This window comes from Cibotium barometz, chromosome 8 (genome assembly GCF_041138505.1).
Source record: "Cibotium barometz isolate CiBa-2024 chromosome 8, ASM4113850v1, whole genome shotgun sequence".
NCBI classification, from domain to species: Eukaryota; Viridiplantae; Streptophyta; class Polypodiopsida; order Cyatheales; family Cibotiaceae; genus Cibotium; species Cibotium barometz.
Window position 1 is genome coordinate 25,291,389 of NC_141053.1, and position 60,948 is coordinate 25,352,336.

General features: G+C 38.5%; 2 protein-coding genes across 2 annotated transcripts; both read right to left on the minus strand.

Moving 5' to 3' along the window:
• Window positions 1-15,345: 15,345 nt before the first annotated feature.
• On the minus strand, window positions 15,346-16,547 carry LOC147636081 (feruloyl CoA ortho-hydroxylase F6H1-3-like). The gene is made up of 2 exons (XM_086801518.1): window positions 16,232-16,547; window positions 15,346-16,141 (listed from the first exon to the last, which is right to left on the minus strand). The coding sequence occupies exons 1-2, from the start codon at window positions 16,487-16,489 to the stop codon at window positions 15,896-15,898; spliced, it is 504 nt and encodes a 167-aa protein (XP_086657644.1). The 5' UTR covers window positions 16,490-16,547; the 3' UTR covers window positions 15,346-15,895.
• Window positions 16,548-39,353: 22,806 nt separating this feature from the next.
• LOC147636082 (fe(II)/2-oxoglutarate-dependent dioxygenase 4-like) lies at window positions 39,354-41,062 on the minus strand. Its single transcript, XM_086801519.1, has 4 exons — window positions 40,753-41,062; window positions 40,442-40,662; window positions 39,895-40,222; window positions 39,354-39,803 (listed from the first exon to the last, which is right to left on the minus strand). The coding sequence occupies exons 1-4, from the start codon at window positions 41,008-41,010 to the stop codon at window positions 39,531-39,533; spliced, it is 1,080 nt and encodes a 359-aa protein (XP_086657645.1). The 5' UTR covers window positions 41,011-41,062; the 3' UTR covers window positions 39,354-39,530.
• Between the last annotated feature and the right edge of the window lie 19,886 nt (window positions 41,063-60,948).

Here is a 60,948-nt window from a genome sequence, read left to right on the forward strand (position 1 = left end):
AGGTTTGACAGCCTGCCTGAGGAATATAAATTCAGCTGTAACTTGCACACCAGAAAGTGTAGAGTGCTTGAGGAAAACATGGCATTCCTTATGTACATTGTCTTTCAACAGCAATCTCTAGAAGAGCAAGGGCAGGAGACTGAAGAAGAAGATATATCTGTAGCGGAGGTAAAAGAGGATATTCCTATGGCAACAGATATGGCAGAGCAGGAAGAAGATATCAACCTCGAGGATGAGGGGCTGCAAGTGGCTGCTCTTGACCTTGTTCAACTGAGGACTGAAACTCTTAGGGCAGCACAGCCAGTTGAAGACTTTGATGTTCAGAGCAGCAACTATGCAGTGCCCATGCTTCCAGGTGTCTTGATTGGTGGTAAAGATTATGTTTTCCTCCATGATATAGAGTGTATGTTCAATTTGAGGGAGGACTATGCCATTTCCCTTATTGCCCAGGCTTCAAGGCTTGACAAGGAGGTTGGCATAGAGGATGACCATTCACTGCTAGCTTTGGAAACAACCTTTGATCCTGCAGAGGCCCTTACTATTTGTTTCAAAGAGGCTGAAAGTTTCCAAGAGCCAGATGAAGCTGCCTTCCAGCTCACCCAGGAAGCTATGAATCTCTCATCACTTCATAAGGAAAAACTTAAAGAAGAGGCTGGACTGGAGGGGAGAGGAATAAATCTTTGGAAAGATGAACTTCTTGTTGCTGATGAAAATGAGAGGGTATGATATTATTACTTCAAATCAAATACTTTATGTTGTGTTTAAATGTTTTGTAGTTATGTATCATTGTCTCACTATAATCTTTTGATACATGGCAGCTACAAATTGAGGATGACACATTCCTCCAGAGATCAAGTGGAAGCAGGCCAGCTGGGTTTGGCAAAATGTCAAGCCTAGCTCATTATATTCATGATCTAGGCAGTGCTAAGATCTTGATTTACCATAGGCAGTTGAGCAACAATGGAGAAGCCATTGTTTACTTCTTTAAATGTTTGTCTAGGGTATTAGGTGGACATGATCTTCCATGGCAAAAGGAAAAGATCATTTTAATAGAGAGGTTGTCCGCCATAGATATATTTGGGGATTATGTGAATAAGCAGGCCTCTAGGGCCTCTTACTTTTTGTCTTACACTTCTTATGCATTAGCATGTGGTGTTAAGGAGCCCAAATGTCTAGAGGGCTATGGAAAACACAAGCTCATAAGGTTTCGAGAGCCACCCATGATTGCATCAGGCCACACAATCCAAGAAGAAGAACACGTGGAGATAGCTGAAGACAAGGATACCCCTCTCAGACAAGCAACAGAGGCAAGCATTGATAAACAGAAAGTCGACATCAAGCCAATAAGGAAGAAAAAGAGTCCAATCAAGTTCAAAAAGAGAGTTCCGACTCGCAAGCCTTGGGAGTAATAGGATTTAGTCATCAAATATAGCACAAACATTATGTTGAAGTTGAACTGATTTGTACAAAGTCTTTGATCCTCATCAGTTCCTTGTCTGTACGGACGATCAGTACCCTTTTGCATTTGTCCCATCACCGTACGACACTTCAGTACTCTTCCCACACTCAAAAGCTTCTAAAAGTGTTTGACACTCAGTATTTTATTGGTAAGGATCAACAGTATGTCTAGCATAATTAAGTAGTATTGATTGAATTTTTTGTGTGTTAATATATGGATGTATTGATGCTTGTTAATATAGATCACATGTTTCACAAAAGACTTACTTTTGATGGAGTCTCAAAACATATAGGCATTACACCAAGAGTCACTTGTTCCACAGAATAAAAATCTATTGATTGAGTTTGAAAACATGTGGACATAACACCAATAAGTTACAAACTGCTATTCATGTTTACTTGTCCATTTATGGTTTCTAAATATCTTCGAATCCCTCCACTGTCTATGTCTCTCTGCTGCCATTGAATTGTCCAAAGTTTGTCTTCGTCTTTGCTTTTGGGCTAGAATAAAAGCAAGCTTGACTTTGGAGCTAGCAACTTTTCTTTTAGCATGCAGCCTTTGTAGAATGCCTCGGTAAAACCATTGGAAGACTTCCTTCAGACTATTTGCCTTTTGACTCCCTCCATAGTGTTGTGTGTGTCTGAAAAATGCATTACGTGCCATGTAGTGAGACTTCTCCATGCCTTGGGTAGACCAAATTGCTGGGCATCCATACTTTTTGACAAAATAGGGAAGGTGGTTGTAGATGATATGCTGTTTTCACAAAGACATAAGAATGCATAGTAAGTTATAAAAGAAAAGAGGATCACACTTAAGTAAAAGAAGAAGACATCACTTTACCATGTAGTGAGTTATATTGCAGGCTGTCCATGCGTCTTTCATTGACTTCCCAAAATGTTTTATTGCCTCTTCAAAGTTCTTGTAATCACTCTTTGTCCATGTTACATTGTCACAGAACATGAAGAGTTGATCAAGAGACCTCCACACCTCTGCCTTCACATTTCGTGCTTCCCCATCTGCCTCATGATCTTTCACGGCATTATGGACTTGCTTCCACAATCCATAACTAATCCTTGAAACTGTTCTACCTTGCCTTACTTGCTTACTATTGTGTTTGGGTCGAGACAAGAATCTTCTTGCCTTAACACCACCAATAGAGGGCTTGATTGGTACCTCCTTGCCATTGCTAGACTTTTTAAAATCCTTTGTGATATGAACATCACCTCCATGCAGACCTATATCGGATAACACTTTTTCCAATGCATGAAGAGCATCCTTTCTATTTCTTTCGGGACGGAGTTTCCAAGCAAATCCAATATACAAAAATACCAATTTCTCAATAATTCGACATAGAGCATGCAATGTGCATATGTGAACATTACATAGTGGAATGTCAAGAATGGCCTTGAAGTCAGGGTCAACTTTATCTCTATTAGGTGCTCTCTTCCACCATTTAGAATCCATTACTTGCGCTGATTCTTTGCAGTAAAGACAAGGAGACTTTGAGTTACCTTCTTTACTAACGTTATACATGCACTTAAGTGTTTTAAGATCCCCCGCCATGTGCCACTCTACTTGAAAATCACCTTTTCCTGCAACATGGAGATTCTCTCCTTGCACCTGTCTTTTAATTATTCTTGGTATTTCCGTGTGGTGAAACACCCAATCTAGTGTTTCATGGTCTTCTGTCTTTACCTGTGATTATACAAAACAAAAGTCTTACTATAAAAGATTTGAAAACATTGACTAAAATCAAGTACGAAATAAAAAATGATCATACCTGGAATGAGCCCAACCACCATATGTGTTTCTCCGACTGCACACTAAAATACTTCGAACTCGCTTCATTCAATGATGTATCAAGTGTTCCATTCATCAATGTGATAGTAATCCTTTCCATTTTCTTTTCCTTTACAACCTCACACTCATCCAGTTTGATAACAAATTTCAAAATGCCTTTGCACTCTTCAAATGTTATTCCATAAAACTCGACCATTCTTCTTTGAAGTTGTTGTAGATCTACAAATATATTGTTCCAAGGGTCATACACAGTGGTTCCTTTAGCACCATGAAATATATCTTCAATATGGATATATGGTCCAATAAACTCATCTATACTTTCATTCAAATGACCTCTTATCTTCCACACTGTTGCTGGATTTGGCAGTAAAACTCGTTTAATCCTTTGATCTCTCAAAGTTGAGGATATCGCATGGAAAATCGAACTATATCCCTTCCTGCTAACTCCACTAACATCAAGAGCCTCTTGGATTGTAGTACCATTAACTTGATTATTGGATATAAAGTCCTCTACAACATTGCGTTTGATTGTTTTGTATTTTTTTTCTTCAATCAAACCTTTTGCTACACCACAAGAAAGCAATCCTTTCATTTGTTTAACTGGAAGAAGGTTGGGATCCATATTTTCTTTTGCAGGCTCCAATAATTTCCTATAGTAACAATATAGTAACAACACAATATGCCTATATTATTCAATACTTCCAATCCTGTTTTGCATTAATGGACAAAATACATATAGTCATTTGAGAGTATTTTTGAGTTTAAAAAATAAAAAATTGCAAACTAACCTTGCTTCCTGAATTCTTCGCTTGCATCCACCAGTCCCAGCCTTCAAATTTGCAATGTTTTTAATCTTCCTACTTCGTTGTCTGTCTCCAAGCATGGTTCTCTTCCTTCTTGATCTTGTTAACTCTTTTTTACTCTTTGAATGCTCCTCAATTTCATTCTGCAACTGCTGCTCCAATTTTGCACGAATAGCTATCTCTTGAATCCTGGCTCCCTTTTCTTGTAGGTACATTGTTTTATATGTTTCTGCAAATGCAGACTGTGCTGAAATATAACCAAGAAGTCCATTTTGTCCATCGCCCGCAAACCTCAATAGTGTGGTTGGATTGACAAATGGAGGTGTAGAGTTTTGTACTAGACATTTTGGATATATACTTCCATCACACCATAAGTCAATATGTTGGAGCCCTTCTCTTCTCATATTTTCCCGTTGTTGAGCATTTAGCACCGTATCCTTTCGTCTTTTTTGTGCTGGAGCATATTGTTCTTCTAAGTCGATGTGAAGATGATATAATCGCTTCTTCTGAGATTGTACTTCACTAGTATCGGCCATTTTTGTGCTTCTGAGGTTGCAAAGTTGGCTTGTCAATCTCATAGTCTTTTTGTAACATGAATTGTGGAAGTGTGGCGGTATCCATACAATCATTAAGTTCAGTGATGGATTCTTTATGAGAGGCCTGCACACGTCGTCAAAAGAGATGCGAAATCTTTGAGAAACAAAAAAAATTAAGGAGATATTTAATGCAAAATCGTGTTAGTTAGACAAAAGATTATCTTATTCTTTTCTGAACTGACAGTTCAGTGGTCCTTACTGACAGTTCTGAGCCACGTTTTCATATTTTATTATTTTTGAGATCTTTTAGGAGAGAAATAAATCGAAAAATAGTGAATTTCTTACAGGGCCCCAAAATGAGCTCCGTTTTTCCCTAATGAAGCATGTGGGGGAGACCCACCCGCACATGCTTGCAAACTTTGCTCACCCCATCGGAGCATGTTTGGGTTAGTAATTAGCACCCAATGTGCGGAGTTTTGAAGTCTCTTGGTGCTTAAGAGGCCATGGAAAATCCCCCTCTTCCCATACCATCGTACCCAAACATGCTCCGATGGGGGGACCATACTTTGCAAGTATGCAGGGGGACCCACCCCCACATGCTTGCAAAGTTTGGTCACCATTGAAGCATGTTTAGATTAGTAATTTGCGTCCAGTACAGATTTTTCAAGTCTCTTGGTGCTTAAGACACCATGGAAAATCCCCCTCTTCCCCATACCATCGTACCCAAACATGCTCTGATGGGGGGACCATACTTTGCAAGTATGTGGGGGGACCCACCCCCACATGCTTGCAAAGTTTGGTTACCATTGCAGCATGTTTAGGTTAGTAATTTGCGCCCAGTGTGCAAGTCTCTTGGTGCTTAAGACGCCATGGAAAATCCCCCTCTTCCCCATACCATCGTACCCAAACATGCTCCGATGGGGACCAAACTTTGGAAGCATGTGCGGGACCCATCCCCACATGCTTGCAAATTTTGGTCACCATTGGAGCATGTTTCAGTTAGCAATTAGCGCCCAATGCGTATTTTTCAAGTCTCTTGGTGCTTAAGAGACCATGGAAAATCCCGCTCTTCCCCATACCATCATACCCAAACATGGTGCGGGGGGGAGCCTCATATGCTTGCAAAGTTTGGTCCGCATTGGAGCATGTTTGTGTTAGTAATTAGCACCCAATGCGGATTTTTCAAGTCTCTTGGTACTTAGGCCATGGAAAATCCCGTTCTTTCCCATACCATTGTACCCAAACATGCTCTGATGGGGACTTGACTTTGTAAGATTTTGGGGGGAACCCATCCCTACATGCTTGTAAAGTTTGGTCCCCATCGAAGTATGTTTGGGTTAGTAATTAGCACCTAGTACGGATTTTTCAAGTCTCTTGGTGCTTAAGAGGCCATGAAAAATCGCCCTCTTCCCCATACCATCGTACCCAAACATGCTCCGATGGGGACCAAACTTTGCGAGCATGTGGGGGTGGGTCTCCCCCACATGCTTACAAATTTTGCTTCCCAAACGGAGCATGTTTGGGTATGATGGCATGGGGATTTTTAACAAACAATATGATAGCCAAAGTGTTAAAAAAAACAAAAAACCATGAGCATCAACTAAAATGCAATGATCCTCAATAATGAAAAAACTCATAATGATAAAAACATCAACTAAGTACATCAGAATGTGAGCTAACCCAGCCACTCTAGGTTTAGACACTAACTCAAAAGATCAAGGCATAATGAAAATAAGCTACCCCAGCTATTCTGAGGTTAGTCACTACCAATAAATCTAAGTACAATGTAAGTGAGCTAACCCAACTAGTCTGAGTTTAGTCACTATCAAGATAGAGATCTAGTCAGCAACACCCTCTCTAGCTCTCAAATCCTCTAGAATTCTCTAATGGTCATCCACTCAAAGCTGAAAACGAGAGCGAGAACTCTATTTTCAGCTCTGTACAAATTGATCAAGAGTGAGCTTGGTAGCAACCACTAGATGAGAGAACTGAAATGCCACTAACTTCCACTTCCGCTGTTGGAACTTAAGACTCCCCTGATGAAGTCGAATCTGCTGGTAGAACCGGTCTGCTACAATCATGCTATGGGTGTCAAAATAAAACCCATCATCATCCACTATATCCTAGTCAAGGATGCGCTTTGACCTAGTGCAACTCATCAGATAGTAGTCTCTTCCCTCGCTATTTCCCTCACCGGAAATAACAGCAATCACCATCCTATAGAAAATTTGTCAGGTCATCATAGCTGGCCATGAACACACGACCTGTGTGCTCATCGGACAACACTGGATGTGAAGGATGCTCGGGGGAGAGGATTGTCTATATCCATGCATCTGACCATCCTCTTGAGACACAATGTGACCAATCGCCATCCATACATGCTCCACAGAAGCATCCAAACTGTCGTGTGTAAATCCTGGGGGTCGCCATGCACATGCTCTTGATGGAATGTAAGACCAAGGTGTCAAGTACTGTGTCACAATCATGGGAGGCTCTATGCTCAATCATGCCACCATCCACATGCTAAAAAAATCTCTTGACAATCCGAGCAGCACGTTCGGGATACGATGATGCTGCATTCCCAACACAAATGTTGGGATCACCACTCGACCATGTGGCCCACATCTCTGAACCGCTCAGCATCCTGCTGTAGTTGATGACGCCTCAGGGCACGTTTCACACACACGCCTGCACCATCATGCTCTCCCTTCCCATGACCAGTCTCAAAGAATGACCAAATCACTAGGATGCTAGACCGCACATGCCACCTATAAATCCATGAAACAAAGTCTAAGTTATTATTTTCTTTCAGATGTTATAGTGAATTTAGTTTTACGAATATAAGAGAACCATAAGTACTACTTGTAGAGACGATAGAATTGTCGTTGACTTGATCTGTGCACCACAACCATCCGACTAAACCCATCGCTGGCCACATGTGATCTCATAAAAAATTATCATGGAGACGAAAACGGTGTTGCACAAAATGTGCATCATGTGAATGATCATCAGTGATATAGAAATGATACTCTCGAATAATGACACGGGCCTTGGGGGTACTTGCTATCCCATCTACATAGGCCTCTGCATGTCGATAGCTAATGTGGACCATAATAGCAACTTGGTGAGGTAAGCAAGAGACACGATTAGGACACAAAAAATCAATAAAGTTATATAGCTCAAACACAAAACAAATATTATGAAATATAACCATTACCTGCTCCGAGAAGTAATACTTAGATTGTATCTCCTAAAAAGGTGTGAAGGTGTAGTTCTCTACAAAATCAACCACAGAGATGACCACACCAATAGGAAACTCTACCAAGCATGTTTGGAATTGACGATCCTGCCACTTGGCACAATGACTGTATTGTATATAGGGGTAGATATGCTCCCTAAATGTGACTATGAAGTGACAACGTGGTGTATGTTCGTCCACGAGCTGTAACTTCCTGGACTGCCCACCATTGTGGAGCTGGTGTGTCACATACTCATAACTTTGCCATGGCACTATCTCTTGGTCCCTTGCATCAAGATCTACCATCTATAGATATGCTTCCCACAAGGCATCCTATGGAACTGGGCATGCTTTGTGCATGCACACGAAAGAGAGTGGATGAAATCATGAGGACTAAGAGGACTAAGAGGACTAAGAGGAAACTCTCTATGCCCACTAAGAGAATTGGAACACATCATAAAAAAGTTGGAACTCAACATGGTAGCGACAACATGTGTCAAGTGTCATGAGTACCTCACAAACCAACGCTTACACCCCTCAAATGACCTCTGCCCAATTTTAAGCTCTGGATATGATGCCACAAGCTGAGAATACAACTCTATTTGGGTCATTTTTTTTCAAGAAAGCAAGCACCGTGCTCAATGAACACTCCTCTTGTCACTCTCTTACGCAAAGCTTTCATGAGGCATGACAATTCTCCTCCCAAAAGCTTTCTATCAAGGCTCTATTCGTTTCATCTAGTAGGCGATCATGCCTAGCTACACGACCACTACTCGCCCCACAAAGAACCAACCTCATTGGCATCCTAACTTTGTCATCTAATAGACCCAACTCTAAGTTCATGTGGTGCTATGGAAAGGATGGGAGATGTGGCACTGGATGCCACAATAGCCCGTCAAGCAGCCAAAGTGTTTTGCAGAGTTCCTCTTCTTGTTAACTGTATAGGAATGACGAACACTTTGTAGCACCGCCATGCCAGATCTCCTGTCACTTTGACCTGCAATGTCAAAAAGCACCCTGCAGTTGGCCATGTTGAGCAGATCGATCAAAGCATCAAGCACGCATGCCTATGATGAAGGTGTGAGGTATTTGAAATAGGAATGGAAGATTGCATGGGCACAATGATGCACCCCTGACTTTGATAGTTCTTTGCTATCCACACGATGGGTGCCAAAGGAGGGGGGGGTGGGTTCTTGTGGAAGAAAAGGGGGGAATAGGAAGGGCGAGTTCATGTAGATTATCTAAACTAAGGCATAGTGGGGGGGGAGAGGGCGGAGGGAGAGGAAGTGGAAGAGGGGAAACAAGACTTCGATCATCGCCAGCGGAAGGTGTTGCTCATTGCTGTGCTCTTCACTCTCTCTTTCTCTCACGAGCTACCCTTTTCTCTCCTCCTCTTGAACTTGGTGGATGGAGGGGAATCTAGTCCTATCACGTTTTTGACTCCTATGACTTTGAGAACCCATTCTCAAGGAAGCTAAGAGAGAAAAATTTATGAAGGCTCAACGATGGGATAGTAGTAGAGATAAGTGTGGGATAGTACTAGAGATGTGTGATTATATAGAAAAATAGATTATCCACTTCAAATATCATTGGATTTCCTATCTAAGATTGATTGGATAATTAAGATAAACAAAAAGATAATTAAAGATAAACTATTATTCACAAAAAAATTACTATTAATAATAATATTTATTAACAAGTCTAAATATTTATTAACAAGTCTAAATATTTATCATTACTAGATTATAAATATATCTTTAAATTTATCTTTGGTTTTATAATTATATAACTATATTTTCTTTTATAGTATTTTTTTTAAATTTTATTCAAAGGTTTATCCTACACATAAAATATTTTCAAGAAATATAAAATTTAAAAATTTAATTTTTTAAATCAAATAACATAAAATTTAAAAATAATATTATTTATCTAATTTCAAAATATAATCCTTTAAAAAAAATTAGTGATTTTAAATTCTTTTACATTAATAAGTTATATATTTTATTATTTAATTTTTTTTTAAAATACTAAAAATATACTAAATTAACTTTTTTTAAAAATATGCTTTTGAAAAAATTGGGATGAAATAATCGGGACGGTGGGAAGGAGGTGCCACGTGTCACATGCGTGCATGACACATGGCATCAAGCATGTGACATGTGGCATTTGCTTGATATGTGGCACTATTATGGCTCATGTGGCAATTCCATAATGTGGAGGAATGCCATATCACCAAGTGCGAGGTGGCATGCAAAGGTGGCAAGAAGATGTGGCATTATTGATGTCTAGGATGATGAGGTGGGGATTCAACTAGGTTGACCATGTTGACATGGAGGGTGGAGGTAGTAAGGTGAGGTGGCAAACTGCTTATGTGGATCCTCTCGAAGCTGATGTGGACTTAAAGTGGCATGCATATATAAGATTTGTGTCTACCCAAGCCTCACACATGGAATGATATCTAGGCTTTGAATTTTACCAAGCCTAGATTTTAAAACCTGACTAGGATTGGTTTTAGACTTGAAAAGGGAAGAGTGGACACAATATGGGAATTTTCACTCTGGAGGATTGAAAATGGACCTTCCCATACCCAAATAAAGCCAATTTGTTTTTAATAAATTCATGGCAACAAGTATATTTATCCCTATATTTTTTTAGATTGAAAGATTCAATATTTGATTTTCTAGAATCGAATTACAATTGATTTAATGGGCCTTTAATAGTCATAACAAATTTTCCAAAGTAGATCTACAAAAATCCAACCATTAGATTTGTAATTTTACCTTAGACCCACATTCTACAAATCTTCCCCAATCTAATCATCATTAGATCCATACAAATTGAGCACTTTAAATGGTATATGTGGTGGGAAGATAAAATAGTATGTTTTTTTAACAATTCTAATGCCTTTTAAATAATATAGAAAATAGTAGAACACATCAAAAATTACTCAATAAATCAAGTTAATCTCTATATTATTTGAATTTGTGATATGCAAAGTGGAAACATCATATGAGTAATAATGTGAAAGTTATAGGCAATTTACTCACATTTAGTGTACCTGTCCAAACCTCCAACAGGGCCTGTATACAATGCTGGTTCCACAAGAAAAGGGAATTTGTAATTATTAGATATTCGATTAGATTATAGTTTTAGGTACCCAACTTTGCATATGTTGTTCTTTTAGAAGACCTTGAAGTGAAACTCCTTGGCTAACTAGGAGAGATTGGCTATTCTTCTTGAAAAAATGCATGTTTTTAGGCTAAAGCCAAGGGCGCCCACTAAACCAAACAAGATAAACTCATCTTGCAACCACCCAAAGACCAAAAAGAAAGGAGAGGAACAATTATATGGCCTCAAGACACATGATTGGCACAAAATATTATAGGTATATAAATATTCGCTTATTCATTTTCTCTTTGTGGTACATAATTTATAGGCTCATATACTAACTTCCATTTTTTTATATGCATAGTTAATTCTTCCAATTGCTCTTTAGTTGGTTGTGGATACAAGAAGGTGAGAGAGTCTATTTATAAAATGGAAAGCTTGGTGAGGTATGAATCTTCTCTTCAATTCACTAACTAAGTTATATTGCTTATTTGGTATTCTCATGCGCTCACAAGTTATGTATTGGTAAATAGTACACATGATTGCTATGTATGTAGGTACCTATCCTTAAAGAAGATAGATCCTACATCCATTGAGATGGCTCATCTCAATGCTATTGAGGCAGTGTGTATGATCAAGGACAACTTTCCTAGAACAATTCTCACTAGAAAATTGCATCTTGTGGTGCATTTGGTCGATGAAGTGGCATTGTATGGTGTTGTTCATGTTCGATGGATGTTTTTTCTTCAAAGGTTCATGAAAACCTTAAAGGACTTTGTGAGACAAAGAGCAAGGCCAGAAGCAAGCATGGTAGAGGCATGGTTGATGCAAGTCTCTTGTGTATATCTCAAAACATCTATCTTGCATTGATTCATCCATGCCATGATTATGAAGTAATGAGGAGGAATACCAACTAATCACTAGTGTGTCTTAGGGACAAGGAAGGCAACAAAGATTGAATGAAGCATTATGCCATAAGGTGAATACATTATACATTGTAATTAGTCCAATCATGGAGAAGTGGATTGGGAGATACAAGGATGCAATCAACAGATGAAAGGATGAGAGAAGAGCTTTCAGAAGAGCACATACACGCTTGCCATTCCTGCCTAGCTTGGAACCTCTACCAAATGAATATAATCATATGGCAATATCGATGGCATCGCAAAATGGAGAGATGATCACAAGAGAAGATCATGAGTATGTGACCCTCAAGTAAGTATATTCTTTATCTTTATCTCATGTATATACATGTTTAATGCACTATACTCAATGTCATGCTTTTATTTAATGTTGGTACAAACTATATAATGCAATATGGATAGAGGAAAGGAACTTTTGCACGGAGCGTGTGGATTCTAAAAGAAACACATTTGATTGTGGTGTGATGACAGCTTTTGAACAAGAAATTCAAGCTACTAAACAAGATACCAATGTCATAGAGGATAATCTTGAGTATTGTGGAACTATTCAAGATATTCTTGAGGTTGGATTTAGAGCATTTAGTCTATTAATCTTTGATGTCAAATGATTCAAGGTGATACATAGAGGTGCTCAAGCAACCGTGAAGAAACATCCAAATGGGTTCTTTCAAATTGATTCCACCAAGTTTTGGAATGACGAGAAATATACTTTCATACTACCTCAACACTATCAGCAGGTTAGTAACCCAACCAGTCCCAAATTAAATCTTGATGTAGTATAATTAAAGTATAACCCTTTTGCTTTGTGATATTAGGTTGTGTTTCACGTCGATCGATTTGATCCAAAGTGGTGGTATGTTATACAAGTCTCCCCTTGTTCAAAACATATCTTTCAAGATTGATATATGGAGGTCGAATCTATGCATGAGGTGCAAGTACTACCTCAAATTGGCTCATTGGAAGAAGATAATGAAGAAAACATTTTGGAGGAGGTGATCAAGATCATGAGGAACATCAATCCAAAGAAGATGATGAGTCAACTATAAATTATGATAATGCTTCATTGGATCATGATAATGATATTGATATTGATATGGAACCCCATCTTCTCATTGAGCTTCCATTAGATATAGACATTGATGAAGGAACACATATGGATTTATTACAAGATGGGATAGATTCATGATCTTGACATTGTTTCCCTTCTCAAAAGTTTTCAACTATCTTTTTTTTTTTCTTAAAACATGGCTCGAAGGGTTCTAATGGACCTTTTTTCAAAACTATAAATCATTTTCTGTGTGTATGTGACATGTATTTTTTAAAATCATTTTCTGTGTGTATGTGACATGTATTTTTTTAATTTAGCATCTAACAACTCTCTAGAATTTCATGCAGCAAAAATAGTAGTGTAATTTTGTTGCTATTTTCGTTACACATCAATGAAATCACATTAGATCAACAAAATTTCGCTGCTATAGGCACTGCTCATCAGCACAAACAAAATTTGAGAGAGAGAGAGAGCGCTCATCCACTACACCATGACTTCAGTAACTGAAAAGATGCTACATTTAAATTTGGCGTCGAGTAAATTTAACATTAATTATGAAAAGTTTATTTCAAAATGGACATGTTCTTGGCTCTCGAATGTATGCTAACAAGCACTACTAACTAGCATTGTCCGGGACAGCATTTTTTGTGAACGTTAACATGCTTCTACCCAGTGCCCTTGTTGTTTTCACTCAATTACTCTCATTGCTACATCACTCTCATACTCTACTTACTACCATCATTATAACACATTGGGGGCATAGGAGCATTTCAGTGACATTTTGGAAGGGGGAATCCCAAGGATTTTAATGCTATTGAGCAGCAAAAAAATGGTATTAAACAATGTAAAAAAGTTGCTGCATTTTATCTCTAATCAGAAGAGCTTTTTTGCAACAAAAAATGCTACTACACCATGAAAAAAATGTTGCTTAGCAACATGGCCTAGAAAAAGTACTCCTGCCTTTTTTGTCGCTGTGTCGATTTTATTATTTGAATGTCCTAACTGTGATACCTTGAGTTTTTCAAGTTTGTCTAATCCATCACTTCTACCTCTCCTACCCTATCCTCATGAAGCTCATGCAAGGTATGTCTTCTATTTTCAATTATCTCCTATGCAAACAAGCTTTCCATGAAAGCTTTCGTTTGTTGAGTATTTACCTTCTTTTTCCTCTCTTTGAAGTTTTTCTTTTCTTTTTTTTGCCTTCTCAAAGCTTAACCCTAACCCTAGCTTGTACATACAAACCTTAATAGAGAGCTTTCATGGCTCTCCATCAAAGCTTTCTATTAAGGTTTCATGTAAAGGCTAGGGTTAGGGTTAAGCTTCAATAAGAAGGGAAAAAAAACAATTCAATAAGTTTTGTATGTGATGCAAAAGCTTTCATTAATATTTTTATTGAGATTAGGGTTTTGTATATGCTTTCTATTAGGGTTAAGATTATGATAACTAATACTTTTTTTTCTTTATTTGGTTTGATTTTGTAGGTTATCCACTCATACAAGCCTCATAAGGCAAGAGATCTCTCTCTTTTTTGTTTCCTCTCTTATGCTTTTACATGTTATAGGGTTTGTAAGTTTTAGGTTTTTAAGATTAGGGTTTGTTATCTTCTCTCCCCTCTATGGATAGCCATGCTTCTCTCAAGAGGTGACTATATGCATGAGCCTCATGCATGAGGCTAGTGCATAAAGCTTATGCATTACCCCTATGCATAAACCTCATGCATGAGACTAATGCATGAGCCTTGTACATAAGGTTTATGGATGAGGCTTATGAATAAGCCACATGCATGAGACTTGTGAATAAATCCTCATGCATAAGTCTCGTGTATAAAGCTTATGCACGTAAAAAGATTATGATTGTTGTGACAATTGATTAGTAAACAAAAAAAAGTATAAATGCATAAAAATCATTATTATGATCACCCACGCTTGTTTCTCTCAAAAGATATCCATGAGTTACCACATGGGATTTTCACTTATCAAATGCTGTAAAGTGCAAAAGTGTCATTGTACCAATTAGAGGGCACAATAATACATCATCTCGGTCAGGAGTACAAGAGGTAAATAAATTAATAATGGTTAATCGCTTCTCCTAAGACTTCTTGAGTAAGGCATATAAACATACATACTTTCACACACACACGCACGAGTGTATGCATGTTGTCAGAGGAAGTAGGGACCGAAGGGAGGGGGCATGCATCGGTGAGGCACAAGCATGACTCATGAGAGAAACCAAAGAAGGGAGAAGAATAAACTTTTGAGGAGGTTTCCAATCGTATCGAATTATTCACTATGTATAGATAATTTCTCAAAGAATAAATAGGCACATAAAAAGTTTATGATTGACAATTGATTAGTAAACAAAAAAAGGTGTAGAAAACACATCGAGGCCCAAAAATCATTATTATAATCACCCACGTTTGTTTCTCTCAAAGGTATCCAAGAGTTACCACATGGGAATTTGATTTATCAAATGCAACAAGCACAAAAGCGTCGTCGTCATCGCAGCTAGAGGGTACAAATATAGTGCATCATCTCGAGATGAGGAGTATAAAAGATAAAGCAATTAACAATGGACAATGGCTTGTCCTAAGAACTACTTGAGTAAGGTGCTTTCATTATATTATTGGTCGGGGTCCGGGCAAGGTGGGTAGAAGTTGCACACCAACACGTACCGCTGTAGCCCGGGCATTCCCCCACGTCGCACGTGCTCTTTGCTAAGTCCCAAGCTCTCAAATATGGCCTCGTATAGAAGGTTGGCCAGGCTCTCAGTCTCCGCCTGATATTGCAGGACCTCCTCCCTGCACACCCCCTCGGATTGGGTTAGGCTACCATAGATACAATGTGACTAAGTGCCCAAATATGGAAGAAAGCGAGTTCGCTACTTGAAGTAGTATTGAAGGATGGATTAATGTAACAGCTCACCTAGCTAAAGATTAAGCTAATTGAGATGCAAGGCTTAGGACATCATTGAGGCGTCTAATTTATAGCTGGCGTAAAATGGCTATGCGCATCACTTCGGGGGTTAAGGGGAAGCCGTTGCAGATACCCGGACGGCGTCGGATAACCAGAGCATCCTTCCAGTCGCAGGTGGCGCCCGTGCCCGTGGCAAAGGCCACGGGCGCGTGGGCATCCTCAAACGGGAGTTGGTTCTTTTCTTCGATAGGCAGCTCGTAGAACTTCTTCATAGCCTTCATGATCTTCTCTGTGTCCACGCCATGGTTAATCACCTGCGCCCATGCCATAATAAGCAGCATTACACACTTATAATGGTGGACGGAAAAACCATTAAGGATAATCTCAGGAACTGCCACGCGAACCTGGAAGAAGCCCCACTGTTCCGATGCACGACCAACCTGGTCAACGATATCCGCCCACCGCGTCTTGTAGTGTGAAAGGTCCACTACGGGGACTTCGAGGTCTGCATACTCGTCCGCGGAGGGACGCTCGTGGGCCGGCCTTACGTAAGAGGCTGGCACCTCTCTAACGCCGTGATCCAGCATGGCTTTGACACCCTTCAACTGGCCATTGGGCTCAATATTATTGGTGCTTGTGGTCGAGGAGGTGATGGGAGCCATGATTCCTAGCTGGCTTTGGCAATCTTCTCTTGTTTCACCCGATTCAATCACCCTTCTCTTGAGCCGATTCAATCACCTTTTATAGATATGATCGTGGCCACGGCATTGCTTTTAATTTATTATAATCACCCACGCTTGTATCTGTCACCCACTTTTCAAATGTGCAATTAAGCACAAAAGTTTCACGACCCCTCATCTCTTACGTACGTCGATTCAATCACCCTTTCTAGATGTCGTGGCAGCGTTCTCATTGTCTCTATTATTGATTGAATCGGAAATGCGCTTCACCACACAACTTCACATCGCACGGTCTACACTGGGCGATGCCAGATTGGCCCTATCAGTGCTACAGAAACATTTTCAGCTTCGCCTAATTGTTTCAGCTCTACTCTGCCATTAGCGTCTAAATCGAGGTCGGTGAAATATTTTTTTCGAACATTAGTACTCGAGCACTCATGAATTGACCTCAGTTATTTCATCAACACGACGCTGGAGAATCCAAATGTACGTACTGTGGGAATCCAAATGTACGTACTGTGGTGTCTCAGCTTTGCTCTGCCATTGGCGTTCTTGGCTCCCAGTTACCAGTGAAAAAGGATTTGTCAAGAAGAAAGTAATTCATTCTGAAGCATGTAGAAAAAAAAAAAAACCATTCTTTAATTGATTCGTGAAATGTTTCTTTTTGAACACTAGTACTCTACACGGAAAAACCGAGGTTTAATGTTCAAATTTGAAAATAAAACCTGCTAATTTTAAGGCATTTTAGTTAAATTTTTTTGCTTCAAACCTAAAACAATTTCAATAAAAACCTTTTAAAATTTCAAGTTGAAGGTTTTTGTATCGCTTAACCAAAATGTTTTCTATTCATCAACACGAGAGAACCGGAGACGCCCAACGAGGCACACATGCTTACTTCACTTCAAATCTAGCACTTTCTAAATTCTAAGTCTCTCTATTTATTACTTGAGTTACTGTTTATGTAATTAAGCACTGTAATAATTGTTTGGAAAATAGAACTCCATAATCGTCTTTTTTAGATTTCTTTTTCGTCACTTGTGAGGTGCCTATTTACCCGAATGGCACAAATTGCATAAACTAAATTGATATAATAGAAATCACGGTCACATCATCATAACAACAGCAAACAGATCACCATTAAGGGTGCATTGAAGAAATAGACAAGGTACGAACGTAAATGGAAAAGCGACCATAGGCACCTTTATAGACGTGTTTTGACAACGTGCTTTAAAATGTTATGGGCGCATTTATAATCGCGTCTACAGACGCATCTATAAGCGCGTCTATACAGATGTATAGCTACATTTTCTACACATGCAACTGCATTTTTTGCGCAGGCAGCTCTCTGGCGTAAGGTTTTGCTTCCTTGTACATAGAGGAATCAAGATTAGCAAAGATATCTACATAAAAACTTAAATTAAAGATAGATATACACAAAAAGATTTGTGAACACACTTCGGATATTGATTAAAGAAGATGAGAAATTACATTTTATATCTAAAAATTCCTCCATACATGATCGTAGCCACATAAGGCTTGAATAAAAACGTAGATACATAAAGAAGATGAAAAATTTTATCTTGTATCCAAGAAATTATCCATACTACACGATGGTAGCCACATGAGGCTTGAAAAACAAACATAGTTGCATAAACTAAAACTATACATGAAGAAAAACTACAAGAAAAACTACTCGGAGGAGTCATCACTCTCTGGGTCATCTTGTCCACCTGTACCTACACAAAGTGAAGATATATATAAATAAAAATATAAAGTATTATAAAAATCGAAACATGTTTTGTAAATAAAATAAAAAGTATTACTTGCATTGATGTTCTCCTTGCTCGATTGTATTGTTCGTCGGAGATGATCCCTTCATCGTGAAGGTAATCCCATGTATCTCCTCTACTGTGGGCGATGATGGTAGCCAGTCTCAAAGACATGAAGTTATACTATACATACAAACTTAGTCTCCCATGATGCACGACCTCTAGATTGGAAGTGCAATGATCCATATCGCTCCATTTGTGTTCGCCGTCGCGCTTCTCTTTGTTTGCTGGTTCACTACTCCTTCTTGGCTTTCTTCCACTCACCCCTATGAGTAGTAAATGGCTTGCCGTGTCCATTTTGACTGGCATCTATTCGGGCTTTCTCCTCCTTTGCATGTCTCCTTACTAGAGACCTCCTATTCTTAAGTATGTCTTTGATTTTGTGCTGCGTCCATCTGCTGTTAAACCTTTAGTTGTGAGGATTATGATACTTTTTGTGGACAGCTTTAATGCAATCATCTACAAGGCTCTCCCTTTGCTGCTTAAAATGTATAAAGCGGTCTTTATAGCGTGCAAAAACTACTTGGCAGCACAAGTAGTTTACCACGTCCTTCCCACGAGAGTCATCAACTATGCCGCCCACATTTGTGATATCATAATATGATATATCACCATGACGTGGTGGTGACTCTGAAGAACTATCCCCACCCCCAAAGCACTGCCCTAGGCATTCTCTATCTCCTCTATCTCCACTCTCAGTGCTAGTGCAGTGTGAGATATGATTGCCCCTACCCTCCCTATGACTACCCTCGCTACGACGACGGTTGCCACTCTCATGAGAGCCATGATAACTGTGAGGTGTTAAGATTCTAGAAATGGGATTGATCGTGGTGGTGAAGGACATAGATTAAGCATAAGATTAAGGTGGATTAAACCACACTAAGAACTCCATAACTAGAGAGAGAGAGAGATTGCACACTTAACACTATTCCCTTGTATTTCATATCACAATGAACCATACAATGATATAGGCCCTCTAGCCTTATCCCACTTTACACATCATCATCCATGTGGCAACTCCTTTTCCACTCTTTTGGTCAACTCTCACACACCATGCAATATTACATGTGGCATTCCTATCTCACCACAATATCTTGCACCTCTAGGGTGCTTTCCCACACAATACAATACCACGATTATATCTCTCAACACCCCCTCTTAATCGAGGTGTTCCATAACTCACCCATCATCCATCACCTATATCAATGTAGCATTGCACAAACGCAATCGCTATCTCTCAACACTCCTCCTAAATGATACATTGGAGTGTCCATCAACCAAACATGTGTGCCCATGTCTACCATCTTAGACACCTAGTCCATTTTGAGCCGACTCGCTCACAGCAGAACCACTGAGTCCGATTTGAACATGGAAGTTCGGGTGGGAACCAACCCATGCGCATGCACCTCACACGTGCATCACTCATGCACACATCACGCAACAACCATTTCGAGCTTCTAGGTGAGCTCAGGCAGGGCAACCCTCATACCAATGGGTGAATACAAAAATTTCTCGTTTTGAGCACGCATCATCATCTACTGACACACCAATAGATGCAAGGGATTCCATAATACTCTTTATCTTTAACGCATAGTCATTCACAGACATGCTCTTTTTCTCCACAGTATGAAGTTCATTCTTCAACTATATCTTACGTGCCTTGGTATTTGTTTCATAAAGCTTTACCGAGGTGTCCCACGCCTCCTTGGGGGTCTTGGCATCCTAAATGTGCCCAATCATGGTATCCTGACTAATGGAGAGACCAATACATAACTTTCCTGGCTCCTTGGTTCTAGTCTTTAAACTCTTTCACATCTGCAGCCAGCAGCAGTCGGATTTATGTCCGGTATCTCTGGTGCCTCTTCATACTCACCTTCTATGTAGTCCCAATAGCCCTTTCCCATTAGGAAATTCGTCAACCTGAACCTCCAAGCATGGAAGTTATTCTTATCAAACTTCTCAGCCACAATCTGGGGTATCCCATCATTTGACATCTTGGTAAACACACAATTTTACTAGAAATAGCACTCTGGTTTATCCTGCACAAACTGTTGTATTTTCTGCAGCGGTACTGTAGTACTCTCAAATGTCACAACCACTGACTTCAATATGCATACATACACCCAATGGTAACTGTTGACCTCTTTGCACCATCCACAGGGTCTGCACAGTCAATCTGTCTTCCTGTAGTTCTTAAAACAGAGTTCTGCAGAGAATCGATGACTTACACCCACAGTGCTCGAAATCGCCTGCTTTCTGAAAAACGGAGGTCCAGACGCGCCCAAAATGCGTTTTTGACCCAAAAAAATTTATCCGATAGGTGTCTGATATAGTTGCCCTATAGCTTTACTCCCGCAAAGAAAGCTCCTCAATCAGAGATCATTTGCCGGTGCCTCCCGGGAGCTCTTGACAAGGGTGTAGTCACCAACACAAATAGGGAAGAGTAGTTGAAGCTCTTATCCTCGTACCGCTTCTTGTGGTTCACTTGCTTGCAGCTCAGCCCTTAACACGAGCTAGGCTCTGATACCATGTTAAGATTCTAGAAATGGGATTGATCATGGTGAAGGACATAGTTGGATTAAACCACACTAAGAGCTCCATAACTAGAGAGAGAGAGATTGCACACTCAACACTATTCCCTTGTATTTCATATCACAATGAACCATACAATGATATAGGCTCTCTAGCCTTATCCCACTTTACACATCATCATCCATGTGGTAACTCTTTTTCCACTCTTTTGGTCAACTCTCACACACCATGCAATATTACATGTGGCATTCCTATCTCACCACAATATCTTGCACCTCTAGGGTGCTTTCCCACACAATACAACACCACGATTATAGTCACCAACACAAATAGGGAAGAGTAGTTGAAGCTCTTACCCTCGTACCGTTTCTTGTGGTTCTCTTGCTTGTAGCTCATCCCTTAACATGAACTAGGCTCTGATACCATGTTAAGATTCTAGAAATGGGATTGATCATGTGGTGAAGGACATAGATTAAGCATAAGATTAAGGTGGATTAAACCACACTAAGAACTCCATAACTAGAGAGAGAGAGATTGCACACTCAACACTATTCCCTTGTATTTCATATCACAATGAACCATACAATGATATAGGCTCTCTAGCCTTATCCCACTTTACACATCATCATCCATGTGGCAATTCCTTTTCTACTCTTTTGGTCAACTCTCACACACCATGCAATATTACATGTGGCATTCCTATCTCACTGAAATATCTTGTACCTCTAGGGTGCTTTCCCACACAATACAACACCACAATTATATCTCTCAACATGAGGCGTCACATCTCTTGAAGGTGCAGGTGTAGTGGGGTGTGGATGCTGTAGCACTAACTGGGGCTAACGGATGAGGGGTAAATGTAATGGCAAGTAAAGTGCCTAGCAAGGATAAAGCGCCTAGCAAGGAACTCTGTTGGGACCTAATGGTAAAGGGGTGCCTGCTGTATAGGCTGGGAGTATAGCCAAAGATGCCCTATACCTCCCTAGCAAACCGTCGTTGAGACTCGATGAGAGCCTCAACCTGTGGATCTATGGAACAAGAGGACGAGGACCCATTCCACATCTATACAAACAAAGAAAATATTTAAAAAATATTATGAAATGAAGATTTCCCGGCTCTTTAAGTCAATTAACCGCAGGAATCATCTCATTCTTCAAAACACAAAATATAAAGAAATATTAAGAAAGCATGTAAGCCGAATGATTCTCGGCACTATGCATTATGCAAGCCGTTACACAAGCCTTGCATAAAGCATTATGCATTAGGCCTTATGCATAAGCCCTTAAGCATGAGGCCTTATGTATAAAGCACTATGCATAAGGCCTTAAGCATGAGGCCTTAAGTAAAAAGCTATGCATGAGGCCTTATGCATAAAGCACTATGCATAAGGCCTTAAGCATGAGGCCTTATGCATAAAGCTACGCATGAGGCCTTAAAGCTCATCCCTTAATTGATTGGTGAAATGTTTCTTTCAAACACTGTGAATCTCAAGTACTTGACGGTGAGAAATATTTCTTTCGAGCACTCATGAATTGAGCTCAATTATTTCTCAATTCACTGCTCACATAAACGAGTTTGTGCACTTTCTAACTTCTAGATATCGTGGCACAAAAATCACCCAAGCTTGTTTCTCTCAAAAGGTATCCACTTATCAAATGTGCAAAGCACAAAAGTTTCAATTATCACCCTTCATCTCTTTTGTCGATTCAATCACTCTTTATAGATATCGTGGCAGCGTTCTCGTCGATTCGTGTCTCTATTATTGAATGGGAAATGCGCTTCAGCACACAACTTCACATCGCACAGTCTACACTGTGCGATGCCAGATTGGCGTTCTTGGCTCTATCAGTGCTACAGAAACATTTTCAGCTTGGCCCTATGAGTGCTACAGAAACATTTTGGCGTTCTTGGCACTATCAGTGCTACAGAAACATTTTCAGCTTCCCCTACTTGTTTCAGCTTTGCTCTGCCCCATTGGCGTTCTTGGCTCTATATATCTACCCAATACAAAAATACCATCCTTTAATTGAGATCGATGAAACGTTTCTTTCGAACACTAGTACTCGAGCACTCATGAATTGAGCTCAATTATTTCATCAACACCAGAGATGCCCAACGAGGCACAAATACTTACTTCACTTCAAATGTAGCACTTTCTAAATTCTAACTCTCTCCATTTATAAGTTAAATTATTATTTAGGTAATTAAGCACAAGGAAAATAGAACTTAATAATCATCTTTTTTAGAGTTCTTTTTCATCACTTGTTGTGAGATGCCTATTAAATTTTATCCAAATGGCACAAATTGCATAAACTAAATTGATATAATAGAATTCACAAGGCCTTGGTCACATCATCATCCCAACAACAAACAGAACACCATTATGGGGACTTAAGGGTGCATTGACGAAATAGACAAGATAGGAACGGTTGACATAGGAGAACATGTGAAAAAGTCAAAATAACTAAAAGGTGTAAAAATCACCAAACAATAATTACACCAAAAATCCTTTGATTATAATTTTATGATAAAAAAAAGCATTGTTCCACCACCGAGCTAATCTTACCCACACTAACACTCTCACTCCCAAACACAATGATCAATCTATGAATCTCTAACTTCATGCATGGCTAGTAATATGCATAGCTTAAAAAGCCAAGGCCTTAATGCCAAGTATAAGGACAACATTTGGAGAGGGACAATAGTGGAGAATAAAATATTCTCTCTCATTATTTTACCTAGTTGGTGAAAATGTTTTTCCTATTATAACAAATGGGGGTTTTAGAATGCACATGCACATGGGGATGGGTCTAGGCAAATGGGGCTTAGAGACATGTATACATGTGCTGTTAGGGCATGTAGGCCTTGAGACTATAAAAGGCAACAGCCCTAGGACTATTGTAACTTTATGATGTTTTTACCATTTTATGTCTACTATGTTCTTTTTTACGGCTCATGTTTCTATTGTTGTGATTACTACAAGAAAGGGGGTCCTCGGCGGAGGGTCACTCATAAATATGTAACCGTAGTACGTGGGTTCAAGAGAAGGGGTTTTTAAAATGCCTTTTTAATACATTTTTTTACATTCAAAAGGGTACCATTTAAGGGGGGTATTTACAAATTAAATAGCATAGGGATGTGTTTTAATCTTGAGAAATTTATAGATAAGGGATTTTTAATTAGGCCTTGAACGCACGTGAGTTTGAGAGTTTACATATAGTGAACCCCCCAAGAGGGGGTCTAAGAATCACTCCAAACATATTCCCTAAGCATAAAACTTAGAAGTTAGAGGTGACGTTAGGAGTGACGCACTTAAATGTCACTTTTGATAACGTTAAATGTCATAATTATTTTTAGCTAGGGCCAATATTGTGAGTAACGTTTTGTCAACGCTAGCAAAGAATGGAACTTATCAAACATTCGAGAACACCTACTAATCATGGGATTTGAGGAAGTACAAGATACAAGCTTCAAGATAGAAGATCGAAAGGTTTTAGCTTTTTCCTTATTGATTTTTGAGTTGATTTTTCTTAACCATCCATGCTCTGGTGATATTTGTTGATATGTGTTTGTGTATATTGGGAGACGTATGGAGAAGTCTTTCATGGTTTGTGATTCTTGGAGGGGCATGGGTGTGGAATTGCAATTAGGAGTGTAATTGGGTAATGTCAACGTAATTGTTTTTCATTCTAATCCAACTTTTTCCTTTTTGGTCGATAATGTAATGAATGGCATGGACTATTTGGATCAAGCTTGAATGATCACAATAAGTTCAATTTGGATAAGTTTGTATAAAATTATTATTTGGATACATATGATATTACTTGGATTAAGTATTTTAATTAAAATGACTATGTTTAATAAAGTACTTTGGGCGGTTGGCCCTTTTTTGATAAGTGTGAAATTGTCAATTTCAAACCCTAATTTTTTCTATAAATAGGAAACCTCCCTCATTTTTTTTCATTTGACAACAATAGCGATTGTGGATGCATCCACCTGCAAAGAATGAGTTTGATCAAATAGGGGAAGCACAAGATATGCCCGAGTTAACATTAGTTCCATAGTGGTAGATGGAGAGTAGTTTCTCTTCTTGTTGTGCAGGACTTAGAAAAAATGTTTAAAGTAAACCAAGATGAGTGCTTGTCTCTCCTTGCTATCGGTTAGATTAACCACTTTTGACAATAGATCCTCTTAATACACGACGGAGAAACTTGTACCAATTGATGGTATGATATTAGAGAGTGTCCAATTTGTTCAAGGGAAAATACAAGAAGATGAGCAAGGTCAGGTGTCTGAGGAGAGGAATTTAAAGAAGTACAAGCTAGCTTGCCCCAAGTCAGCTTGGTGCATTTGACTCCTCAACAATTAGAGGAGCACAAGGTGTCATTTAGCATTGAGTAGCCAGATGTGATAGCATCTAATGAACTACACTCGGTAAGCTAATAATCCCTAGTTGTTTACTCCTATTCATGGCATGATTGATTACTAAAATGTGGTTTGTATGCAACATGTCATGGAGTTGGATGCCTGGGCACATAGTAAGGGTGGCACAAGGGATCCCTTTGGAACTAACTTAGCATTGGCCCATTACATGGGCCATATTCCAACTAAATACATTGTGGTTGTCCAGAATGCTTTTAGCCCTATAGGAGGATTCCAACTTTTTGCTCTCAAGGCCTTATCTAAAGTGTTGTGCTTGTCTAGCATCTCCAAGAATGCACCCATTGCCAAAATTGTAAGAGAGAGAGATGCTAAGTGTATTGTAGATTCCATCATGTCAGACACTCTTCCCCTCAACAAGGGAAGGTGCAACGCTTGAAAAGAAGCAATCAAAAGACTAAAAAATTGGGATGTAAATTGTAATTCTTATCATGTAATCCCTTGTTTTGGTAAAAAAATAACCTTTTTTGAAGTATCTACGTTGGGGCCAATTTTAATTTTTGTAGTTGAATTTTACATGAAGTGAATTTTGTAACAGTGCAGTTGATTATGAATTTGTAGTTGAATGGAGTGAGTTCAATTTTGTAGTTGAGTTTGTACTAATGAACTAATTTAATCTTTGTAATTGTTTTTGAAATCAATTCCAAAAAATTAAATAATTTTAAACATTACTTTTGAGCCTGTATAGGCCTTCCACGCCCTCCCCCAGGCCTCGGGGGGCTGCATGGGCCCAAAACGCCCTAGGCCAGCACGAGGCAACCTGGGGCAAACAAGCAAGGCTCTTGTAGCCCCCTCAGAGACCTTGGGGAGCAAGTTTGTCTGGCCCCAGGTTGCCCCGTGCTAGCTTGGGGCCCTTTGGGCTAGCCCCCCCGAAGCTTGGGGAGCAAGTTTGTTTGGCCCCAGGTTGCCCCGTGCTAGCTTGGGGCCCTTTGGGATAGGCCCCTTGGAGAGGGCTTGGAAGGCCGGTACACAGGATATTAAATATTGTTTTGGATTCTTTAGAAAAAAAATCTAGTTTTTTTTGAAAATTTTTGTTACAAATTCATAATTCAATTTTGCAATTAAAATGAACAAAAAATTTATAAATCTATAAACTCTCTAGAAGAATTTACAAAAAATTACACTTATGTGTTTTATAACTTGCTATATGAGAAACATGGTTCAATTGAGTTCAATTTTGCACCTGTAATTAATAAAATATATCTCAAAATGTGTCCCAAAATAAAAAACCATGACTATACAAACTTAAAACGACACAAGATAAAAAAACTTGAGCCTTCTATCGATAAAGATAAGTTCTTACATAGCAGCAGCGCTGGTTACAAGTCTTGACAACGCAAAAGTCTAGCTAGTTTAAGTTCCTTCATCATTATCGTATCCCTCTTGGCGTGGATAGCACAGAGGTTTTCATCCTAAAAAAAGGTCACCAAAAATGCGTCTACAACTTCTTGTAAAGCTCCCAATGTAAGGATTTGCACACAATAGTCTTGAGAGTAACTATATCGGATTTCTTTTACAATATGTGTGAAAGGTGCCTTGGAAATAAGGAGATCCATAGATTTTTAAAATGTGCGTATCTCTTGGAGTGCTTTGACTCCATATTTCCTCCTCCTCCTTGGTGCACATGGAGGCACATTTGGGTTCTAAGGCCTTGGAGGAAGAGGAGCCCTCTTCCAGTCATGTCTGTTGGGCGACCATGGCGAGGTTGTGGTGGAGGTTCTACTACATGCATCTCTAGTGGTGCTTGTAAATATAAAATACTAGCCATGCTCTCCTCACTTGTAGAGCCTCCTTGTCCTCTGCTTGCTACTTGGACTTCCTCTCGTGTTGGAAGGAGACCCATATTGGGAGGGAGTTCTTCCCACACGTTGCCCTCGTGGAGGTGGAACATTTTATCCTTCACATGGTGGAGGAACCTCCTGCTACTCGTGCTCGTCTCACTGTTGACAATTTTGTGCTATCGAGATCACGAGGCTCCTTTCTAGTACTACTAGTAGCATTGTAAGATTCCTCTCTCCAGCTTTTGAGATGTAAAAGTTTAAGAATCTCCCCTTCTCATCTTGTAATTATTCCCCTCTTGGAAACAAAAGAAAGATTATGTTTTACCTTGTTTTGGCTTAGAGAGAGAAAATGTCTAGAGAGAGATAATCCAAAATTGAGATATTTTTTGATATGAAAATCCTCCTAGTGTCTAGTACTACTAGTAGCATTGTAAGATTCCTCCCTCTAGCTTTTGAGGTGTAAAGGTTTAAGAATCTCTCCTTCTGATCTTGTAATTATTCCCCTCTTGGAAATAAAAGAAAGATTATGTTTTATCCTATTTTGTCTTAGAGAGAGAAAATGTGTAGAGAGAGATAATAAAAAATTGATATATTTTTTGATATAAAAATCCTCCTAGTATCTAAAATGGTTTTCCCTGAAACAGAAATTCAAAAAGGACTTTCCAATTTGCATTTGCAATTAATTGAAAAAGAGTATAAAGGACCTTACACTAAGGATCTATATTTTAAGAAATTTTTGGATTATGGTCCAATTAAGATTCCTATATGGGCCAATTAGATCAATCCAAGTGTGGGGAGGAGATAAATCTAATTTAACCTTCCACCATCTAAGAGATATAAAGGTCAAGCCTAAGATAAGGAAAGTTCCAGAATGGAAGAAATATCTTTTTCTTGGAACTCAATCCCTTGGAATTCAACTTGAGAAGTTCCACCCTTGAACAAGGGCGTGAAATGCTATAACTGTCAAGGATTTAGACATTACAGTATGGATTGCCCAACACCTTTTGGAACAAGGTTTTCAGGGCAAGAAAATCAGCCTTCAGGGATCAAGATTCGAGACTCCAGCTCCTTCCTTCCAAAGTAATCAGGTTTCTTTCCGCCAAAATCAAAGAAATACCAGAGGTAGACCGTCTAACCAACCCATAATTTTAATCCAAAGTAATGCAAGACCTTCGCCTCAGAATAGGGGTAGTCAAGGAGTGATGTTCCCAAATCGATCGTCTACTTTCAAGGCAGTAACGCTAAAGGTGATTGAAGAAGAAGAAGAAGATGAAAGAGATCATACTCCACCTACGAGATGAGGACATTTCGTGTTTTTTAAGTGGGGTAGGATGTAAGATTCCCGCCTCAAAATAGGGGAAGTCAAGGAGAGATATTCCCAAATCGGCCATCCATTTTCAAGGTAGTAACGCTGGAGGTGATTGAAGAAGAAGAAGAAGATGAAAGAGATCATACTCCACCTACGGGATGAGGACATCTCGTGTTTTCTAAGTGGGGTAGGATGTACGATTCCTTCCTCCATATTTTGAGGTGTACAGGTGTAAGAACCTCCCCTTCTGATCTTGTAATTATTCCCCTCTTTAAAATAAAAAAAGATTCTATTTTACCCTGTTTTGTCTTAGACAGAGAAAATGTCTAGAGAGAGGTAATCCAAAATTGAGATCTTTTTCTATATAAAAATTCTCCTAGTGTCTAAAATGGTTTTCCCTGAAACAGAAATTCAAAAAGGACTTTCCAATTTGCATTTGCAATTAATTGAAAAGGAGTATAAAGGACCTTAGCCTAAGGGTCTAGATTTTAAGAAATTTTTGGATTATGGTCCAATTAAGGTTCCCATGGATCAATCCAAGTGTGGGGAGGAGATAAATCTAATTTATAAAAGAAAAACCCCCCAAAAATGAGTAAATGCTCACATAAGATGAAGAGTTGACTAAGGACAAGGTTTATTAGTAAAAAACTATGAGTACTACTAAAAAAATGAGATATTTTGGGTATAATGATTCAATTTTGACACCTTGGTAAGGAGAAGGGAGCTCTTCAAGGAGGTGCCTATTTCACATGTGTGGTGGAGTTTTAAACTAAAAGATATTGTGATATTGTATCTCTCCTCTCTCCTAGAACAAAACAAATCAAAAGGGAGCAAACTAGGTCCAAATCTTGTCCAAATTCACCCAAACTGAACCTAGAAAATTTTAGAAAACAGTTGGACTTGGTTAGAGGCCTCTCTCACCTATAAATAGATCCTTAGCCCTTTGTAAAAAAATTTTCATTCTTAGGTTTATACATAAAAAGTTAAATACGAAAAAGAGGATTTTCTAGTAATCCATTTTTATGTTAAAAGAGTAATCTCCCATGACAATGGAAATCCATGTATTCCAATGAAATAAGAGAAAAATTGTGATGCTAAAATAATGTATATTTTATTAAAAAAATTCAAGAAGGATTCTAGTTAAATTTATCTTTTTGTATAGACAAGTTCAAATGATGAAAGAGGAATTCCCACCATACTGGAATTTAAATATTTAAGTAAGGAAAGTGTGATTCCTAGTGTAAAGAAATTAATGGTGATTTTTATTTAAATTTTAAGAGAAGATTTAGTTAAATTTATCTTTTTATTACATAAGTTTAAATGGTAAAAGAGGAATTCCTATGACATTTGAAATTCCATCATTTAGATGGGAAAAGAGAAATTCCTAGCATATTGGAATTAATGAGTATTGTATTTAAATTCAAAGATGAATTTTAGATAAATTTATTTTATCTATGAGAAATATTTAAATGTTAAAAGAGGAATTCCTATGACATTTGAAAATCCATCATTTAGATGGGAAAAGAGAAATTCCTAGCATATTGAATTAATGGGTATTTTATTTTAGATGAAATTACTTTATGAGAAATATTTTGATGATAAAAAAGGAATACCCATGACATTGGAATGCAATTAAATAAATAAGAAAAGTGAAGTTTCCATGGTATTTGAGATCCAAGAAATTAAATGAGAAGAAGAGAAATTTTTAGTACAATTCAATTTATGATTATTTATTAAAAGTAAAAATATGGGTAGAATTGATTTCTGTAAATCCCATGAATTCTTTTATTCAAAAGAGGAATATTGAATATAATTCATTTGAGAAATTGTGAATGAATATGGAAATAGTTATGGAGAAAAAGAACCTTTAATTTGGCCAAGCAATTGGTAGAAATTTAGAAAAAGTTTCATTATCAGGATCAACCTAGAAAAAGCTGTTAAATGGGAATAGCATGTGAATGGATGAGATAAGGTGAAAATAGGATGCGATAAGATGTGTATGGGATATGATAGGATATCATAAGATGTAAACGGGATGCGATCGGATAAGAATGGATGTGATAAGAGGTGTATGGGATGTGATAAGATGAAAATAGGATGTGATGTAATGAGAATGGATGTGGATGTGTAGGTGGAGGAATGAATGTGGATGTGTATGTGGAAGAATGGATGTGGATGTGTATGTGGATGTGTATGTGGAAGAATGAATAGGGATGTGTATGACGAAGAATGAATGTGGATGTGTATATTGAAGAATGGATGTGGATGTGTATGTGGAAGAATGAATGTGAATGAGTATGAGGAAGAATGGGTGTGGATGTGTATATGGAAGAAGGAATGTGGATGTGTATGTGGAAGAATAGATGTGGATGTGTATGTGGAAGAATGAATGTGGACATGTATGTGAAAGAATGGATGTGGATGTGAATGTGAATGTGGAAGAATGGATGTGGACATGTATGAGGAAGAATGGATGTGGATGTGTATGTGGAAGAATGAATGTGGATGTGTATGTGGAAGAATGGATGTGGATGTGTATGTGAAGGGATGTGATGTCCATGTGAGTGAATGAATGAGAAGTGATGTGATGTGAATTGGGATAAGAATGAATGAGATGAGATGTGAAATGAATGAGATGAGATGTGATGTAAATTGAGATAGATGTGAAATAAATGAGGTGTGATGGAATGTCAATATGGGTTGATGCGAGTGGATGAGATGTAGATGAGGAAAGATGAGATGATATGGAAAATGATGTGATTGGATGATAATGGGTATACATATGAATTGGATATGGCTTAAATAATGTGGACGGATGTGGAACATTGTGAAAGACGAGAGTTCATTATAGGAACTGTATTTATGACTTGTTTTTAAATGACTATTTTATGTCAAAAATGCTGGGAAAGCATTTTGACCATCTTGTGAACGAGGTCGTGGGAGACCTAGCTGCTAAAGTTGCAACAGCTGGCGAAGAGTCAACGGAGGACGTCTCGCATAGCAAGGTTGGCCAAGTTCTTGACCAGCCTCGATTCGATTTAAATGGTGAGCTTTCGGTACGGTAGATGAGTGACCAAGGAAGCGGCCTATGAGTGAAGCGCTAGGTGACCTGCGAAGGATCCTAGAGGGTGCTGACCATACGGTGCTCGGGTTTTGGGTCGCTGAAGATACCCACACGTGCGTTGTGGAAGATATTAGAACAAGAAGTAAGAGTTGTTTTCTGAAACCGGGCATGGATGTTGTTGATAGACATTGCTGGTCCTCAAACGGATGAGTCTAAGGCTCTTTTATATGGAGCTGTTGGTTGATCTTGCTGATCTTTAACGGCGGAGATTCCATCTTGATTTTTTTATAAGTGAATATATTGTCGGGTACTATGCGTTAGGAACTATCAAAAAGGTCCCTGAGAAATAGGTGGTGAGCGTTTTGGTTGCCAATGATGCCATAAGTACACCGATGAAGGAATGATTGAAAATTAGGATTTGAATATTTTAGAGGATTATGATCAGTGACACTACGGTTTCATTAAATGATTGTTTAAAGATAGCTGACTGTGAAGAAAAAGGCAATTTCATATTGGGTGTGTAAGTGGTGTGAGTGGCATTAAATTTGCATGAATATCCGGCTAGGGGACCTGGTAACTCCTTTCCCTGGTACCCAGGACAAAACCTAACCAAATTCTCAATTGGATCCCATCAATACGGTGGTTGGGCGGTTGGCTAACCCATTTGACTAGATGGGGTTAGGCTGGACTGATGGATCTATAAAATGAGACTCAATTCTGTTATAGTATGATAGATAAAGTAAATCCCAGAAAAAAATTGTTCTATGGAAAAAGAATCAACGGCTATGCCTCTCGATGGGGAAAAAAGCGTTGGTTTCTATGATCCAAGTGCAAGTATCTTCCTTGATCTGACCAAGTGACTCACAAGTTGGGTCGGATCAGTTTGATCAGTAATGACCCTGACTACGTTGGAGTACAAATATCCTAGAGGACTTGCTCGTGCTTTTTGGGTGAGGGAAGTTTTTTCGGGTTCAGTTTTTGAAGAGCCGAGGGATTAGTCTCTTGTCTGGATATCCGGCGGGCGAGACCCCGAGTGAGCGATCCTGCCCTGCGCAAGGAGTGCTACTTCCACTCCTAGTACCCCCAAATCCGTTGCATGGAGGGAGTAGGGATCTTTCAACTTGTATGAGAGCGAATTGGCTAAAGTGGATCAACTGAAAAGCCAAAAATGCCAAAAATTTGTGAAGTAACAATAAAAAGTTATAATTATGTGATAAAATTCATACAAATTGATATTCAAAATGAAGATTCATAAAATTGAAAGCGGGTCTTCAGATGAAGTACTGCAATTGTATGGAAATCTCTAACTTGCTTAAGGCCTAGTCATGATGGTATTTACCTTATAATTCCAAGGACCGTGACTACCTGTATATACCGAGGGTATAACTGTAGCTCTTAACTGGCAGTGTATACGAGTTAATCCAAGACCTTGAAATTATAAGTAAAAATGCTATCTAGATGATGAATTCGAATGTGGTTGATTTGATTTTAAGGTTCTGGTTGAGAATTGGTGAGTTTATTTTGATTCTGATTGAGATGATTCCTGAATTTTGGTCGAAAAGCAATCGGTTGATCAAAGCCACAATAAGGATGAATGGGACTCGGAGTCCCTATGATGATGTTCGTAACTAGAAGGACTTCAGCAAATCACTACGAGATTAGTGGATTGTACTGACAAATTGCTACTGTTGACACTGGACCTAGTGGATCCAGTTAAGGGATGACAAATTAAAAACTTGCATAACTGAAACTTCCATGGAGGAATGTTCAGATAGAATTTTCGGTCTGATGGACCATTATTGTGTTGAGAATATGAATGATATGTTCTGAATGAATTGTTATCTGATAATGAGTTCTATATAAGGGATCTTTATCCCATGATTCTGTGGAGCGAGCTGACCAATCTAAAGAACCCCAGAATCAATTGGATCTAAAGTTGGATTTGAATTGTAAATAAAAGGACTTAACAAGAATTTTCGTATTGATAGAATCATGAATCGTGAACATCGTGGTAGGAATGATAACCCCCAACTCGATGAGGAAGAGCTCGACTTGGATGTTCGTAAAAATCTTCATGGATCGTAGCCTGGACCTTTCAAGGGTGAATGGGAAAACATGGGCGAGACTGTGGAGAAGTGGATCGAAGCAATGGAAGAGTACTTCGATGTCACCGGGTACAATGAGAAGAGCAAAATGGCTCTTGCAAGACTGAAGATAGTAGAAATAGCTAGAGTAGCATGGAGAAACCACTATGAGACAAATCGTGTGGATCGAAACACTCAGACATGGAATGATCTCAAAATTTATCTAAGGAAGAGATTCTGTCCTCCCTGCTTTTTGGAAACAAAGATGAACGAATTCTTAGAGTTAACCCAAGGGGAGCAGAACTATTGAAGTATATCAACAAGCGTTTGCTCTCCTCCTCAAATACTCGCCACCGTTGGATGAAGAACAGCTGATGGCCAGGTTCATTCTGGGACTAAACGAACCTTTGAATATCCTAGTGAAGAATGCCAAGCCGGTATCCATGGCCAAAGCGCGACGGATTTCGCCAAGGCATTTGATGTCCAGGTCCCCTCGAAGCCAGCACCATCACCTTTCAAAAGGTTTTTAGCTCCAAAAGGTGATTCCAACCTTCCACCGTCTAAGAGATACAAGGGTCAAGCCTAGGATAAGGGAAGTTCCAGAATGGAAGAAATGTCCTTTTCTCGGAACTCGATCCCTTGGAATGCAACTTTAGAAGTTCAACAAAGTTCAACTCTCAAGGATTTAGACATCGCAGTATGGATTGCCCAACACCTTTTGGAACAAGGTTTTCAGGGCAGAAAAATCAAGGATCAAGATTCAAGACTCCAGCTCCTTCCATTGAGAGTAATCACGTTTCTTTTCGCGAAAATCAAAGAAATCCTAGAGGTAGACCGTCTAACCAACCTGCAGTTTTAATCCAAAGTAATGCAAGACCTCCGCCTGAGAATACAAGAAGTCAAGGAGAGATGTTCCCAAATCAGCCGTCCACTTCCAAGGCAATAACACTGGAGGTGATTGAAGAAGAAGAAGAAGATGACAGAGATTATACTCCACCTATGAGATGAGGACATCTCGTGTTTTTTAAGTGGGGTAAGATGTAAGATTCCTCCCTCCAGCTTTTGAGGTGTACAGGTGTAAGAACCTCCCCTTTTGATTTTGTAAATTATTCCCCTCTTTGAAATAAAAGAAAGATTCAATTTTACCCTGTTTTGGCTTAGAGAGAGGTAATCCAAGATTGAGATATTTTTTGATATAAAAATCTTCCTAGTGTCTAAAATGATTTCCTCCGAAAAAGAAATTCAAAAAGAACTTTCCAATGTGCATTTGGAATTAATTGAAAAGGAGTATAAAGGACCTTAGCCTAAGGGTCTAGATTTTCAGAAATTTTTGAATTATGGTCCAATTAAGGTTCCTATTGGCCAATTGGATCAATCCAAGTGTGGGGAGGAGATAAATCCAATTTGTAAAATAAAAACTCCCAAAAATGAGTAAATGCTCACATAAGATGAAGAGTTGTCTAAGGACAAGGTTTATTAGTAAAAAACTATGAGTATTACTAAAAAAATGAGATATTTTGGGTATAAGATTCAATTTTGACACCTTGGTAAGGATAAGCAAGCTATTCAAGGAGGCACCTATTTAACATGTGTGGTGGAGTTTTAAACTTAAAAATATTGTGATATTTTTATCTCTCCTCTCTCTTAGATTAAACCAAATCAAAAGGGAGGCAAACTAGGTCCAAATTTTATCCAAATTCACCCAAACTGAACCTGGAAAATTCTAGAAAATAGTTGGACTTGGTAAGAGGCCTCCCTCACCTATAAATAGATCCTTAGCCCTTTGTAAAAAAATACGAGAACTATACCATGCTAGTATTATACTGAAATATTGATAATTTCTATTATCCTCTAAAAATCCTCTAAAAATTGAAGAGATTGGAGCTTCTGTGTCTCTTTAATCATCCTTGGAGACTTCATCAACATATCAAACCAATTGATTGGTTGGGGGCCTCTAGTGTGTTCAAAGAATCAAGTAATTTAGGAGGTAAAGTGTGGATTATTGTCTTTTTCTTAAATCTCCAAATGTTTCTCTTCTCAACCCCTCTCAAGCTTGAGAAGGATTAATTTGAATGGCTTTTGAATACTATTGAAATTCTTTAATGTATTGTAATGAAGAAACACATAGATTTCCATTTATGCTTAATTTATAATGATTTTTAAGAATTTCTCTTTCTCCCCCAAAGAATGGTTATTCCTATGACCTATTCTAAATTCGAATGAAGCTTCTCATGAAGCATTTCTCTAATCTAAAAGTAATTTCTATGCTTGTCTAATTGGAGGCTAAAATAATATCTTTTTAATAGTTTTATGCTATTTAATTTATGGTAAAATTAAGAATCAATCGATAATTGGATAATGATCCAATTAGTGGTTATTCTAATCACATGAATAATACTAAACTTTATTCTTTCAAATTTATTGAGAATTATCAGTAATAGCAGAGCGGAGCTATGGTAAAATTTTTTAAAAATAAACACATAAATCATTTTCATTTATATTATGAAAATAGGACTTCCTACCATATTCTAGGATTAATCATCCTAGATTAATTGAATGATTCTCATTATAATCATCAAAAAATTAATTTTTAGGTTTATACATAAATAGCTAAATACGAAAAAGAGAAATTTCTAGTAATCCATTTTTATGTTAAAAGAGTAATCCCCATGACAATGAAAATCCATGTATTCCAATGAAATAAGAGAAAAATTGTGATGCTAAAATAATGTAGATTTTATTAAAAAATTTTAAAGAAGGATTCTAGTTAAATTTATCTTTTTGTAAAGATAAGTTTAAATGATGAAAGAGAAATTTCCACCATATTGGAATTCAAATATTTAAATGAGAAAACTGTAATTTCTAGTGTAAAGGAATTAATTGAGATTTTTATTTATATTTAAATAGAAGATTTGGTTGAATTTATCTTTTTACTTAGATAAGTTTAAATGGTCAAAGAAGAATTCCTATGACATTTGGAATTCCATCATTTAGATGAGAAAAGAGAAATTCGTAGCATATTGGAATTAATGAGTATTGTGTTTAAATTCAAAGATGAATTTTAGATAAATTTATTTTATCTATGAGAAATATTTAAATGTTAAAAGACAAATTCCTATGACATTTAGAATTCCATGATTTAGATGGGAAAAGAGAAATTCCTAGCATACTGAATTAATGGGTATTTTATTTTAGATGAAATTACTTTATGAGAAATATTTGATATGATAAAAGAGGAGTACCCATGACATTGGAATGCAATTAATTAAATACAAAAAGAGGAATTCCCATGGTATTTGAGATCCAAGAAATTAAATGAGAAGAAGAGGAATTTTTAGTATAAAATTTCAGTTTATGATTAATCCTAATCCTAGCTTGTACATACAAACCTTAATAGAGAGCTTTCATGGCTCTCCATCAAAGCTTTCTATTAAGGTTTCATGTAAAAGCTAGGGTTAGGGTTAAGCTTCAATAAGAAGGGAAAAAAAACAATTCAATAAGTTTTGTATATGATGCAAAAGCTTTCATTAATATTTCTATTGAGATTAGGGTTTTGTATATGCTTTCTATTAGGGTTAAGATTATGATAACTAATACTTTTTTTTCTTTATTTGGTTAGATTTTGTAGGTTATCCACTCATACAAGCCTCATAAGGCAAGAGATCTCTCTCTTTCATGTTTCCTCTCTTATGCTTTTACATGTTATAGGGTTTGTAAGTTTTAGGTTTTTAAGATTAGGGTTTGTTATCTTCTCTTCCCTCTATGGATAGCCATGCTTCTCTCAAGAGGTGACTATATGCATGAGCCTCATGCATGAGGCTAGTGCATAAAGCTTATGCATTACCCCTATGCATAAACCTCATGCATGAGACTTATGCATGAGGCTTGTACATAAGGTTTATGCATGAGGCTTATGAATAAGCCACATGCATGAGACTTATGAATAAATCCTCATGCATAAGTCTCCTGGTGTAGGGTTCCTTCTTTGCTACTGCCATCACCTTTAATGGTTCTTCCTACAAATGCACTGCCATGAAATTTCTCCCCATAGCGCCTACGTAGTGCCCTTGTTGTTTTCACTCAATTACTCTCATTGCTACATCACTCTCATACTCTACTTACTACCATCATTATAACACATTGGGGGCATAGGTGCATTTCAGTGGCATTTTGGAAGGGGAAATCCCAAGGATTTTAATGCTATGAGCAGTAAAAAAACGGTATTAAACAGTGTAAAAATGTTGCTACATTTTATCTCTACTCAGAAGAGCTTTTTTGCAGCAAAAAATGCTACTACACTATGAAAAAAATGTTGCTTAGCAACATGGCCTAGAAAAAGTACTCCTACCTTTTTTGTCGCTGTGTCGATTTTATTATTTGAATGTCCTAACTGTGATACCTTGAGTTTTTTCAAGTTTGTCTAATCCATCACTTCTACCTCTCCTACCCTATCCTCGTGAAGCTCATGCAAGGTATGTCTTCTATTTTCATCTATCTCCTATGCAAACAAGCTTTCCATGAAAGCTTTCTTTTGAGTATTTTCCTTCTCTTTCCTCTCTTTGAAGTTTTTCTTTTCTTTTTTTTGCCATCTCAAAGCGTAACCCTAACCCTAGCTTGTACATACAAAACTTAATAGAGAGCTTTCATGGCTGTCAATCAAAGTTTTCTATTAAGGTTTCATGTAAAAGCTAGGGTTAGGGTTAAGCTTCAATAAGAAGGGAAAAAAACCAATTCAATAAGTTTTGTATGTGATGTAAAAGCTTTCATTAATATTTCTATTGAGATTAGGGTTTTGTATATGCTTTCTATTAGGGTTAAGATTATGATCACTAATACTTTTTTTTCTTTATTTGGTTTGATTTTGTAGGTTATCCACTCATACAAGCCTCATAAGGCAAGAAATCTCTCTCTTTTTTGTTTCCTCTCTTATGCTTTTACATGTTATAGGGTTTGTAAGTTTTAGGTTTTTAAGATTAGGGTTTGTTATTTTCTCTCCCCTCTATGGATAGCCATGCTTCTCTCAAGAGGTGACTATATGCATGAGCCTTATGCATGAGGCTAGTGCATAAAGCTTATGCATTACCCCTATGCATAAACCTCATGCATGAGACTTATGCATGAGCCTTGTACATAAGGTTTATGGATGAGGCTTATGAATAAGCCACATGCATGAGACTTGTGAATAAATCCTCATGCATAAGTCTCGTGTATAAAGCTTATGCACGTAAAAAGATTATGATTGTTGTGACAATTGATTAGTAAACAAAAAAAAAGTATAAATGCATAAAAATCATTATTATGATCACCCACGCTTGTTTCTCTCAAAAGATATCCATGAGTTACCACATGGGATTTTCACTTATCAAATGCTGTAAAGTGCAAAAGTGTCATTGTACCAATTAGAGAGCACAATAATACATCATCTCGGTCAGGAGTACAAGAGGTAAATAAATTAATAATGGTTAATCACTTCTCCTAAGACTTCTTGAGTAAGGCATATAAACATACATACTTTCACACACACACACACGAGTGTATGCATGTTGTCAGAGGAAGTAGGGACCGAAGGGAGGGGGCATGCATCGGTGAGGCACAAGCATGACTCATGAGAGAAACCAAAGAAGGGAGAAGAATAAACTTTTGAGGAGGTTTCCAATCGTATCGAATTATTCACTATGTATAGATAATTTCTCAAAGAATAAATAGGCACATAAAAAGTTTATGATTGACAATTGATTAGTAAACAAAAAAAGGTGTAGAAAACACATCGAGGCCCAAAAATCATTATTATAATCCGATTACCCACGTTTGTTTCTCTCAAAGGTATCCAAGAGTTACCACATGGGAATTTGATTTATCAAATGCAACAAGCACAAAAGCGTCGTCGTCATCGCAGCTAGAGGGTACAAATATAGTGCATCATCTCGAGATGAGGAGTATAAAAGATAAAGCAATTAACAATGGACAATGGCTTGTCCTAAGAACTACTTGAGTAAGGTGCTTTCATTATATTGTTGGCCTGCATAGTTCAAGGTTGCTTTGTAGAGAGGTAGACCTTTTGTATAGTAGTTCATGATATATTCCCCAAATGCAACTTCTCTGAAGAAGGGTGGATTTTCCTTAGTGCACAATGCAGGAATGGGGGCAACTTTGGCTTCCTCGCGAGGACCAAAGAAAGCAGCTAGGGAGATTCTTGGCCTATCCCTGTTAACTACGGCTCTATGCTCCACGCTTTTGTACTTGGCATTGGTCAAGATCTACACCGGAGTAAGGCATTAAGCAGTAGAGAAACAGAAAAACCGTTTGCTAAAATGATACGAATAAAGATTAAGTCACCATATTGCTCACCTCAACTTGGTCTGCTAAGTTGATGACAAAGGCATTATGGATGGGTTTAACGTCTACCCATTTGTCTTCCTTCTTTATCTGGAGACCACCCACCTCGTCCTGGAGGAGGAGCGTGATACTATTGATATCGGAGTGAGCGCTTTGCCCAAACACCAGGTCGGGGTCCGGGCAAGGTGGGTAGAAGTTGCACACCAACACGTACCGCTGTAGCCCGGGCATTCCCCCACGTCGCACGTGCTCTTTGCTAAGTCCCAAGCTCTCAAATATGGCCTCGTATAGAAGGTTGGCCAGGCTCTCAGTCTCCGCCTGATATTGCAGGACCTCCTCCCTGCACACCCCCTCGGATTGGGTTAGGCTACCATAGATACAATGTGACTAAGTGCCCAAATATGGAAGAAAGCGAGTTCGCTACTTGAAGTAGTATTGAAGGATGGATTAATGTAACAGCTCACCTAGCTAAAGATTAAGCTAATTGAGATGCAAGGCTTAGGACATCATTGAGGCGTCTAATTTATAGCTGGCGTAAAATGGCTATGCGCATCCACACCTGATCACTTCGGGGGTTAAGGGGAAGCCGTTGCAGATACCCGGACGGCGTCGGATAACCAGAGCATCCTTCCAGTCGCAGGTGGCGCCCGTGCCCGTGGCAAAGGCCACGGGCGCGTGGGCATCCTCAAACGGGAGTTGGTTCTTTTCTTCGATAGGCAGCTCGTAGAACTTCTTCATAGCCTTCATGATCTTCTCTGTGTCCACGCCATGGTTAATCACCTGCGCCCATGCCATAATAAGCAGCATTACACACTTATAATGGTGGACGGAAAAACCATTAAGGATAATCTCAGGAACTGCCACGCGAACCTGGAAGAAGCCCCACTGTTCCGATGCACGACCAACCTGGTCAACGATATCCGCCCACCGCGTCTTGTAGTGTGAAAGGTCCACTACGGGGACTTCGAGGTCTGCATACTCGTCCGCGGAGGGACGCTCGTGGGCCGGCCTTACGTAAGAGGCTGGCACCTCTCTAACGCCGTGATCCAGCATGGCTTTGACACCCTTCAACTGGCCATTGGGCTCAATATTATTGGTGCTTGTGGTCGAGGAGGTGATGGGAGCCATGATTCCTAGCTGGCTTTGGCAATCTTCTCTTGTTTCACCCGATTCAATCACCCTTCTCTTGAGCCGATTCAATCACCTTTTATAGATATGATCGTGGCCACGGCATTGCTTTTAATTTATTATAATCACCCACGCTTGTATCTGTCACCCACTTTTCAAATGTGCAATTAAGCACAAAAGTTTCACGACCCCTCATCTCTTACGTACGTCGATTCAATCACCCTTTCTAGATGTCGTGGCAGCGTTCTCATTGTCTCTATTATTGATTGAATCGGAAATGCGCTTCACCACACAACTTCACATCGCACGGTCTACACTGGGCGATGCCAGATTGGCCCTATCAGTGCTACAGAAACATTTTCAGCTTCGCCTAATTGTTTCAGCTCTACTCTGCCATTAGCGTCTAAATCGAGGTCGGTGAAATATTTTTTTCGAACATTAGTACTCGAGCACTCATGAATTGACCTCAGTTATTTCATCAACACGACGCTGGAGAATCCAAATGTACGTACTGTGGGAATCCAAATGTACGTACTGTGGTGTCTCAGCTTTGCTCTGCCATTGGCGTTCTTGGCTCCCAGTTACCAGTGAAAAAGGATTTGTCAAGAAGAAAGTAATTCATTCTGAAGCATGTAGAAAAAAAAAAAAACCATTCTTTAATTGATTCGTGAAATGTTTCTTTTTGAACACTAGTACTCTACACGGAAAAACCGAGGTTTAATGTTCAAATTTGAAAATAAAACCTGCTAATTTTAAGGCATTTTAGTTAAATTTTTTTGCTTCAAACCTAAAACAATTTCAATAAAAACCTTTTAAAATTTCAAGTTGAAGGTTTTTGTATCGCTTAACCAAAATGTTTTCTATTCATCAACACGAGAGAACCGGAGACGCCCAACGAGGCACACATGCTTACTTCACTTCAAATCTAGCACTTTCTAAATTCTAAGTCTCTCTATTTATTACTTGAGTTACTGTTTATGTAATTAAGCACTGTAATAATTGTTTGGAAAATAGAACTCCATAATCGTCTTTTTTAGATTTCTTTTTCGTCACTTGTGAGGTGCCTATTTACCCGAATGGCACAAATTGCATAAACTAAATTGATATAATAGAAATCACGGTCACATCATCATAACAACAGCAAACAGATCACCATTAAGGGTGCATTGAAGAAATAGACAAGGTACGAACGTAAATGGAAAAGCGACCATAGGCACCTTTATAGACGTGTTTTGACAACGTGCTTTAAAATGTTATGGGCGCATTTATAATCGCGTCTACAGACGCATCTATAAGCGCGTCTATACTGATATAAGCGCGCTTACAGACACGCATATAGACGCCTAAATAGACGCCTTTATAGCCTGTGTTATAGACATGTTCTGCAATTAAAAAAAATTCCAAAGATCTGCCTGTGCAGATGTATAGCTGCATTTTCTACACATGCAACTGCATTTTTTGCGCAGGCAGCTCTCTGGCGTAAGGTTTTGCTTCCTTGTACATAGAGGAATCAAGATTAGCAAAGATATCTACATAAAAACTTAAATTAAAGATAGATATACACAAAAAGATTTGTGAACACACTTCGGATATTGATTAAAGAAGATGAGAAATTACATTTTATATCTAAAAATTCCTCCATACATAATCGTAGCCACATAAGGCTTGAATAAAAACGTAGATACATAAAGAAGATGAAAAATTTTATCTTGTATCCAAGAAATTATCCATACTACACGATGGTAGCCACATGAGGCTTGAAAAACAAACATAGTTGCATAAACTAAAACTATACATGAAGAAAAACTACAAGAAAAACTACTCGGAGGAGTCATCACTCTCTGGGTCATCTTGTCCACCTGTACCTACACAAAGTGAAGATATATATAAATAAAAATATAAAGTATTATAAAAATCGAAACATGTTTTGTAAATAAAATAAAAAGTATTACTTGCATTGATGTTCTCCTTGCTCGATTGTATTGTTCGTCAGAGATGATCCCTTCATCGTGAAGGTAATCCCATGTATCTCCTCTACTGTGGGCGATAATGGTAGCCAGTCTCAAAGACATGAAGCTATACTATACATACAAACTTAGTCTCCCATGATGCACGACCTCTAGATTGGAAGTGCAATGATCCATATCGCTCCATTTGTGTTCGCCGTCGCGCTTCTCTTTGTTTGCTGGTTCACTACTCCTTCTTGGCTTTCTTCCACTCACCCCTATGAGCAGTAAATGGCTTGCCGTGTCCATTTTGACTGGCATCTATTCGGGCTTTCTCCTCCTTTGCATGTCTCCTTACTAGAGACCTCCTATTCTTAAGTATGTCTTTGATTTTGTGCTGCGTCCATCTGCTGTTAAACCTTTAGTTGTGAGGATTAGGATACTTTTTGTGGACAGCTTTAATGCAATCATCTACAAGGCTCTCCCTTTGCTGCTTAAAATGTATAAAGCGGTCTTTATAGCGTGCAAAAACTACTTGGCAGCACAAGTAGTTTACCACGTCCTTCCCACGAGAGTCATCAACTATGTCGCCCACATTTGTGATATCATAATATGATATATCACCATGACGTGGTGGTGACTCTGAAGAACTATCCCCACCCCCAAAGCACTGCCCTAGGCATTCTCTATCTCCTCTATCTCCACTCTCAGTGCTAGTGCAGTGTGAGATATGATTGCCCCTACCCTCCCTATGACTACCCTCGCTACGACGACGGTTGCCACTCTCATGAGAGCCATGATAACTGTGAGGTGTTAAGATTCTAGAAATGGGATTGATCGTGGTGGTGAAGGACATAGATTAAGCATAAGATTAAGGTAGATTAAACCACACTAAGAACTCCATAACTAGAGAGAGAGAGAGATTGCACACTTAACACTATTCCCTTGTATTTCATATCACAATGAACCATACAATGATATAGGCCCTCTAGCCTTATCCCACTTTACACATCATCATCCATGTGGCAACTCCTTTTCCACTCTTTTGGTCAACTCTCACACACCATGCAATATTACATGTGGCATTCCTATCTCACCACAATATCTTGCACCTCTAGGGTGCTTTCCCACACAATACAATACCACGATTATATCTCTCAACACCCCCTCTTAATCGAGGTGTTCCATAACTCACCCATCATCCATCACCTATATCAATGTAGCATTGCACAAACGCAATCGCTATCTCTCAACACTCCTCCTAAATGATACATTGGAGTGTCCATCAACCAAACATGTGTGCCCGTGTCTACCATCTTAGACACCTAGTCCATTTTGAGCCGACTCGCTCACAGCAGAACCACTGAGTCCGATTTGAACATGGAAGTTCGGGTGGGAACCAACCCATGCGCATGCACCTCACACGTGCATCACTCATGCACACATCACGCAACAACCATTTCGAGCTTCTAGGTGAGCTCAGGCAGGGCAACCCTCATACCAATGGGTGAATACAAAAATTTCTCGTTTTGAGCACGCATGCTCGTGGACGATTGTCCATCATTATATTTGGGTGAAAAATAAAATTACAAACCCCTTGGTTGCAACTGGGCAGGGAACCCTCGATGTATGAACATATCTTTGAAGAGAGTTACAACCTTAGGATCCTTGTGTGAATGGACCTTTATTTTTATTTTTATTTTTTTGGAAAGTTGAATTATTTTCTCTCAAAAAATTAAAAAAGTGATGTTTATCACTTGCGTTGCAGGCTGCTGGCACACAGTTTTTTTTTTGTTTTTTAAATTTTCAGCGCCATGAAAAAATACAAGGAGGAAGAGAGCTTGAGCTCTTGCAAGCACACATACACACTCACAAAACCCTAATAGAGAACACACAAGGTGAGAGGCTGAAAATCTTCTTCTTCTTCCATCAATGCTCACACAATCTCAGCAATGTGCCTGTTTTTCCACTCAGCAACTCCATTTTGCTGCGGAGTGTATCTGCATGTAAACTGTCTCCGAGTACCATTCTTCTTCAAAAATTCAGAGAACTCATTGGAGAAGTACTCTCCCCCTCCATCTGACCTTAGGCACTTTACATATTTCCCTGTTTGCTTTTCAACCAAAACTCTGAAATTCTGAAAGTGAGTGAACACCTCACTCTTCTCCTTCATGAAATATACCCACACTTTCCTTGTGTGGTCATTAATGAAAGTCACATAATACCTGCAGCCTCCCATAAACATGGTCTTCGTAGGACCCCATACATCTGAATGCACAACATCTAGTGCATTTTTACTCACATATCTGTTGCGTGGAAATACATGCTTTGTTTGCTTTCCAAATTGGCATGCATCACATATTCTCTGCATACCTTCCACTTTAAACTTTGGCAAGCCTTGTCACAATTCCTTTAGTCTACATAGACTTCATTCTCTGCACATTCACATGTCCAATTCTTTTATGCCAAATGTCTGTGTCTGCAACAATTCCTGAACCATTTGCAAACATCGCAGCACTCATTTCAGGCATGTCTACATTCAACATAAACATTCTGCCCACTCTGTTGCCTTTTGCAACCAACCTGCACTTGTCTTTAAAGTCTTCAACATAACAACCATCAGGATTAAACCGAACTTGCAAACCTTGCTCAATCATCTGGCCAAACGAAACCAGATTCTTTGTTATGTTCGGAACATGAAGTACATCAGCAAGGTACTTCACTTTGCCATCTTGCATAGACAATGGCACATCTCCAACATGGGCAATTGGATGAGCAGTGTCATCCCCTGTTTCCACAAAACCTGGTCTTTCCGGGTTTTTCATCTCATTGAACCACTCCCCATGACTGTCATGTGGTTTGAAGCACCTAAATCCACATACCATACATCATCTTTTTGTGCTGCATCAACATTTTTAGACATGGCATTCACGACATGCTGCATAACAAACAACCTTTCATTATCCTCATTATTTCTACTTGAGGATGCATAGTTGTTTTGCTACACTTTTCCATTTTGCATGTCAGCCTGCATCTTATAACATTCTGACTGCACATGTCCAAGCTTACTACAATAATAGCATTCACGTGCATCTTTATACTACCTTTGCCAATTTCCACGGCCTCTTTGACTCCCCTTGCCTCTGAATTTGCCTCTTCCACTTGCGTGTTGTTGTTGTTGTTGTTATTGTTGTTGCTCTGAACTGTTTTTATTTTGTGGACTGTTGGTCTTCACCCAAGATCCTCTCTTCTATAATCAGCATAGACACCAAATCTGTAAAGTTGGGAATGTTTTCTCGAGTCTGAATAGACGTCTTGAATGCCTTGTATTGTGGCCCAAGACCACGTAGACAGACCTCCACCTTATCATCATCATCTACTGACACACCAATAGATGCAAGGGATTCCATAATACTCTTTATCTTTAATGCATAGTCATTCACAGACATGCTCTTTTTCTCCACAGTATGAAGTTCATTCTTCAACTATATCTTACGTGCCTTGGTATTTGTTTCATAAAGCTTTACCGAGGTGTCCCACGCCTCCTTGGGGGTCTTGGCATCCTGAATGTGCCCAATCATGGTATCCTGACTAATGGAGAGACCAATACATAACTTTCCTGGCTCCTTGGTTCTAGTCTTTAAACTCTTTCACATCTGCAGCCAGCAGCAGTCGGATTTATGTCCGGTATCTCTGGTGCCTCTTCATACTCACCTTCTATGTAGTCCCAATAGCCCTTTCCCATTAGGAAATTCGTCAACCTGAACCTCCAAGCATGGAAGTTATTCTTATCAAACTTCTCAGCCACAATCTGGGGTATCCCATCATTTGACATCTTGGTAAACACACAATTTTACTAGAAATAGCACTCTGGTTTATCCTGCACAAACTGTTGTATTTTCTGCAGCGGTACTGTAGTACTCTCAAATGTCACAACCACTGACTTCAATATGCATACATACACCCAATGGCAACTGTTGACCTCTTTGCACCATCCACAGGGTCTGCACAGTCAATCTGTCTTCCTGTAGTTCTTAAAACAGAGTTCTGCAGAGAATCGATGACTTACACCCACAGTGCTCGAAATCGCCTGCTTTCTGAAAAACGGAGGTCCAGACGCGTCCAAAATGCGTTTTTGACCCAAAAAAATTTATCCGATAGGTGTCTGATATAGTTGCCCTATAGCTTTACTCCCGCAAAGAAAGCTCCTCAATCAGAGATCATTTGCCGGTGCCTCCCGGGAGCTCTTGACAAGGGTGTAGTCACCAACACAAATAGGGAAGAGTAGTTGAAGCTCTTATCCTCGTACCGCTTCTTGTGGTTCACTTGCTTGCAGCTCAGCCCTTAACACGAGCTAGGCTCTGATACCATGTTAAGATTCTAGAAATGGGATTGATCATGGTGAAGGACATAGTTGGATTAAACCACACTAAGAGCTCCATAACTAGAGAGAGAGAGATTGCACACTCAACACTATTCCCTTGTATTTCATATCACAATGAACCATACAATGATATAGGCTCTCTAGCCTTATCCCACTTTACACATCATCATCCATGTGGTAACTCTTTTTCCACTCTTTTGGTCAACTCTCACACACCATGCAATATTACATGTGGCATTCCTATCTCACCACAATATCTTGCATCTCTAGGGTGCTTTCCCACACAATACAACACCACGATTATAGTCACCAACACAAATAGGGAAGAGTAGTTGAACCTCTTACCCTCGTACCGTTTCTTGTGGTTCTCTTGCTTGTAGCTCATCCCTTAACATGAACTAGGCTCTGATACCATGTTAAGATTCTAGAAATGGGATTGATCATGTGGTGAAGGACATAGATTAAGCATAAGATTAAGGTGGATTAAACCACACTAAGAACTCCATAACTAGAGAGAGAGAGATTGCACACTCAACACTATTCCCTTGTATTTCATATCACAATGAACCATACAATGATATAGGCTCTCTAGCCTTATCCCACTTTACACATCATCATCCATGTGGCAATTCCTTTTCCACTCTTTTGGTCAACTCTCACACACCATGCAATATTACATGTGGCATTCCTATCTCACTGAAATATCTTGCACCTCTAGGGTGCTTTCCCACACAATACAACACCACAATTATATCTCTCAACATGAGGCGTCACATCTCTTGAAGGTGCAGGTGTAGTGGGGTGTGGATGCTGTAGCACTAACTGGGGCTAACGGATGAGGGGTAAATGTAATGGCAAGTAAAGTGCCTAGCAAGGATAAAGCGCCTAGCAAGGAACTCTGTTGGGACCTAATGGTAAAGGGGTGCCTGCTGTATAGGCTGGGAGTATAGCCAAAGATGCCCTATACCTCCCTAGCAAACCGTCGTTGAGACTCGATGAGAGCCTCAACCTGTGGATCTATGGAACAAGAGGACGAGGACCCATTCCACATCTATACAAACAAAGAAAATATTTAAAAAATATTATGAAATGAAGATTTCTCGGCTCTTTAAGTCAATTAACCGCAGGAATCATCTCATTCTTCAAAACACAAAATATAAAGAAATATTAAGAAAGCATGTAAGCCAAATGATTCTCGGCACTATGCATTATGCAAGCCGTTACACAAGCCTTGCATAAAGCATTATGCATTAGGCCTTATGCATAAGCCCTTAAGCATGAGGCCTTATGTATAAAGCACTATGCATAAGGCCTTAAGCATGAGGCCTTAAGTAAAAAGCTATGCATGAGGCCTTATGCATAAAGCACTATGCATAAGGCCTTAAGCATGAGGCCTTATGCATAAAGCTACGCATGAGGCCTTAAAGCTCATCCCTTAATTGATTGGTGAAATGTTTCTTTCAAACACTGTGAATCTCAAGTACTTGACGGTGAGAAATATTTCTTTCGAGCACTCATGAATTGAGCTCAATTATTTCTCAATTCACTGCTCACATAAACGAGTTTGTGCACTTTCTAACTTCTAGATATCGTGGCACAAAAATCACCCAAGCTTGTTTCTCTCAAAAGGTATCCACTTATCAAATGTGCAAAGCACAAAAGTTTCAATTATCACCCTTCATCTCTTTTGTCGATTCAATCACTCTTTATAGATATCGTGGCAGCGTTCTCGTCGATTCGTGTCTCTATTATTGAATGGGAAATGCGCTTCAGCACACAACTTCACATCGCACAGTCTACACTGTGCGATGCCAGATTGGCGTTCTTGGCTCTATCAGTGCTACAGAAACATTTTCAGCTTGGCCCTATGAGTGCTACAGAAACATTTTGGCGTTCTTGGCACTATCAGTGCTACGCTAGCTTTCAAGAAAACTCAAAATGAAGGCATGGTGGCAGTGGTTCAACATGTCTACATGGCTTCACGCATTCATCTTCCTCCTCAAATGGCAAAAACCAAGTTTCCTTGTAATTATAAGTATTTTGTTACTAATGTGGTTCTATTTAAATCATTTGTTATACCCTTGTTATTCACTTCTTCTTTTTGGTGTTTTTGTATATGCAGACATATTCCCATCAACTTATATAGAGGAGCAACCATTGAAGAGAATAACAGGGACCTTCATTGCTTTCCATTCCACCATAGGTGAGGTTTTATTTTGCAGCAAGAACCCTAGGAGGCTTCTTGGCACAATAGCCTATATTCTTTTTCACACACTCTTACATAGTTCCCTCTAGGACTAAAGACTATGGATGACTTTAAAAGCTTCCATTTAATCCCTCATTAGACAATATAGAGTGGCCAATACCAAACAAATGGAGTGTAGATGCCTTCAAACAAAAGATGATTAGTGATATCCAATCCTCTTTAAAATTTACAAAGCCCTCTCAATCAGTAGGTCTTAGTTGGTATGCTCCCATTCATCTTTTTGTGCACGTGTTTTGTAAGCTTTTGCCCCCACAAACCACTCCAATAATGTTCACTTGCAAGAAATTTCAATCTAAGCAGATGAATGGTTTATTTGGAAATGCATGGGATATGGTGAAAGGGGTGTGTAAGGGAGATGCATATTCTTGCAAAGTTGTGATTTCAATTATCACACTTCGATACTTGAAAGCACACTCAAATTTATACATCTGATTGCACTAAGAGCGATGGATGAAGAAAAAGGGGGAGTGGATACCATTGCAGTCATGTTAGGGTGTTGATTCACCCATACAACTACCAGTCAAAGTACCCAATGGCACCATTGACCTTGTCAACGCTAGCAAAGAATGGAACTTATCAAACATTCGAGAACACCTAATAATCATGGGATTTGAGGAAGTACAAGATACAAGCTTCAAGATAGAAGATCGAAAGGTTTTAGCTTTTTCCTTATTGATTTTTGAGTTGATTTTTCTTAACCATCCATGCTCTGGTGATATTTGTTCATATGTGTTTGTGTATATTGGGAGACGTATGGAGAAGTCTTTCATGGTTTGTGATTCTTGGAGGGGCATGGGTGTGGAATTGCAATTAGGAGTGTAATTGGGTAATGTCAATGTAATTGTTTTTCATTCTAATCCAACTTTTTCCTTTTTGGTCGATAATGTAATGAATGGCATGGACTATTTGGATCAAGCTTGAATGATCACAATATATTCAATTTGGATAAGTTTGTATAAAATTATTATTTGGATACATATGATTAAATATATTACTTGGATTAAGTATTTTAATTAAAATGACTATGTTTAATAAAGTACTTTGGGCGGTCGGCCCTTTTTTGATAAGTGTGAAATTGTCAATTTCAAACCCTAATTTTTTCTATAAATAGGGAACCTCCCTCATTTTTTTTCATTTGTAACACTAGTAATCACAGGCACTTTTCTAACATATATTCCCTATAGCTTGGCTTCCACTCTCATGTTACGATCCTGATGGATCGTTCCATGGTGTATGAGAATGTTCTTGGATTCCTAGAGCTATTTCACATTTTCTCTCACACCATTGACTTTGAAGCAATTATCCTCCTTGCCGAACATGGCTACAAGGAGACCTTGGAGTACATGGAAACATACATAAAGCCCTTTTCTATGATTATCCCCAATAGTAACACTCTCTGGGTCCCTTGCAAGATTCTACGCTACATCAACAAAACCAATGCAAACTATACTAAGCAATTGCATAGGTACTGACAAGGCATACAAGAAGATGGGCACTTTAAGGTGCTCTCCACTCAAGAAAGGGTTGCCCTTGGTAAGGGAAAACTTGGCACCAATGTTTTGTCATGGATCTCAACATTCATTCTCATGTTGAATGAACAAGAGTCCGATAATGAGGTTGAGGTTAGTGATGTTGCCTTGGCTGATTTAGTTAAGAGAAAGGAGGTAGATCCAAAGCCCAAGCTCCTTGATCAAGTGGTGGAGCAAGCTCTGGCCTTGGTTCTTCTTCAACAACATGAAGAGGTAGAAAAGATAAAGGTACCACCTCACGGGCTAGTGGAGAAGTGTCAACAACAATAGCAGTTGTGGATGCATCCACCTGCAAAGAATGAGTTTGATCAAATAGGGGAAGCACCAGATATGCCCGAGTTAACATTAGTTCCATAGTGGTAGATGGAGATTAGTTTCTCTTCTTGTTGTGCAAGACTTAGAAAAAATGTTTAAAGTAAACCAAGATGAGTGCTTGTCTCTCCTTGCTATCGGTCTAGATTAACCACTTTTGACAATAGATCCTCTTAATACATGACGGAGAAACTTGTACCAATTGATGGTACGATATTAGAGAGTGTGCAATTTGTTCAAGGGAAAATACAAGAAGATGAGCAAGGTCAGGTGTCTGAGGAGAGGAATTTAAAGAAGTAAGCTAGCTTGCCCCAAGTCAGCTTGGTGCATTTGACTCCTCAACAATTAGAGGAGCACAAGGTGTCATTTAACATTGAGTAGCCAGATGTGATAGCATCTAATGCACTACACTCAGTAAGCTAATAATCCCTAGTTGTTTACTCCTATTCATGGCATGATTGATTACTAAAATGTGGTTTGTATCCAACATGTCATGGAGTTGGATGCCTGGGCACATAGTAAGGGTGGCACAAGGGATCCCTTTGGAACTAACTTAGCATTGGCCCATTACATGGGCCATATTCCAACTAAATACATTGTGGTTGTCCAGAATGCTTTTAGCCCTATAGGAGGATTCCAACTTTTTGCTCTCAAGGCCTTATCTAAAGTGTTGTGCTTGTCTAGCACTCCAAGAATGCACCCATTGCCAAAATTGTAAGAGAGAGAGAGATGCTAAGTGTATTGTAGATTCCATCATGTCAGACACTCTTCCCCTCAACAAGAGAAGGTGCAACGCTTGAAAAGAAGCAATCAAAAGACTAAAAAATTGGGATGTAAATTGTAATGCTTATCATGTAATCCCTTGTTTTGGTAAAAAAAATAACCTTTTTTGAAGTATCTACGTTGGGGCCAATTTTAATTTTTGTAGTTGAATTTTACATGAAGTGAATTTTGTAACAGTGCAGTTGATTATGAATTTGTAGTTGGATGGAGTGAGTTCAATTTTGTAGTTGAGTTTGTACTAATGAACTAAATCTTTGTAATTGTTTTTGAAATCGATTCCAAAAAATTAAATAATTTTAAACATTACTTTTGAGCGTGTATAGGCCTTCCAAGCCCTCCCCCAGGCCTCGGGGGGCTGCATGGGCCCAAAACGCCCTAGGCCAGCACGAGGCAACCTGGGGCAAACAAGCAAGGCTCTTGTAGCCCCCTCAGAGACCTTGGGGAGCAAGTTTGTCTGGCCCCAGGTTGCCCCGTGCTAGCTTGGGGCCCTTTGGGCTAGCCCCCCTGAAGCTTGGGGAGCAAGTTTGTCTGGCCCCAGGTTGTCCCATGCTAGCTTGGGGCCCCTTGGGATAGGCCCCCTGGAGAGGGCTTGGAAGGCCGGTACAGGATATTAAATATTGTTTTGGATTCTTTAGAAAAAAAATCTAGTTTTTTTTGAAAAGTTTTGTTACAAATTCATAATTCAATTTTGCAATTAAAATGAACAAAAAAATTATAAATCTATAAACTCTCTAGAAGAATTTACAAAAAATTGCACTTATGTGTTTTATAACTTGCTATATGAGAGACATGGTTCAATTGAGTTCAATTTTGCACCTAGTAATTAATAAAATATATCTCAAAATGTGTCCCAAAATAAACAACCATGACTATACAAGCTTAAAATGACACAAGATAAAAAAACTTGAGCCTTCTATCGATAAAGATAAGTTCTTACACAGCAGCAGCACTGGTTACAAGTCTTGACAACGCAAAAGTCTAGCTAGTTTAAGTTCCTTCATCATTATCGTATCCCTCTTGGCATGGATAGCACAGAGGTTTTCATCCTAAAAAAGGGTCATCAAAAATGCTTCTGCAACTTCTTGTAAAGCTCCCAATGTAAGGATTTGCACACAATAGTCTTGAGAGTAACTATATCGGATTTCTTTTACAATATGTGTGAAAGGTGCCTTGGAAATAAGGAGATCCATAGATTTTTAAAATATGCGTATCTCTTGGAGTGCTTTGACTCCATATTTCCTCCTCCTCCTTGGTGCACATGGAGGCACATTTGGGTTCTGAGGCCTTGGAGGAAGAGGAGCCTTCTTCCAGTCGTGTCTGTTGGGCGACCATGGCGAGGTTGTGGTGGAGGTTCTACTACATGCATCTCTAGTGGTGCTTGTAAATATAAAATACTAGCCATGCTCTCCTCACTTGTAGAGCCTCCTTGTCCTCTGCTTGCTACTTGGACTTCCTCTCGTGTTGGAAGGAGACCCATATTGGGAGGGAGTTCTTCCCACACGTTGCCCTCGTGGAGGTGGAACATTTTATCCTTCACATGGTGGAGGAACCTCCTGCTACTCGTGCTCGTCTCACTGTTGACAATTCTGTGCTATCGAGATCACGAGGCTACTTTCTAGTACTACTAGTAGCATTGTAAGATTCCTCTCTCCAGCTTTTGAGGTGTAAAAGTTTAAGAATCTCCCCTTCTCATCTTGTAATTATTCCCCTCTTGGAAATAAAAGAAAGATTATGTTTTACCCTGTTTTGGCTTAGAGAGAGAAAATGTCTAGAGAGAGATAATCCAAAATTGAGATATTTTTTGATATGAAAATCCTCCTAGTGTCTAGTACTACTAGTAGCATTGTAAGATTCCTCCCTCTAGCTTTTGAGGTGTAAAGGTTTAAGAACCTCCCCTTCTGATCTTGTAATTATTCCCCTCTTGGACATAAAAGAAAGATTATGTTTTACCCTGTTTTGGCTTAGAGAGAGAAAATGTCTAGAGAGAGATAATCCAAAATTGAGATATTTTTTGATATGAAAATCCTCCTAGTGTCTAGTACTACTAGTAGCATTGTAAGATTCCTCCCTCTAGCTTTTGAGGTGTAAAGGTTTAAGAACCTCCCCTTCTGATCTTGTAATTATTCCCCTCTTGGAAATAAAAGAAAGATTATGTTTTACCCTGTTTTGGCTTAGAGAGAGAAAATGTCTAGAGAGAGATAATCAAAAATTGAGATATTTTTTGATATAAAAATCCTCCTAGTATCTAAAATGGTTTTCCCTGAAACAGAAATTCAAAAAGGACTTTCCAATTTGCATTTGCAATTAATTGAAAAAGAGTATAAAGGACCTTAGACTAAGGGTCTAGATTTTAAGAAATTTTTGGATTATGGTCCAATTAAGATTCCTATATGGGCCAATTAGATCAATCCAAGTGTGGGGAGGAGATAAATCTAATTTATAAAAGAAAAACCCCCAAAAATGAGTAAATGCTCACATAAGATGAAGAGTTGACTAAGGACAAGGTTTATTAGTAAAAAACTATGAGTACTACTAAAAAAATAAGATATTTTGGATATAATGATTCAATTTTGACACCTTGGTAAGGACAAGGGAGCTCTTCAAGGAGGTGCCTATTGCACATGTGTGGTGGAGTTTTAAACTAAAAAATATTGTGATATTTTATCTCTCCTCTCTCCTAGAACAAAACAAATCAAAAGGGAGCAAACTAGGTCCAAATCTTGTCCAAATTCACCCAAACTGAACCTAGAAAATTTTAGAAAATAGTTGGACTTGGTTAGAGGCCTCTCTCACCTATAAATATATCCTTAGCCCTTTGTAAAAAAATATGAGAACTATACCATGCCAGTATTATACTCAAATAATGATAATTTCTATTATCCTCTTAAAATCCTCTAAAAATTGAAGAGATTGGAGCTTCTCTCTCTCTTCAATCTTCCTTGGAGATTTCATCAACATACCAAACCAATTGATTGGTTGGGGGCCTCTACTGTGATCAAAGAATCAAGTAATTTAGGAGGTAAAGTGTGGATTATTGTCTTCTTTTTCTTAAATCTCCAAATGTTTCTCTTCTCAACCCCTCTCAAGCTTGAGAAGCAATAATTTGAATGGATTTTGAATACTATTGAAGTTCTTTAATGTATTGTAATGGAGAAACACATAAATTTCCATTTATGCTTAATTTATAATGGTTTTTAAGCATTTCTCTCTCTCCCCCAAAGAATGGTCATTCCTATGACCTATTCTCAATTCGAATGAAGCTTCTCATCATGAAGCATTTCTCTAATCTAAAAGTAATTTCTATGCTTGTCTAATTGGAGGCCAAAATAATGTCTTTTTAATACTTTTATGCTATTTAATTTATGGTAAAATTAAGAATCAATCCATAATTGGATAATGATCGAATTAGTGGTTATTATAATCACATGAATAATACTAAACTTTATTCTTTCAAATTTATTGAGAATTATCAGTAATAGCAATGGAGCTATGGTAAAATTTCTGAAAAATAAATCATTTTTATTTATTCTATGAAAAGAGGACTTCCTACCATATTTTAGGATTAATCATTCTAGATTAATTGAGTGATTCTCATTATAATCATGAAAAATTAATTTTTAGCTTTATACATAAATAGTAATATACGAAAAAGAGAAATTTTTAGTAATCCATTTTTATGTTAAAAGATTAATCCCCATGACAATAGAAATCCATGTATTTCAATGAACCAAGAGAAAAATTGTGATGCTAAAATAATGTATATTTTATTTAAAAAATTAAAGAAAGATTCTAGTTAAATTTATCTTTTTGTATAGATAAGCTTAAATGATGAAAGAGAAATTCCCACCATATTGGAATTCAAATATTTAAATGAGGAAAGTGTAATTCCTAGTGTAAAGGAATTAATGGAGATTTTTATTTAAATTTTAAGAGAATATTTAATTAAATTTATCTTTTTACTTAGATAAGTTTAAGTGGTAAAAGAGAAATTCCTATGACATTTGGAATTCCATCATTTAGATGGGAAAAGAGAAATTCCTAGCATATTGGAATTAATGAGTATTGTATATAGATTCAAAGATGAATTTTAGATAAATTTATTTTATCTATGAGAAATATTTAAATGTTAAAAAAGGAATTCGTATAAAATTTAGATTTCCAACATTCAGATGGGAAAAGAGAAATTCCTAGCATATTGAATTAATGGGTATTTTATTTTAGATGAAATTACTTTATGAGAAATATTTGATGATAAAAGAGGAATACCCATGACATTGGAATGCAATTAATTAAATGCAAAAAGAGGAATTCCCATGGTATTTGAGATCCAAGAAATTAAATGAGAAGAAGAGAAATTTTTGGTATAATTTAATTTATGATTATTTATCAAAAGTGAAAATATGGGTAGAATTGATTTTTATAAATCCCATGAATTCTTTTATTCAAAAGAGGAATATTGAATATAATTCATTTGAGAAATTTTGAATGAATATGGAAATAGTCGTTGAGAAAAAGAACCTTTAATTAGGCCAAGCAATTGGCAGAAATTTAGAAAAAGTTCCACTATCAGGATCAACCTAGAAAAAGCTATTAAATGGGAATACCATGTGAATGGATGAGATAAGGTGAAAATAGGATGTGATAGGATGTATATGGGATGTGATAATATATAAACGGGATGCGATAAGATAAGAATGGATGTGATAATAGGTGTATGGGATGTGATAGGATGTGATAAGATGTGAAGGAGGAAGAATGAATGTGGAAGAATGGATGTGGGTGTGTATGTGGAGGAATGAATGTGGATGTGTATTTGGAAGAATGAATGTGGAAGAATGGATGTGGGTGTGTATGTGGAGGAATGAATGTGGATGTGTATTTGGAAGAATGAATGTGGATGAGTATGAGAGGAAGAACGGATGTGAATGTGTATGTGTATAGGAATGAATGTGGATGTGTATGTAGAAGAATGGATGTGGATGTGTATGTGGAAGAATGAATGTGGATGTGTATAGGAATGAATGTGGATGTGTATGAGGAAGAATGGATGTGGATGTGTATGAGGAAGAATGAATGCGGATGTGTATGTGGAAGAATGGATGTGGATGTGTATGTGAAAGGATGTGATGTCGCTGTGAGTGAATAAATGAGAAGTGATGTGATGTGAATCGAGATAAGAATGAAAGAGATGAGATGTGAAATGAATGAGATGAGATGTGATGTAAATTGAGATAGATGTGAAATAATGAGGTGTGATGGGATGTGAATATGGGTTGATGCGAGTGGACAAGATGTAAATGAGGAAACATGTGATGAGATGGAAAATGATGTGATTGGATGAGAATGGGTATACATATGAATTGGATATGGATTAAAAAATGTGGACGGATGTGGAACAATGATGTGATTGGATGAGAATGGGTATACATATGAATTGGATATGGATTAAATAATGTGGACGGATGTGGAACAATGTGAAAGATGAGAGTTCATTATAGGAACTGTATTTATGACCTGTTTTTAAATGACTGTTTTATGTCAAAAATGCTGGGGAAGCATTTTGACCATCTTGTGAACGAGGTCGTGGAGACCTAGTTGATAAAGTTGCAACAGCTGGCCGAGAGTCAACAGAGGACGTCTTACGTAGCAAGGTCGGCCGAGGTCTTGACTAGCCTCGGTTTGATTTGGGAAAAAAGCATTCCTATGATCCAAGTGCAAGTATCTTCCTTGATCTGACCAAGTTACTCACAGATTTGATCGGATCAAATTGGTCAATAATGACCATGACTACGTTAGAGTACAAATGTCTTGGAGGACTCGCCCGTGGTTTCTGGGCGAGGGATGTTTTTTCGGGTTCAATTTTTGAAGAACCGAGAGATTAGTCTCTTGTCCGGATATCCGTGGGCGAGGCCTTGAGTGAGGGATCCTGCCCCGCGCCGTAAGGAGAGCTACTTTCGCTCCTAGCACCCCCGAATCCATTGTGTGGAGGGGATAGGGATCTTTCAGCTGGTATCAGAGCAAATTGGCTAAAGTGGATCAACTGAAAAGCCAAAAACGTCAAAAATTTGTGAAGTAACAGTAAAAAGTTATAATTATGTGATAAAATTCATACAAATTGATATTCAGAATGAAGATTCATAAAATTGAAAGTGGGTCTTCAGATGATGAATTTGAATGTGGTTGATTTGATTTTAAGGTTCTAGTTGAGAATTGGTGAGTTGATTTTGATTTTGATTGAGATGATTCCTAAATTTTGGTTGAAAAGCAATCCGTTGAACAAAGCCACAATGAGGTTGAATGGGATGAGTCCCTATGATGATGTTCGTAACTAGAATGATGATAAGGACTTTAGCAAATCACTACCAAATTAGTGGATTGTGCACAGATCGCTACTGTTAACACTGGACCTAGTGGATCCAGTTAAGGGATGACGAATTAAAAACCTACATAACTGAAATTTCCATGGAGGAATGTTCAGATAGAATTTTCAGTCTGATGGACCATTATTGTGTTAAGAATATGAATGATATGCTCTGAATGAATCTGATAATGAGTTCTATATAAGGGATCATTATCCCATGAATCTATGGAGAGCTGACCAATCTAAAGAACCCCAGAATCAGTTGGATCTAAAGTCGGATTTGAATTGTAAATAAAAGGACTTAACAAGAATTTTCATATTGATAGGATCATGGATCGAGGTCGTCGTGGTAGGAATGATAACCCCCAACTCGATGAGGAAGAGCTCGACTTGGATGTTCCTAAAACTCTTCATAGATTGCAGCCTAGAACTTTCAAGGGTGAAGGGGAAAACTTGGTCGAGACTGTGGAGAAGTGGATCGAAGCAATGGAAGAGTACTTCGATGTCAGTGGGTACAATGAGAAGAGCAAAATGGCTCTTGCAAGGTTGAAGATAGTAGAAACAGCCAGAGTAGCATGGAGAAACCACTGCAAGACAAATCGTGTGGATCGAAACACTCAGACATGGAATGATCTCAAAATTTACCTAAGGAAGAGATTCTGTCCTCCCGGCTTTTTGGAAATAAAGATGAACGAATTCTTAGAGTTAACCTAGGGGAGCAGAACTATTGAAGTATATCACCAAGTGTTCGCTCTCCTCCTCAAATACTCGCCACCGCTGGATGAAGAACAACTGATAGCCAGGTTCATTTTGGGACTAAAACGAACCTTTGAATATCCTAGTGAAGAATGCCAAGCCGGTTTCCATGGCCGAAGCAGTGCGGATGGCGAAGGATTTTGCCAAGGCCTTTGATGTCAAGATCCCGCCGAAGCCAGTAGCCCCATCACCTTTCAAATGGTTTTTAGCAGAGGTGATTCCAACCTTCCACCATCTAAGAGATATAAAGGTCAAGCCTAAGATAAGGAAAGTTCCAGAATGGAAGAAATATCTTTTTCTTGGAACTCAATCCCTTGGAATTCAACTTGAGAAGTTCCACCCTTGAACAAGGGCGTGAAATGCTATAACTGTCAAGGATTTAGACATTACAGTATGGATTGCCCAACACCTTTTGGAACAAGGTTTTCAGGGCAGGAAAATCAGCCTTCAGGGATCAAGATTCGAGACTCCAGCTCCTTCCTTCCAAAGTAATCAGGTTTCTTTCTGCCAAAATCAAAGAAATACCAGAGGTAGACCGTCTAACCAACCCACAATTTTAATCCAAAGTAATGCAAGACCTTCGCCTCAGAATAGGGGTAGTCAAGGAGTGATGTTTCCAAATCGATCGTCCACTTTCAAGGCAGTAACGCTAAAGGTGATTGAAGAAGAAGAAGAAGATGAAAGAGATCATACTCCACCTACGAGATGAGGACATTTCGTGTTTTTTAAGTGGGGTAGGATGTAAGATTCCCGCCTCAAAATAGGGGAAGTCAAGGAGAGATATTCCCAAATCGGCCATCCATTTTCAAGGTAGTAACACTGGAGGTGATTGAAGAAGAAGAAGAAGATGAAAGAGATCATACTCCACCTACGGGATGAGGACATCTCGTGTTTTCTAAGTGGGGTAGGATGTACGATTCCTTCCTCCATCTTTTGAGGTGTACAGGTGTAAGAACCTCCCCTTCTGATCTTGTAATTATTCCCCTCTTTAAAATAAAAAAAGATTCTATTTTACCCTGTTTTGGCTTAGACAGAGAAAATGTCTAGAGAGAGGTAATCCAAAATTGAGATATTTTTCTATATAAAAATTCTCCTAGTGTCTAAAATGGTTTCCCCTGAAACAGAAATTCAAAAAGGACTTTCTAATTTGCATTTGCAATTAATTGAAAAGGAGTATAAAGGACCTTAGCCTAAGGGTCTAGATTTTAAGAAATTTTTGGATTATGGTCCAATTAAGGTTCCTATGGATCAATCCAAGTGTGGGGAGGAGATAAATCTAATTTATAAAAGAAAAACCCCCAAAATATGAGTAAATGCTCACATAAGATGAAGAGTTGACTAAGGACAAGGTTTATTAGTAAAAAACTATGAGTACTACTAAAAAAATGAGATATTTTGGGTATAATGATTCAATTTTGACACCTTGGCAAGGAGAAGGGAGCTCTTCAAGGAGGTGCCTATTTCACATGTGTGGTGGAGTTTTAAACTAAAAAATATTGTGATATTGTATCTCTCCTCTCTCCTAGAACAAAACAAATCAAAAGGGAGCAAACTAGGTCCAAATCTTGTCCAAATTCACCCAAACTGAACCTAGAAAATTT

What these genes read in the sequence shown, in the direction of transcription:
- LOC147636082 (XM_086801519.1), bottom strand. Translation starts at nt 41,010, where the DNA reads ATGGCTCCCATCACCTCCTCGACCACAAGCACCAATAATATTGAGCCC. An exon ending in TTAACCCCCGAAGTGATCAG is followed by an intron (nt 40,223 to 40,441) that starts GTGTGGATGCGC and finishes GGGGGTGTGCAG; the next exon opens with GGAGGAGGTCCTGCAATATC. An exon ending in ACTTAGCAGACCAAGTTGAG is followed by an intron (nt 39,804 to 39,894) that starts GTGAGCAATATG and finishes ACTCCGGTGTAG; the next exon opens with ATCTTGACCAATGCCAAGTA.
- LOC147636081 (XM_086801518.1), bottom strand. Translation starts at nt 16,489, where the DNA reads ATGGCTCCCATCACCTCCTCGACCACAAGCACCAATAATATTGAGCCC. An exon ending in AACAGTGGGGCTTCTTCCAG is followed by an intron (nt 16,142 to 16,231) that starts GTTCGCGTGGCA and finishes GCATGGGCGCAG; the next exon opens with GTGATTAACCATGGCGTGGA.